Below are 72,089 nucleotides of genomic sequence, written 5' to 3'. Positions count from 1 at the left end.
GAGATTACAACTGATATCACAGAAATACAAAGGATCGTAAGAAATTACTATGAAGACCTATATGCTAAGAAATTTGAAAACCTAGATGAAATGGACACATTTCTAGAAAAATATAATCTTCCAAAACTGACTGAAGAAGAAGCAGAAAACCTGAACAGACCAATATCAGCAAAGGAAATTGAAGCAGTCATCAAGAAACTCCCATCACACAAAAGCCCTGGACCAGATGGTTTCACAGGAGATTTCTACAAAGCATTTAAGGAAGAACTAACCCCTATCCTTCACAGACTATTCGAAAAAATCCAAACTGATGGAAGACTCCCAAACTCTTTTTATGAAGCCAACATCAGCCTAATCCCAAAACCAGATAAAGACACAACGAAGAAAGAAAACTTCAGGCCAATATCGCTGATGAACATAGACGCTAAAATTCTCAACAAAATATTAGCAAACCGCATCCAGCAATATATTAAAAAGATCATCCACCATGACCAAGTGGGATTCATCCCAGGGATGCAAGGATGGTACAATATTCGCAAATCAATAAACATAATACATCACATCAACAACAGCAAAGACAAAAATCACATGATCATATCAATAGATGCGGAAAAAGCATTCGATAAGATACAGCACCCATTTCTGATAAAAACACTCAGCCAAGTGGGAATAAAGGGAGCAGTCCTCAACATAATTAAGGCCATATATGAGAGACCTACAGCCAGCATCACATTCAATGGACAAAAACTTAGAGCTTTCCCACTAAGATCAGGAACAAGACAAGGATGCCCTCTCTCACCACTCCTATTCAACATAGTATTGGAAGTCCTAGCCACAGCAATCAGACAAGAAAAAGCAATAAAAGGCATCCAAATTGGAAAGGAGGAAATGAAACTGTCACTGTTTGCAGACGACATGATAGTGTACATGGAAAACCCTATAGACTCCACTCAAAAACTACTCGACCTAATAAATGAATTTGGCAAAATAGCTGGATACAGAGTCAATACCCAGAAATCAAAGGCATTCCTGTACACCAACAACGAAACTGCAGAAACACAAATCAGGAAAAAAATCCCATTCGATATAGCAACAAGAAAAATAAAGTACCTAGGAATAAACCTAACCAAGGAGGTAAAAGACCTGTACTCAGAAAACTACACAACACTGAAGAAAGAAATTAAGGAAGATACAAACAAATGGAAGCATGTACCATGTTCATGGATTGGAAGAATTAACATCATCAAAATGGCCATACTACCCAAAGCAATTTATAGATTCAATGCAATCCCTATTAGAGTACCCATGACATATTTCACAGATATAGAACAAACATTACAGAAATTCATATGGAACCATAAACGACCTCGAATAGCAGCAGCAATTTTGAGAAAGAAGGACAAAGCAGGAGGTATCACAATACCTGATATCAAACTGTATTACAAGGCAACGGTAATCAAAACAGCCTGGTACTGGCATAAAAACAGGCTCATAGACCAATGGAACAGAATAGAGAGCCCAGAAATAAACTCAAATCTATACGATCAATTAATATTTGACAAAGGAGGCAGGAGCATAAAATGGAGCAAAAACAGTCTCTTCAACAGATGGTGTTGGGAGATCTGGACAGCTACGTGCAAAAAAATGAAACTCGATCACCAACTTACGCCATACACGAAAATAAACTCAAGATGGATAAAAGACTTAAATATAAGCCGTAACACCATAAAAGTCCTTGAAGAAAACATTGGCAGGAAAATCTCAGACATTCCACGCAGCAACATCCTCACAGACACATCCCCTAAAGCAAGGGACATAAAGGAAAGAATAAACAAATGGGACCTCATCAAAATAAAAAGCTTCTGCATGGCTAAAGAAAACAGCACCAAATTACAAAGAGAACCAACAATATGGGAAAGCATATTTGCCAGTGATACCTCAGACAAGGGCCTGATCTCCAAAATATATAAAGAACTCACACGACTCCACTCCAGGAAGACAAACAACCCAATTAAAAAATGGGCAAAGGACTTGAACAGACACTTCTCCAAGGAAGACATACAGAAGGCCCAGAGACATATGAAAAGATGCTCAGCATCACTAGCCATCAGAGAGATGCAAATTAAAACCACAATGAGGTATCATCTCACACCAGTCAGAATGGCCAACATAAACAAATCCACAAACAAATGTTGGAGAGGATGCGGAGAAAAGGGAACCCTAGTGCACTGTTGGTGGGAATGCAGACTGGTGAGGCCACTGTGGAAAACAATATGGAATTTCCTCAGAAAACTAAAAATGGAACTGCCCTTTGACCCAGCAATTCCGCTGCTGGGATTATACCCTAAGAACACTGAAACACCAATCCAAAAGAATCTGTGCACCCCAATGTTCATAGCAGCACAATTTACAATAGCCAAATACTGGAAGCAACCGAAGTGCCCATCAGCAAACGAGTGGATCCAAAAACTATGGTATATTTACACAATGGAATTCTACGCAGCAGAGAGAAAGAAGGAGCTTATACCCTTTGCAACAGCATGGATGAAACTGGAGAGCATTATGCTAAGTGAAATAAGCCAGGAAGTGAGGGACAAATACCATATGATCTCACCTTTAACTGGAACATAAGCAATAGAAGGAAAAAGCAAACAAAATATAACCAGAGACATTGAAGTTAAGAACAATGTAACAATAGCAAGGGCGGGGGTGGGGGGTGGGGGCGGGGACAGTAGGTAGAGGGGATTACAGGAACTACTATAAAGGACACATGAACAAATCCAAGGGGGAGGGTGGAGAGGGGGGAGGGAAGTGGGTTCACCTGGGGTGGGGTGAAGGGATGGGGGAAAAGGCATACAACTGTAATTAAATAACAATAAATAAATTAAAAAAAAAAAAAAAAAAAAAAAAAAAAAAAAAAAAAAAGAACAAAGTAGGAGGTATCACAATACCTAATATCAAACTATATTACAAAGCCACTACAATCAAAACAGACTGGTACTTTGTCAGTGAACTGTCCATTCAAAGCCTTTGCCACTACTCTATATTTTTCTTATCTATTTGAAGTTTATTATTATTATTATTATTATTATTATTATTATATGGTGGAAGTTCTTTGTATAGCCTATGTCCTTGTCCCTTTGATGTCCATCTGGTTAGAAATTATTTTCTTACAGTCTGTGTTTTGCATTTTTACTAACTTTGTAAACAACAAAGATTTATTTTTCAATAGTTGAATTAATTGAGTGACCCTATTTTGGTTTCTACTTTGAAAAATATCATTTAAAAATTCCTCATTACCCTGAGGTCATGAGCTTATCCTCTTGTGCTTTGTTGTAAAGTATTTTAATTTTTACATTTAGTGTTTTAATGCCCACAACACTTATTTTTAGTGTAAAATGGAGGTTCAAGTTATATTTATTGAATGACAATTTGTCCCTGAACATTTATTAAATAAGCTATTTCCCTAATAATTACATTGTTACTAAAATAAATGTAACTATATTGTTTAAATAATTATAATAATTACTGCTAGTCACTAAGATCAGTCTTCCAACCTTCTATAATTATTTGCTAATTTTGAACCTTTGCTCTTTCATATTATTTTGAGAATACTTTATGTGCCCCGGCTGTTTGGCTGAGTGGACTGAGTGTTGTCCTGTGAATCAAAGGGTCGCCGGTTTGATTCCCTGTTTAGGGCACATGCCTGGGTTGTGGGCCAGGACCCCAGTAGGGGGTGCATGAGAGGCAACCATACATTGATGTTTCTCTCCCTATCTTTCTCCCTCCTTTCCCCTCTCTAAAAATATAAAATCTTTAAAATAAAAAAGAATAGTTTCTCTAATAACATTTTTGAGTTTTAATATGAATTGCTTTGAATCCATTTATTTTGATGTAATAAGGTTTAATAAAGTTTCATTTGATAATAATTTTATATTTAAAGAAAATTTCAAAGATAATACAGAGGGTTCTCATATACCTACACCTAGTTTTTCCAACTATTAACAGCTTATATTAGTCTGTGTGTTTGTCAAAATTAAGGAACCAATACTGATACATTATTATCTACTATAACTCATATTTTATTTATATTTTCTTCATTTTTATCTAATCTGTTTTTTTATTCCAGAATCTTACCTACTATACTACATTACACTTAGTAGTCACATGTCTTTAGGGTCATCTTGGTATAAGAATTTCTCAAATTCTTCCTTTTTAAAATTTTATGTTATTGTTTTACTATTATAGTTGTCCCCACTATTTTCACCTTTGCCCATCTCTATCCAGCCCCTCTGTGAGGCAATCCCCATACCTTTGTCTATGTCTGTGCTCATCTGATGGGCACTTAGGCTGTTTCTAGATCTTCGCTATTGTAAATAACACTGCTATGAACATAGGGGTGTGTATATACCGGTGTTTCAGGATACTTAGGATATATTCCCAGAAGTGGAATCAGGGGTCAAAAGCGAGTTCTATTTTTAATTTTTGAAGAAACTACATATTGTTTTTCACAATGGTTGCACAAGTCTGCATTCTCACCAACAGTGCACTAGGGTTCCTTTTTTTCAAGCTATCCCAAAAAACTCAAGAGGCACGGAAGACTTCCAAACTCTTCAGGAGGCCAGGGTTATCCTAATTTCAAAATCAGATAAATACACCACAAAGAAAGAAAATTAAAGGCCAATAATCCTGATGAATGTAGTACTAATAACCTCAAGAAAATATTATCAAACCAGAAATAGCAATACATTAAAAAGATAATACACCATGATCAAGTGGAATTTATCCTGGGGATAAAAAATTGGTACAATTTGCAAATTAATAAATGTGATACATCACATAAACAAAATGAAAGATAAAAATCACATAATCATATCTACAGATGCAGAAAAATAATGGATAAAGTTCAGCACCCATTATTGATAAAAACTCTCTGCAAAGTGTAAATAAAGGGATCATACTTCAACATAATAAGGGCCATATATGAAAACCTTACAGCTGACATCCTGTGGACAAATAATAAAAGGGTTTCCCTTAAAATGAGGAACAAGACAAGGGTTTCTGTTTCCACCACTCTTATTCAACATAGTACTGGAAGTCCTAGCCACAGTGGCCAGACAAGAAGAAATAAAAGGCATCCAAATTGAAAAGGAGGAAGCAAAACTGTCATTATTCACAAATGACATGATATTGTACATAGGAAACTCTGAAGACTCCACCAAAAAACCTAATAAGTGAATTTGGCAAAGTAGCAGGATACACAATCGATTTTTTTTGTTTTTGATGAACTTGAGAATTTTGAGGAGTATTGGTTAGGTATTCCACATAATCTATAACAATAATTAATGACAATGGTGAGTGATATTGTGCATTTTTCAAAATCCATAAAACTTTATACCACAAAGAGTAAAGTTTAATATATGCAAAGTTTTAATAAGCACATTTAGGAGGTCAAGAGAAGCCGGGAAAAATGTAAATATGACAAGACAGACTAACTGTATTATAAATATATGAAAAAACCTAACAGAAGGTAGTAGGGAAAAGATTCTGAACTAAGTAATTTTGGAAATGAGTAGGGTCAGTAATAAGAAGGGCATAAGTACTACAAAGCACTATATACTAGTTAATAATTTATTATGGGGGTACATTTAATCATTCAGAAACTATTATATCTATGCATTGTAATGAACCTAGTAAGTAAATGTATGGTTGATGGTAAAAACCAAGTTTTTCATTATTGGAGTAAGAGGTCACAGATAAGGAGAACAGTAGAATTTTCCATATGATAATGGGTTAGCTTTAAATGCTTCACAATGAACTCCTTTTTTGAGGTACAGATGGATAAATACACATATACTTTCATGCTCTATCAACTAAGAGGGCCTAGAAACAATGACATTGTAGTTACGAGTACATCAAGCATTCAGAATCAGTTTTTAATACCATACACTGAAAAGAACCAGAGCTCCTAGAAAAAAATAGCTAATTTTAATGGAAATTGCAGCATTTTGTAGTACCAGAAGGTAGGGTAATTCTCCCTTACTCCCTTACCATGTGCGCACACACACACACTCAGTAATCACAGTATGTCAAAGAGATACAAGAACCAATTGAAAGTCCCTTAATAACCAAAGTTGAAATAATTTGAGCAAGAAAAAATTAAAGTAATAATGAGTTAGAGTCCAGGTATAAAATAAATACCCATGAGTCCATCCTGACATAAATAAATGATTGAATAAATAAGTAGGGAGAATAGAAAAATCTTCCACACAGAATAATTCCAGATAATTTATGTAGCTATTCTGCTCTTGAGGATTGGAGCAAAATTCCCTACTCCGTAAGTTCTGCTGAACAGAATGGTTTCTTTTCAGGTCCTTTGCACATTTTTTAATCGGTTGTTTGCCTTCCTGGGGTGGAGTCCTGTGAGTTCTTCATATACTTTGGAGATCAGAGCCTTGTCTGAGGTATCACTGGCAAATATATTTTCCCATACAGTTGGTTCCCTTTTCATTTCACTGATGTTTTCTTTAGCTGTGCAGAGGCTTTTTAGTTTGATGAAATCCCATTTGTTTATTCTTTCCTTTTTATCCCTTACCCTAGGGAATGTATCTGTGAAAATATTGCTGCCTGGGATATCTGAAATTTTCCTGTCTATGTTTTCCTCTAGGACTTTTATGGTGTCACAACTTATATTTAAGCCTTTTGTCCATCTTGAGTTTATTTTGGTGTATGGTGTAACTTGGTGGTCTGGTTACATTTTTTTTTTTTGCATGTAGCTGTCCAGATCTCCCCACACCATTTGTTGAAGAAGCTATTTTTACTACACTTTATGTTCCTGCCCCCTTTGTCAAATATTAATTGACCATAGAGACATGGGTTTATTTCTAGGCCCTCTATTCTGTTCCATTGGTCTATGTGTTCTTATGCCAGTACCAGACTGTTTTGATTATAGTGGCCTTGTAATATAGTTTGATATCAGGTATTGTTATCCCTCCTACTTTGTTCTTCTTTCTCAAAATTGCTGTGGTTATTCAGGGTCATTTATGGTTCCATATAAATTTTTGAAATATTTGTTCTATATCTGTGAAGTATGTTATTGGTATTTTGATAGGGATTGTGTTGAATCTATAAGTTGCATCTTGATGATATTAAGGAAGACATACAGAGGGCCCAGAGACATATTAAAGGATGATCACCATCACTAACCATCAGAGAGATGCAAATTAAAACCTCAGTGAAATACTACTTCACATCAGTCAGAATGGCCATCATAAACAAATCAACAAACAACAAGTGCTTGAGAGGTTGTGGAGAAAAGGGAACCCTAGTGCACCGTTGGTGGGAATGCAGACTGGTGTAGCCACTGTGGAAAACAGTATGGAATTTCCTCAGAAAACTAAAAATGGAACTGCCCTTTGACCCAGCAATTCCACTGCTAGGATTATACCCCAAGAATCCTGAAATACCAATCCAAAAGAACCTATGCATCCCAATGTTCATAGCAGCACAATTTATAACAGCCAAGTGCTGGAAACAGCCTAAGTGCCCATCAGTAAATGAGTGGATCAAAAAAATACATTTACACAATAGAATACTATGCAGCAGAAAGAAAGAGCTCCTACCCTTTGCAACAGCATGGATGGAACTGGAGAGCATTTTGCTAAGTGAAATAAGCCAGGCTGTGAAAGACAAATACCATATGATCTCACCTGTAAGTGGAGCCTAATCAACAAAACAAACAAGCAAGAAAAATATAACCAGAGACTTGAAAATAAAGAGCAAACTGATAGTAATCAGAGGGTGGGGGAGGGGATAATGGAGAAAGAAAGGGAAGGGTCTTCAAAAAATATGTGTAAAGGACCCATGGACAAAGCCAAAGAGGGGAATGATTGAGGATGGGTAGTGGGGGTGGGTGGGGCAGGGGAGAGTGGTGAGGGAAAATGGAGACAACTATACTTGAACAATAATAAAAAAAATAAAAAAAAACAAAAATAAAACAAAAATTGTTAAAAATGTAAAAATAAAAGAATGATTTCTTTTCAAAGAATGCACAATGGAAGATGGGAAGGGGAATGACTTTATCATGAAGAAACCTGACAAGAACTACTGCCATCAGGTGATCAGATCAAGATCAACATTAAGTCACTTTAATAACAGGTAGCCTTGATGCAATGTGATGAAAATGTGACATCTATGGATTTTACCTTCCTACTTTTCTGACTGAAAACCCATTTCTCTAGTTTGTGACTGAGTAAAACATCTGGGAAATCCTGAGGGACAGTCTATATAATACCTGACTTATCTACCACTCAAAACTCTAAAGGTCAACAAGAACATCTGAGAGACTCACACCAATAGGAATCTAAAGAGATGTAACTACTAAATGCAAAATAGTATCCTGGATGGGATTTTGGAATACAAAAAGGAGGTTAGGTAAAAATAAAGAAATCTGGATAACATAAACGTTACAGCAGATAATAATGCATCCAATTTTATGCCTGTGTTTGTATTTGTGTGTGAGACCATGGACAATAGAGTATGTATAAAATGCAACAGTAATGTGAAATTAGAGAGGAAGAAAGAGGGAAGAAAGATATTTTCTTGGATGGTATCCAAGGTTTTTTTTTTTTTTTTTCTCTCAAATTGGATTAAGGCCCTTACGGAAGCTTCATTTTGAACAAAAACATCTGATGAATAATTAAAGTCTCATAAACATTTATTTTCTTTAATTTTAGAAGCTCTTTGGGATGAGGAGTCAGGTCTTTCATATATTTAAGTCAAATGATTTTTGAACCTGACACCTTTGTATGATTAAGAAAGATTAAGAGGAGCACACCAGGGCCCTCTTGCTTAAGGAGGCAGTGGCTGCCTGCAGTCTCTGAGAGCAAGGGATTGCATAGTGAAAAAATCCAAGAAGGCCTCATCCTGGAAAGTGGTAAAATGTTGTGAGCAAAGCTCTTCCCATGTTCAAGGTGTCCTGCATCTTTATGGTCATTGTATGTATCATACTTTATATAACATTTTCCTGTTAAGAAACAGACAACTCATATATTACAAAACACAGTAAAATACTTTGGGTTCTGAACTCAAACAGTATGTGGAGGGGGGTTTTACCCCCACATCACCAAACAATGCTCAAGACACCAGCAAGTGCCCTACAGTTCAACTCAGTTCTGACACTATCTGCCCAGAGGTATAATCAGATTCCACAGGTAAAAGGCTTAGTCCCACATGTCCTCCATCTACTTCATGTGCCTATTGCAAGCCCAGGTTGGTACTTGTGCTTCCGACTGATCAGCTTATAAACTGAAGTTTCCATTGACCCCTTCCAACTCAGGATGCAAATTCCATGTCTAGTCTGTTACAGATGCTTCTTTGTTTTTGTATTTACAAGAATATTTATTGTAATGTTGTTTATAATAGTGAAAAATGGGGATGATATAAATGTCTACTGAGAGATGATGGAAATTTGATGGCATAGTCATATAATGAATACCATATAAACAGCTTTGAAAACAAGTGAACTAGAGCTGCATGGATAAGGCTCAAAAGTATAATTCTGTACGAAAAGAGCAAGTTGCAGGATAAAATGTACAGTGTAAAAGTTAAAAACAAGTAGAACAGTACCATACATATATATACCTACATATGTGTATAGAGTTGGGCAAAGGTAGGTTTACAGTTGTGAATACACAACAAAGGGTAGGGGCTCCTTTCTCTCTGCTGTGCGGTATTCCACTGTGTAAATGTACCATAGTTTTTGATCCACTCATTTACTGATGGGAACTTAGGTTGCTTCCAGTACTTGGCTATTGCAAATTGTGCTGCTATGAATATTGGGGTGCATAGGTTCTTTTGAATTGGTGTTTAAGGATTCTTAGGGTATAATCCCAGCAGTGGAATTGCTGAGTCAAAAGGCAGTTCCATTTTTAGTTTTCTGAGGAAATTCCATACTGTTTTCCACAGTGGCCTCACCAATCTGCATTCCCACCAACAGATGCTTCTGACCTATTGGCTATAAAATAGAGTTTTCCATGACCCCCTGTAAGGTTTGATTATTCGGTGAAGTGGCTCACAAAACTTAGGAAACCCATTTACTTGCTAGAATACCAGTTTATTACAAAAGATATTAAAGGATAGAATCAACAGCCAGATAAACATATAGGGCAAGGTCCCAAACAAAGAGGCTTCTGTCCTCATGGAGCTTGAGACCAGGCACAGTGGCAGAAAAAAGTGTTCTGGTTCCCCAACCTGGGAGCTCTCTGAACCTTGTCCTTTTGGGTTTTTATAAAGCCATCATTTTATAGACATTATTGATTAAATCATTGGGTGTTGATGATTGCTTTAATGTCTAACATCTCTTCCCTCTGTGGAAATCATTATAGTATCATCACATTGAATTCATGGTTGGTTACCCTGGCAACCAGCTCCCTTCCTTTGATTCTTCCCAAAAGTTACCTCAATAAATAAACCCAGTTGTGGTGGAAAGGGGCTTGCTGTGAATAATAGGACACTCATTCGATCTTCATGGTTCTGAAGGCATTTTAGGAACTGAGGACAAAGACAAAATATTATGACAAAAGATGTTTCCATTGCTCTTACTGCTCAAGAAATTATAAGTTTTTGGAGCTGTGAAGCAGAAACTGGAAAAAGATCAAAGACACATAAAATATACATTTTGGTCATGTGAATTATCAAATACATATTTCTTTTTAAATATTTGTATTGATTTTCTAGAGAGGGAGAGAGACAGACAGACATCAATTTGTTGTTCCACTTATTTATGCATTTATTGATTAATATTTGTATGTGCCCTGACTGGGGATCAAACCCACAACCATGGCTTAAAGGAATGACCCTCTAATCAACTAAGCACCCAGCCAGGGCTGCAATATATATTTCTTTTTTTTTTACTTTTTTTATTGTTACTCAATTATAGTTGTTTGCATTCAAATATATATTTCTTATAAATCACAATATTAAATTTATTGTAGGAGAAAATATTTCCCAAATAAAAGCTCTATGAAAGTCTGGATTGATGCTATTCTATTTTAGGTAGACTTCCTAATTCTTAAATTCTAATAAATGTGCAGTAGACGGAATATTCTCTTGGAGTTCAATAAACCCTAGGAGAAGTCAAATGACCAAAATGACGTCAGGTATAGCCAATCAGCTGAATATCCATCCCAAGCCCCTAATTCAAATCAAGCTTCTAAAACACCAGCTTTGGCTTAGCCTTTGAGTTAGGGATTTAAAAAGCTACTAAATTGTTTTGTTTACGGTACAGTTTTACCCTATAGATTCAGTATTTCACCTTCAGAATCCCCAAATCTTCTATTCACTGAGAGAACACTTTCTACCACCTGGAAGGCCATTTGCTGTGGGAAGAATTTTCTATTACACTTTTCATTTGTACTTCATCCAACTAACTTCCCCTGTAGCCGCCGGACAGCACCCTCGGTATGTAAGATCACTGGTTTATGACAAATTGCTGCAAATAGTCACCTACTGGAAAACTGAAGGTTGCTATAAAACATCAGCAGAGAGTTTGTGTGTAGCATTTTCTTAATTTACTTGATACACCACAGGATTCAGCTTCTGTGGAATAATAGACTTTTATTACTCTTATTATAATGCACAATTAGAAGTTAAAAGATAAAAGTTGATGATGCCTAATAGTATTTTTTTTACTTTTAAAATATATTCTAAGGGGTATGAATCTAAATTACATATAATAATGCTAATAGTGTGTTGTCCATCATGAATATAGTTATATACCCGGCTTTCAAAATTATTCTAGTAATACAGATGGTGACTTTGCATCAGCTTAATCCTGGTCTCAACAGTAAATTCCCTTTGTGATGAGTGGAGCGTGATTGTGAACAGTGAGCTAAGGTTTTGCTGCAGCCTGTGGCCGTTGTAAGAGTAGAGTTAGAGGTCACAATGGGAACTGATTGCAAGATACGATTTTAATAATACAAAGTTACAACAGATGAAACAGATTAGTCACGGATGCAGAGGTAAAATCACAATACAATCCTTAACATTATACCCAGAGGAAATTTAAAAATAATAGCAATTGTAGCACATAGCTTTATCCCTCTTTTTTGATAAATGCTGTTGATAATAGTTTATATTTGTAATTTTTAAACATTTTCAAGTGTAATAACAAGGATTAGCCCTGACATTTTTATTTTTATTTTTTTATTTTAACTTATTCATTTATTCACTTCACAATTACTTATTAATGTTAGATGAATGCTGTGCTAGATGCTGATGATACAAATGTAAATTAAAACATGGCCAGTGACTTTGTAGAACTTTTCCAACATGCATGCAGGATATGTGTAAAATACATTTCCCAGCTATAATATATGTATAGATGCATTATCTGGGACTACATGATAACCGTGTTTGGGTTGAGCAAGAAGAGAAATAATAGAAAGTCATTTTTCTTCTTTGTCTAGAGACAGAAACTTTGATTTATTGTAATCTTAGAGTACAATAGTAATTTCAAGAAAACTTAGCAACAATCAGGAGGTACCAAATTATTTATATAGATTTATAAAGGTGGAATTCTGCCATTAAGTCCCACTCCCTTTAAAACACACACACACACACACACACACACACACACACACACACACACCCCTGCCTCCTTTTTGCCATACCAGGCCAGTTTTTGGGCAGCCCTGACATTTTAAAATATTGGAGTATTTGAGCATAAATGAAAGTAACAAATAATTTTATGAGAGATGTCCACTTCACCAGTTTTGATTATCTAACCTGTATTATTATAGAGTAATACATGAGTGTTTTTTTGATCCATAGTAAATTAGCAAAAACCATTACACTGTAAAAGTCTTTTTAAAAAAATAAATTGTTGTTATTCAGTTACAGTTGTCTGCATTTTCTCCCCACCCCTCCACCCCACCCCAGCCAAACCCACCTCCCTCCCCCCTCTCCACCCTCCCCCTTGATTTTGTCCATGTGTCCTTTATAGTAGTTCCTGTAAACCCCTCTCCCCACTATCCCCTCCCCACTCCCCTCTGGCTATTGTTAGATTGTTCTTAACTTCAATGTCTCTGGTTATATTTTGTTTGCTTATTTCTTTTGTTGATTATGTTTCAGTTAAAGGCGAGATCATCTGGTATTTGTCCCTCACCTCCTGGCTTATTTCACTTAGCATAATGCTCTCCAGTTCCACCCATGCTATTGCAAAGGGTCTTGTTGAATAAAAGTGATATTTGACTTCAATTTCAACTTTTTTCCAGTAAAATAAAAACAGACTGCTCAGGTGTTACAAAAAAAATTTAAAAAGAAAGGTAAGATAATTATATCTTAAAAGTAAGAGAACATATTCACAACTTAAAAGACCTAAGGCAATGAAAAAAAACAGAAATTTAAATCTGAATGATTGAAATGGAGGGTTTGAAAGAAAGGCATACTTCTCTTTTCGTTAGAGTACAACTTTCTCCTTACTTTATGATACCCAAACATATTACAAGTAATACAAGAGTCAGATTTTTTTCCTTCAACATATGAAATATATGGTTATTGCTGATTGAAGAGTTTTAGTTTTCTCTTCTATAATATAATACCTAGTGGAGTTTTACCTTACTCAGAGAAACCTCATTCTGATTCTTCATATTGCTCAGCAAACGATAATACCCACACTAAATTTTCATTCATGTTTGAGAACTTTCTCAAATGACTTCATAATGACTTTCCCTAAATATATCTGATAATTGTAGAAGGATGCACCACAATGCAATTCTTACAACTGTGTCCTCTTCTCTTTAGTGGATTCAAGTGTTTCTATGATAAACTATGCTGTCACAGATTTGTACCATGACTGTGATTTAACAGGCCACAACAGACAACTTATAATACATTTTATTTAACATATTAAAGTAAGTTTTAATTGGTTGACATTCTACATTACAATAACAACATGAATTTTTAATGGTTACAGAGTTATGCAGACATCACTTCTTTGGTGATTACTAACTAGTGTATTGGTTTTCTACATACTATGCAGATATGAACTAGAAGGTTTTTCTTCAATATGTTTTCATAATTCAGGCCTCATATTGAGCTGTTAAAGAGACATGTTGAATTAATAAGTTGTATTTTATTTTAGGATGAAAGTCCTCATTCTTTCAGATAACCTGGTAAGTGTATCACTTTTTGTTGTGTCAGTGCTGATTTGTAAATAATACGGAAGTGCAGCAATTCTAGGTATCTACGTTTCCAAAGATATAGAGCCCAGAGACATTCTGTGAAGGGGACAGACAATCTCCTGCCCAGTGGTCCTAAGGGTGCTGGTTGTACTCAAGCCTCTGTGGTATAGATTTGTTGAGACATCTTGTCCCTAAATGTTCATTCAGGCAGTTGACAGAATAAATGTAGAACCTCCTTTCAAATGTCCAGGTAACCACATGCAAAATACATTTTAATTTAATATTTCATGAATAATTTCTAATTTTATTTAGTCTCACCTTAGTTGTATGTGTGTGCAGTTGTGAATCAAACTAGTTATTAACAAACTAGAGTAATGAACATACTATACTAAATAGCACAGGAGTTGTGTACTTCTAGACATCGGAGGGTATGTGAGGTAATTTTCTCCAGGTGTTTTACATTGGTGATTCCATCAATTATAATAAACCTACAAGTAATACTATTTTGTTGAATGCATTCTTTTAAAAATTATATTTTATTGATTATGTTATTACAGTTGTCCCAATTTCCCCCTTTGCACCCATCTATCCAGCAACCCCCAGTCCCTCAGGCAATCCTCTCACCATTGTTCATGTCCATGGGTCCTGCGTATAGGTTCTTTGGCTACTCCATTTCCTATACTGTACTTTACATCCCCATGGCTGTTCTGTAACTACCTATTCGTACTTTTTAATCCCCTCACCTCTTCACCCATTCTCCACCCCCCGCCCCATCTGGCAACCATCTAGTAGCTAACTTCCTTACTCCTGCTGCTCTTAAGAGTCTATGTTTATCTTTAACCTTTGGCATTTTAATTACGTTCTGTCTTGGTGTGGTCCTTTTTGGGTTCTTTGGGACTCTCTGTGCTTCCTGGATTTGCATGTCTACTTCCTTCCAAATTAGGAAAGTTTTCTTTCACTATTATTTTCATATAGTGAAAATACATTTCATATATTTTCTTGCTCTTTCTCTTCTCCTGGCACTCCTATGAGGCAAATGTTGGTCCTCATGAAGTTGTCCCAGAGGCTGTTTTTATACTATCCTCATTTTCTTGGATTGTTTTTTCTTCTTGTTGTTCTGCATGGTTGCTTTTTGCTTCCTTATGTTCCCAATCATCGATGTGATTCTCGGCTTCATCCACTCTACTGTTGTTTCCTGTAAATTGTTCTTTATTTCAATTAGTGTATCCTTCATTTCTGACTGAGTCATTTTTCTGCTGTTGAGGTCCTCACTAAGGTCCTTGAACATCCTTATAAACAGTGTTTTGAACTCTGCATCTGATAGATTGCTTATGTCCATTTAATTTAGCTCTTCTTCTGGAGTTTTGATATGTTCTTTCACTTGGGCCATGTTTCTTTGTCTCTTCATTTTGTCAGTCTCCCTATTTTTGTTTCTATATATTAGATAGAGTTGCTATGACTCCCTGTCTTGGTATCATGGCCTAATGTAGTAGGTGTCCTGTAGGGTCCAGTGGTACAGTCTCCCCAACACCCAAACTGGGTACTTGAGGTGCCCATGTGTGCTTTCATGTGGGCTGAGTACACCGTCCTCTTATAGTTGAGCCTTGGTTGATGTTGGCAGATCAATGGGAGGGATTTACCCAGGCCAGCCAGCTTCATGGACTGGCTATGACCACTGACCACCAATCTCTGACATCCATGGAGGATCAGCTGTGCAGGGTCAGGGTGGTGGTGCTCTCATGTGGTCTGTAGCAGCCCACTGGCAGCCTGGGCAGCCTGCCTGAGCTATAAAGCAGTCTGAGGTGGCTGCTACTTGTGCTGGGCTTGGAGATTCCCAGGTGAAGCCAAGCTGTGGATCTAATCTGGCTACTCATAGGGCTCACAGAAGCCAGCTATTGCTTGTTTGATAGGATTTAGGAGCCTTGACCAGCCATTCTTATGGAAAAGCAGCTTGGGTAGGCCCATAAGTTAGGCAGAACAAATCCTTTGATGATCTCCAAAGTGGGTCACACAGTGTTAACCAGGTTGATGGAGTCTCAGATAGAGCACAAGCTTACCAGCTCTGTGGGTGGAAGGTTTAGCAAAGGGGCAATGGCCTCTACTCGCCTTGATGCCAGACACTTCAGTTTCTCTCTGTATACCACCGGTGCCTTTCAAGCTGCTACCCTGAACGATGCTGGAGCTCAGAGAGAGTGCGTCTTTGTAGGTGAGTCTGTATGTGGGTTTTTTAAGAGGAATTATTTGGGGCTCCAGCAGGTTCTTCCACTGACTCAATCCCCACTGGATTATGCAGCCAGAAATTGTGGGGACTTAAATTCCTGGCACTGGAATCCTGGGCTGGTGTCTAGTGTGGATCTGGGACTCCTAGCTCTGAGATATCCCTCCCCAAATTTTATCCACATGGGTGTGGGACCAGCCTGTTCTGTGTTTGCACTTCCCCTACCAGTCTAGATTGATGTGGTTTCTTTAATTCCATAGTTGTAAGACTTCCATTCAGCTTGATTTCTGACATTCCTGAGTGATGGTTGTTCTATATTTTAGCTGTAATTTTGATGTGGTTGTGTGAAGAGGTGAGCCATGTCAGCCTGTGCCACCATCTTGACTAGAAGTGGATGCATTTATAGAAGAGTACAATGCCTTGTATTTTTTCAGAATATATATAAGCAATGGATATTTCACTTAATCTCCCTTACTCATCATAAGCAATACTCGGAGGTAGATACTATTATCCTTACTTGATAGTTAGAAAACTGAAAAAAAAGACAGCTTAAGTGAATTCTCATGTCAGCATAAGGAAATATCATGGATAGACCTTGAATCCAGCAGAGAACATGAAGTTAAGATATGAAGACTTCCTGGAGATTTGATGTGAAGAAAAAATGAAATTAATATAATACTTGATGAATTATGCAATCTATGATTTGTCTTCTTTCCTCTAAATTCTATAATTACTCTTTATGTTTATTTTATCAGCATTCAGAAATATCAAGGACATCTAAAAATTAAAAAATAGCACAGGTAAAATGTAAGGGAACACATACACACACATACACCACTTTTCTTCATCAGTGATTTACAGGCTGTGGTGGTATAAGTCATTTCTCTTCAATACAGTAGCTTAAAAGTAGGCAATCAGGGGTGTATTTCTCTCTCTTCTCATCCACTTCCTCATCCTCTCTAAGTATATTTTACTTTTTCAACTGTATTATCCTTTCTACTGTCTTTTTATTCCTCCTTGCATTTTTGTCCTTTTTTCTGAACCTTACAATGCAGATGTTGAGAACTATATTTTGATTAATGTGAGAGATATGCACATGCAAGGGCAGCTGAAAGAGTTCCAGCCTGAGCTTTTACTTTACACTAAGTTTAAATCAGCATTAAAAACAACTGAGGTGGCTTAGTCACTTTGAAAGATTCTTAATGGTCCTCTGAACATTAGAAAAACCTATCCTGCTAATAGAATATAAAAAAGAATCATTATAATATGTTGCTTAAGAACACAGATTTTATAGGAGGATCAGAATTTTAAATCTGGATGTTCCATTTACTAGTCATGTGTCCATCATAAAATCAGTTTCCTCATCTGTAAAATTGAGACAATATTACTTATTGGGATATTACAATTGTTAAACTGAGTGATGTGTGTGTACAATTATCTAACTCATTTCATGATTCAGGAAAAAATGAATATTATTTCATTTTTCCATACCATGAATGCAAATTCAGTAGGTGGCATGGGAGGTTAAATATAAATAGGCCTAGTAACTTGTAGTTGTGGTTGTTATGAGAAGAAAATATATCTATATATCTTAAAAAGTGAATAAAATATTTTAATGATTATAGTAACATAGTATTGATCAATTTTTATTGTTGTTGGGTTTTTTTTGTTGTTGTTTTATAAGAAAGAAAGACTCTCCAGACGAGTTTAAAAGTTGAGCTTCGTTAAAAAAAGGAGGAGTTTCCACAAATGGATGGACCCCACCAGTCCTGTGGATTGAGTTATATTAATCTCTCCTTACCAGCAGGGACTTTTCCACCAGAGTAGTGCATGGTTCTCTACCCTGGGTATGGATTGGCTAATTGTACTTCTGCTCTCTGCAGAGCTGGAAATTAGGGCAACCAGGTGTAGTGTATAATTAGTCTGCCCCAATCAAGCACCACCTGAATGGTTTTTGAGTTCATTTTTCCATGTCTGCAGTATCTCCCTCTGAGCTGAATCTCACCTTTTTAAACATTCTACAAATGGGACTAAAGAGTTTTGCATATCACATGCTTTTCTGAGTTCCTAAACAGTGGATTCAGAGTACAGAATTAACAATTTTGAGTGACTCTAGCCATGCAATATTACAATGAGCCATCTAGTAACTACAGAAGCCTGGTACATGGTTTTGTTCATACAGAGTTCATACAGCAACTTTGAATAAACATTCACCTCATCCCTCTAAGCCACAGTTCCATCTGCCACTGCTTGCTGCTCTGTACTTGGATATCTGATGCAGCCCTCACAATTATTTTAATTTATAGTTTTAATGGAATGACATAAAGGACTTTGATGGAATATTATGCAGACATTAGAATCGTTGTGGCTAATGAGTAATGGTATGGAAAATAGCTTTGATATACAGTGATAAAGGCGAAAGAATACATATTACAAATATATATCATTTTTATGGGAGATATATACAAGGATTAAAAATACAGAAAGAATTTTGAAATGCTAACAGATATTTTTAAGAACAATTTAATCTTGGTGCTTGTTTTTCTATATATTTTCAATTTTCTTTAATATATTGACATTGCTTCAAAAATAAAATATATGAAATTTGAGGTGTGTTTTACATTTCTGTCTAGTTAACCTGAACATGAATGGATTTTGCTTGTAGAATTGTCTATAAATCAAGAGTACATAGGCTTTAAGTGCATGACCGAGGGATTTCCACCCCATCTGGGTACATGTATTTGGGGTAATGCATTTTAAATCCAGAATTTTTGCTGTTGGAACTTTTGGAATTTGTCTCTGGCTATGAAGCTGGTTTCTGGGTAACTGAGGTTTTAGATAAATTGCTTTCCACTTCCATTCCTGATTGTTTCTCAACACAGTGATTAGAATAATGATAATTTAAAAATTAGACATATTAAGAAATGACACAAATCCTCAGGTGCTGACTAGGATTTCTCAGTGGAATATTTTCTACATCATTTACTTCTATGATAACGTTGACTTTCTCCAGTAGTTTAGATCACTTCTCCTGCCTGGAATGCTTTGGGCAGGTGGTCTCCTTCATTACGAAAGAGACAGGAGCCTGACAAAAGCCAACCATCACTTGCTATTGTACATGGTTATCAACTTAATTCTGAATAGTGAAATATGAACAATATCACTGAACAACATCATTTTGACTGACCAAATATGTCCACAGTGTTATTTTAAATGCATATACAGGAGCAATGATCAGTGTTGTCTTTATTGTAATGGATGAGACAAGTGTTTTTTAATTCTAATGTGTGGGATGACTTAGAAAAAATAGAATATATGAAGCCAGGTGTAGAGATAACAAAAATCTCATTAATTAGTTTCCTAGGATTGCAGTAACAAAGTACCAAAAATAGGGTAGCTTAAAACAATAGAAAGTTATTGTCTCACATTTCTGGAGGCTAGAGATCCAAAATCAAGGTGTTGGTAGGACTTGGGAAGTCTCTGATGGCTTCAGGGAAGGATCTGTCCTTCCCGTACCTGTTCTAGCTTATGGCATTCTTTGGCTGTCTTCTCCATTTGTCTTCATGTGTTTTTTTCTCTGTGCTTGTCTGTCTCTGTGTCAAATTTCCCTTTTTTTTTATTAGGGCACTGGTCAAATTGCATAGGAGCCACCTTAAAGATCTTATTTTAATGTGATTCACCAGAAAAGATACGTTGAGTTCCCACCCCCCAGATACCTTAGAATTTTACAGTTTTAGCTATCAACATTGCACATATGGACACAAACTGGCCTAAAATCGTTCTTCTGATCCCTATGCAAGTTGCCTTGGGATCTGAAGAGTTGTAAAATTTGGCTTAGATTGCTCTCCCTGGCCTTAATATCCCCAGTTTGCTAACGTTTATTGGCCTGTGCAAATAGTGTTAGGGTATTCAATAGAACATCAATGAAGTAGAACAATGATTCAGAAATTCCACTGGTGTACCAGCTAAAAATGGATTAGAATTTATGGGTGCTTAAATATTTTTAACATTTTATATAAAATAATGTTATATTTCACATTAGAGGCACTGATTATATTTATTAAGACTTCATATAACTAGGAAGCATAAAAGTATCTACTAAATAACTGAATGCCACAGGGTAAATAAAACAGTACAAATGGATCAGTAGGAAATGTCTCTTTCTTTTAAATTTGATTTAATGTTGTATAGATAACTAATTCCTAGTCTTTAATATACTTTAGGAAGTAGAGAAGTTGGTAGCCTACCATACTAGAAAACATTCTAATATATAATCTATGAATAATTTTAGGGTTATTAAAATAGAATTTTGTAAGAAAATATTTCTTTACCAAACTCAAAAGATTAAATAGCATTTTCAACTTAAAATAATGATTGTTTCTTCATTTTCTGCTCTCCTTTCTCCTAGTCTATCCTACCTACAAATATTTTATTATTAAAAATTAAAGCCACTAATTTAAAAAACTATTACTAAACTATCATGGAAAATAAAATTTGATACATCAAAATACTTCTAAATTTACTTAAAAATCACTTTTTCCAAAGGTATAATTTGTTCAGAATCATCTAGTAGAAATCGTTACTTATGAAAATGAAACTTGAAAAGATTTAGTTGACAATAATATTTTAAATGTTATTTTAATGTTGTAAATGAAGTCTTTTGAATTCTTGAAACAGCTCTCTAATAATACCAATGATATACCTAAATAATACACTGCAATTTTTAGCTTGCAAAACATTTAACTTGTTTTCAGATGTTGCAGAGCTGACATTAGATGTATGCCAAGGAGAAAATGTGTTAAGGAACCAGACGGAGCAATATTGTCCCAGGACATGACATTTGTTGTCTCTAGGCCACTGGAAAATCAGGGCTGAAATACAGAAAAACATAATGTATCCTGAAATCTTAAGGATGATCCTACTTATTTTTCTATCTACTTTTGAGCTTTTTATTTTAGCTGAGCTTCTGGCTTCCAGGTCTGCACCTGACCTTCACAACCTCATCATCACCATGCTAGTTGGCACCCTCTTTCCCCCTTCTTTTGAGTCCCCCTAATTTCTACTTCAGCCTACAGATGTAGCTACGTTGTTGGCAAACCTCTCATGGCAAACCACTAAGCCTGATCAAAAGAGAATTAAGTTTCTAGGAAATGTATTTGTAGCCCAATAATTTATAACAATGATTTCCAACTTTCTGTACAAATACTATTGTCTTCTTTTTGTCTTTTCTACGACTGTTCATCATCATCATAGAATGTGTAGTGGAGAATTTGTCTGGAGTTGTCAAGCCTAGACTTACTATAGAATGACTTGGGAAACTTTCAAAAACTCCAGAGGCCTGGTGGTACTCCCAGAAATGTGATGAAATTGCTTGGTGTGGACTTGGACATCAACAATTTTTAAAGATCCCAAGTGATTCTAATGTTTAGATAGGGTTGAGAAATACTGAACTAGATAATTTCCAGAACCCACAAAAAATGTTAACTCTTCCATTCTTTAGCTGTTGTAAACTCTATCCTTACCGCATGTTAAATAACTAAAATTTGCAAACTGAAATCAGAGTGCTATGACTTATATTTATTTAAGAATGTATAAGTAAAAGCAATAAAATATTAGAAATTTTTCCTTGCTTATTCTGAAGAAATATTACCAAAGTGTTCTTTGTTCATTTTTGTGTCCTTTCTACATCTTATTTTCTAAAAATTTTAATATTAATGCTATCCAGGACCAGCTCTTTTAGTTAGGGTAGGTATTTTAGTAAATTTTATACCTTAAACATATAGGTGTGGCACATCATATGTTAGACTTATTTCAATATATAATAGAAACATGTGGCTATTAAGAATGTACAAATGGGATTTTTAAAAGCTTTTGCAATTTCTAGTCAGTTATTACCTATGTATAGGAAAGTAAAATTCACATGTTAATCTTGTATCTAGTCATTTTACTCAATAGTCTAGATTTTCAGTTAGCTCTATTTTATTCCTTATAAGATAATATTATAAGATGACAACTTTGTATTGCATTCCAATTACTACTGTCCAAAATTTACACCCTCAGCCCTGACTGGTGTGGCTCAGTGGAATGGGTGTCATCTGGCAAATTGAAAGGTTGCTGGTTCTTTTCCCAGTCAGGGCACATGCCTGGGCTGTGGGCTCAGTCCCCAGTTGAGGGCATGTGAGAGGCAACCGATTGATATTTCTTTCCCTCCCTTCCCTGTAGCTAAACGTAAAATAAATAAAATCTTTAACAACTTTTATATTTTAAAAGTGTTCTTTTAATTGTCTAGAACATCTAGTATGATTTAAAATATCCGAAGCTCTCTATTTGTGTCACAGAAAACTGGCCTAACCCTGGCTTCAGAGTATAATTTTATTGGTTCAGAGCAATTTATCACACTTGCCCTGATGATTGGCTCAATAATTCATGCCTAAGTCAATCAGCATAAGACATTAACCTTAGCTAAAGTAATGGAGTATAGAAATTGAGCATATGAACTTATTTGGGGGCAAAAGACATGGATAGTAATTTTCTGGAGGATTCTGGGCATAAAGCTTCTTCTCTTTTAAAAAATATACACCAAAAAATACTTCCTCTTCTTTTGGAAAGCCTGTGTGTGGGTCAGATGTCTGAAAAGTATTGCATTCATTTTTCCACCAAGAGAAATATTGAGCCTGAGGGTGAAGGAAGCACAGAGGTCACATAATTAGTGAATTACAGAAAGATGGATTCAAAGATACTCTAGCCAGCCTGACTTACATTTGGTCTTCTAGTTTTCTGAGTCAATAAATTTCTTCATCAATTAAACAAGTTCAATTTTCAGTTTGTTGAAAATGCATTTTCTAATACCGTTCTAGAATGCAAAAGTTGTTGTAGAAGCTTAAAGACCATGATTATGTTTTTGAGAGTATTAATAGCTTGTTGTCCGACTATTTTTCAATGGTTTATTATTATCATACTCCTTAATACATGTATATATAGTTACCAATAAATACTAGCAAAAAGTGTACTTTTCATTTTGAGAAGGGAATATTTTTAATACAGTAATTTTTAAAGAAAAATATTGTCTTCCTACACTTTGATAATCATGTAAAACAAAACAAAACAGAGGTAAATAAAACACTTAAGCATTTTAAAGTGCTTATAACATTATTCTCTGTGATCAGGAAAAAAGAAGTCTTTTCTATTACACTTATCTTCAACTTCCTATCGTATATTCTGTTATGCACGCTCTGTACTTCAATATATGTGTATGTATTAATGTAACACATTTTCACCAGTCTTTGTTATAGATTATAATTAAAAGATGCATTTCACATTTATAATAATGCATAATGTGTATATAATATATGTAATATGTGTTTTATGAACATATAATATACATACATATATTTTTTCTTTTAGATGACTAAATATAGAGTGAGTTGTAGTATTACTCTTGTTTAAGAATCTAGATAGTCTAGCCTGGGAATGAATTTCTTGAGCTAGTAACATGTGAGCAGAGAATTTAATAAATTGAGGTCATAATTGATATTATATGTATATGTATATATACATATATATATGATAGTATTATTTATATATATGCAGATTATATATATATATACACACTAAATTTGGTGCAAAGTTTCCCTTACAAGAATTCCAGTTTCATAAGGTCAGTTCTTTTTGTCACTTGCACTACTCTATATTCAGTGCCTAACAAGGTACCTAATCAAAGGAACCTAATAAATAACTATTGAATGAGTGCATGAATATGTAAATAAATGCAATCTGCCTCAATCCTCAGGATAATAACAATATTATAACTAGCCAGATTATCTAAACCTCCTAACCAAAAAATAAAATAAAGATGTTGAAAATGAACATTGACATTAAAAATACATATGGGGACAATTTGTTCCCTCTCAGACCCCTCCCCCACATACAGAGCCACAGTGCAGTGAAGTGGGTTACCAAGCTCTGGTGAATACCTAAAGCTCTACCCATTACATGCGGAAAGAAAAAAAATATGGCCCAAATGAAAGAACAGAGCAAAGTTCCAAAAATAGAACTAAGCAATGGAGAGATAGCCAACCTATCAGATGCAGAGTTCAAAACACTGGTAATCAGGATGCTCATAGAAATGGTTGAGTATGGTCACAAAGAAGAGGAAAAAGTGAAGGCTATGAAAAGTGAAATAAAGGAAAATATACAGGGAACCAACAGTGAAGGGAAGGAAACCAGGAATCAAATCAATGATTTGGAACAAAAGGTAGAAATAAACCTTCAACCAGAACAGAATGAAGAAACAAGAATTCAAAAGAATGAGGAGAGGATTAGGAACCTCTAGGACAACTTTAAACATTCCAACATCCAAATCATAGGGGTGCCAGAAAGAGAAGAGGAAGTATAAGAGATTGAAAACTTATCTGAAAAAATAATGAAGAACTTCCCCAATCTGGCAAAAGAAATAGACTTCCAGGAAGTCCAGGAAGCTCTAAGAGTCCCAAAGAAGTTGAACCCAAGGAAGCATACACCAAGGCACATCATAATTACATTACCCAAGATTAAAGATAAATAGAGAATCTTAAAAGCAGCAAGAGAAAAGGAGACAGATACCTATGAAGGAGTTTCCATAAGACTATCAGCTGATTTTTCAGAAGAAACCTTACAGGCAAACAGGGGCTGGTAAGAAGTATTTGTAGTCATGAAAGGGAAGGACCTACATCCAAGAGTACTCTGTCCAGCAAAGCTATCATTTAGAATGGAAGGGCAGATAAAGTGCTTCCCAGATGAGGTCAAGTTAGAGGAGTTCATCATCACCAAGACCTTATTTTGTGAAATGTTAAAGGGGTTTATCTAAGAAAAAGAAGATGATCAAATATATGAACAGTAAAATAACAACAAGCTTACAACTATCAACAACTGAACCTAAAAAAACAAAAAAATAGTAAGCAAACAATTAGAACAGGAACAGAATCACAGAAATAGATATCACATAGAGGATTATCAGTGGGGAGGAGGAGGGGAGAGAATGGGGGAAAAGATACAGGGAATAAGAAGCATAAATGGTAGGTACAAATTAGACAGGGGGAGGTTAAGAATAGTACAGGAAATGGAGAAGCCGAAGAACTAAATGTATAACCCATGGACATGAACTAAGGTGGGGGAATGCTAGTGTGAGGGGGTTGAAGGGTGGAGGGGAATAAAGGGGAGAAAAAATGGGACAACTGTAATAGCATAACCAATAAAATATATTAAAAAATTCATATGGGGAAATAATGAAGAATTTCATGCACAGAAGTAATAAATCTTCCAGACATGGCTGTGCACCATATAATCTCTTTCCTGAGTCTTGCAGTAATGCCTTATTTTTGCCCCCTCTGTGTCCTTATTGCACTTGGACTTAGAAGTTCGTGTCATGGCATGAAAATGACTGTCTGGCCTAGGACACTTAAGATCAGGTCAACACTGTAGAAAACAAGAAAGACAGAAGCAATAAAGTTTTATTATCTGTTTACCATATCCCAGAGAGGAACAGTGGCACTGGAGAATGAGAGGTGATAATCATAAGCCAATAAAAATTAGACGAAAGATCATAAACTTCTTAGTTTGGAGACACTTTATTAGATTTCCAGTAGAAGGGACTCTTAGTTCCCAGACTCTGTTTTTCTACAGGAAATAAGACTCTAAGAGTCACAGGTAGAACAAAGAATCTGCAGAGGCAGACAAGTAATACATACAATGAATATGTATAAATTAATTGGTTAATTGCTTGGTTGGTAATTATGTTCCAGGTAATAAGTTGCTTCCTTGTAAACACTTCAAAAACAATAAAAGTACATTAATTTTGTAAAATAAAAAGAATCTGGAAATTCATTCTATTAGCCTTTCCCATACTTGATTATTTGTGTATGCATGTGGAACACAAGTGACAAGTAAAAATCAGCTTTTGCTTTAGATTCAAATAAGAGAGTACCACCTCCCCCCCCCAATCAAAAAGGCTGGATCCAGTTTCTTCTCCAAACTCTAGGCTTAGTCACATGTTTCACAAATGATTCCTGGTGAGGGCCCCTCACCTTTGCTTCTAATCCACATCTCTGGGTTTCTACCTAAGAGAATTTAGTAAAGTTTAAGTGTAGCATAAGTAAATCCCAATGCCAAAAAGGAAAATGTAAATAAATATTAGATATTTCTGATTTCAGCATCCATAGGCCACATCTATTCAGAAGTGGAGTTTTCCCCTTGTTTTTTTTCTATCTTGCTGCTATAATATTGCATCTCACTTATTTTCATTAAGTAAATCCCTGTTATTATGCTTGTAGCCAATGACAGAGAGATACAAACTTCATGGTTCCAGAACTCTGTAGAAAAACCCTAAAATCACATATCATAATATTTCATAAAGGGGGTATATCTCATCCACATTTGAAGACATTCTTCTTGAATTTTTGTGACAGCTGTTGTTAGTGTTAAGCCCTACCCCTCACTGCTTCTTTCTCCCTGATTTTTGTTTCTTCCAGCAACATGCCTAACAGAAATGTAGTTGCTTACCGTTACTCACAGATCCCAAATTTATATACATCATGTGAGAGTGTAGTAGTCTAAACTTTTATTCTTGTTGTCCTTAGCTCCCAGACATCTAGAGTATGTTGGGTCCCATTAGTACAGTGGGACAGAAGCAAGTGTCTGGGATCAGCTCTCTGCAAAGCTGTGTTGGATCTATACTCCAACTCTTTCCCATCCATCCCAAAGAGAAGTTAAGTTTGGGGGTTTCATTCACTTGTTCTGCACGGAGCCAAAGGGAGAGGCAAGTGAGTACGGAATGGTCAAATGTTGTGTTTGCTCTAAGTGGCTCTCAATTTGGAGCCCTTTACTGTTAGTGTTCATATTCAAGCAAGACAGATTATCCACCCCTTTTGCAGCCCCATGAAATGTCAGAACTTTGTGTGTATGATACAGTCCTCTCCTTCCCTACAGATGGAAAAGCTGGGAGCTGGAAAGGGGAGGTTCTCTTGATTATGTGGTACTATGACAAGAGGAAGAATTATTGTTATGCATGCATTTTCCTAACATCTCTGATGCATCTGCTTAGTGGTGCAGGAGCCTCTCAGCTGTTCTCTGGCTTTCTCACACAGGGAAATTACCTGTACATTGTTGAAATTCCATTAGTAGAAGGAAATTTTGGAGATTCCCATTTTGCCATCTTGCTGATGTTCAACACCAAATAATTTTAAAATAATACTGATGGTCTTACTAAGTGGCACAGTAATGTGTGAAACATGTGTGCATGCATTGGAAATCTCTATTTGCAAACAACAAAAGTAAAGTATGACTAATCGCCAACCTAGAATTGATGGGAGGATCTGGAGTGGTAAAACATATTGAATGAAAAGCTGAACAATGATATGTTAGGAAGAACAAGAACAAGACAGATCTAGGTTTATGAGCTAATAAATAATCTCTTCAAGGTACAGTCACTGTGGAGGGAGAAATCATCAGCTTCAATTGTAGTGCTCTACACAAGACTCACATTCAAGCAGGACTTCTTCATTTCCTAAGTTAGGTTATTTGCCCACCTTACGTAACAGTGATGCCAAGATTGCTTGTAGTTGAGAAGAGGTGGTTCTAAAAGAAAAAGGGTCGATCACCAACTTACACCATACACAAAAATAAATTCAAGGTGGATAAAAGACTTAAATATAAGTCATGACACAATAAAAGTCCTAAAGGAAAACATTGGCAGGAAAATCTCAGACATTCCATGAAGCAATATCCTCACAGACATGTCCCATAAAGCAAGGGACATAAAGGAAAGAACAAACAAATGGGACCTCATGAAAATTAAAAGTTTCTGCATGGTTAAAGAAAACAGCATTAAAATGAAAAGAGAACCAACTGTATGGGAAAACATATTTGCCAATGATACCTCAGACAAGGGTCTGATCTCCAAAAATATATAAAGAACTCACATGACTCCACTCCAGGAAAACAAACAACCCAATTAAAAAATGGGCAAAGGACTTGAACAGAAACTTCTCCAAGGAAGACGTACAGAGGGCCCAGAGACATATGAGAAGATGCTCAGCATTACTAGCCATCAGAGAGATGCAAATTAAAATCACAATGAGGTACCACCTCACACCTGTCAGAGTATCCAACATAAACAAATCAACAAACAAATGTTGGAGAGAATGCAGAGAAAGGGGAACCCTAGTACATTGTTAGTGGGAATGCAGACTAATGCAGCCACTGTGGAAAACAGTATGGAATTTCCTCAGAAAACTAAAGATGGAACTGCTTTTTGACCCAGCAATTCCTATACTCTAAGAACCCTGAAACACCCATCCAAAAGAACCTATGCACCCCAATGTTCATAGCAGCACAATTTACAATAGCCAAGTACTGGAAGCAACCTAAATGCCCATCAGGAAATGAGTGGATCCAAAAAATATGGTACATTTACACAATGGAATTCTACGCAGCAGAGAGAAAGAAGGAGCTTATACCCTTTGCAACAGCATGGATGGAACTGGAGAGCATTATGCTAAGTGAAATAAGCCAGGTGGTGAGGGACAAATCCCATATGATCTCACCTTTAACTGGAACATAATCAACAAAAGACAAAAGCAAACAAAATATAACCAGAGACATTGAAGTTAAGAGCAATCTAACAATAGCCAGAGGGGAGTGGGGAGGGGATAGTGGGGAGAGGGGATTACAGGAACTACTATAAAGGACACATGGACAAAAACAAGGGGGAGGGTGGAGGCAGGAGAGGGAGGTGGGTTCAGCTGGGGTGAGGTGGAGGGGTGCGGAGAAAATGAAGATGACTGCAATTGAACAACAATAAAAAATGTTTAAAAAAATAAAAAAGAAAAGAAAAAGGGTATTTTTAAGAAGATGAGGAAGCATGCTTTGTGGAAAAAAATACTAAAATCTTACTGGACATATTATAGGATTGTATTTAATTTGTGAGTAATGATATCTTCCATTTGTTCTTTGAAAAACCTCACATCCTTTTATTATTCCAAAATCTTTGTTGTATTTCAGTAGTTTAAACAACAAATCTAAAACTTCTCAACATCATAACTCAGGATTTTGTTAATCTGGACTCAATTTATACTTTTTGTCTCTTCTCTTGCCTATTTGACTTATTTTGCCCACCTGTCATTATCTACCCTGGTTACACAAGTCTATTCCATATTTTTTCAAATATATGAATTAATTTTAGAGCTTTATACATGCTACCCATTTACCTGCAATGATTTTTATCCTCCCTTGCCCACCCCACACTTTCCACCTCAATCAATACCTACCCCAACTCCACATGTAAAAGCTTACCATTTCAGAGAAGAAGGAGCTCAGAGAAGCAATGTATATCTGTCAAACATCCCAACAAAGAGGCTTGACTCACTACCATACCATTCTACAAGAGCTTTGTATAGCTTGTGGTCTACCACCTTTTATGATAGAAAATTTACCACTTCTTGAAGCAGCGCATCTCACATTGTGATATGTTTGACTTTTGGAAACATGTGAAAGGACAAGTCTGGAAAAATAAAGCTCATTCTTGGTCTAGCTCATATAGTACCTCTATGAAACCTTTTCTGTCTCACAGAAGAAAAGTCATTACCCATATGCACTCCCAAAGCACTTTTGCTCAAACTAATATTATTGCACTTACTATGTTCTATTACAGTTAGTTTTGCCTGCCTTTGTTCCTGAACCTGAGTTTGAATTTCTTATAGATGGGCACTGTGCATTAACTTTTTTTTTTTTACATCAAAAGAGACCTTTATTTCTAAGTTTCTCACAACCCTGCAAGTATCAATGTTACCACACAAATTAGAAAACCATAAGAGCACACTATAACAAATATCACTCCCTAAATGGTTGTTTCTGTCCTCATTTTCTTTTTTTAAATTTCTTTTTAAACTATTTTATTGTTGTTCGAGTATAGTTGTCTGCATTTCCCCCCCATCGTTCCCCCTCACACCCCAGCCATTCCCACGTCCCTCCTTTGACTTTACCCCCCTTGGTTTTGTCCATGTGTCCTTTATAGTTGTTCCTGAAACCCCTTCCCGCATTTCCCCCCATTATACCCTCCCACCTCCCCTCTGGTTACTTTCAAATTGTTCTTAATTTCAATGTCTCTGGTTATATTTTGCTTGCTTGTTTGCTTTATTGATTAGGTTCCACTTAAAGGTGAGATCATATGATATTTGTCTTTCACTGCCTGGCTCCTTTCACTTAGCATAATGCTCTCCAGTTCCATCCATATGATGAAAACTCTCAGCAAAGTGGGAACAGAGGGAACATTCCTCAACATAATGCAGGCCATATACGAGAGCCCTACAGCCAACATTATAGTCAATGGGCAAAAACTAAAAGCTTTCCCACTAAGATCAGGAACAAGACAAGGGTGTCCACTTTCACCACTCCTGTGCATAAACTTTTGCTTTCTAGTGCCTAGCAAAGGAATAAATACAAGGCAATCTATACATTTTTTGAAGATAAATTAAATTTGATAGTCTTCTAAACCAGCAATTTTCAACCTGTGTGCCTCAAGAATTTTTAAAACATGCAATACCTGACTATTTAGTCAGGGGCACTGAACTTTTTTCCTTATTGTCAAATAAAAATAGTTAACACAATAACCATTTGGTGTGAATGAATCAAAATTATACTTATTTTTTTCAGATCAGCAAAAGATACATGGTGTATGGCTGAAGTAAGACTTGCCTGAGTGTGGTTGGTAGGATCTGTGAATGTCTCATACAAAATGGACAACAATTTGAACATTTCACCTAAATTGTCACATGGTGTGCTTGAGTGTGATGTTGTTATGTTCCAGAATTACATACTTATGATTTTGTAATCAAAAGGGGGTGTTATTTGTGCCAGACCCTGTATTATTTTTTTGGTGTCCTGCAGAATTTTGTTAATTATGTTATGTGTGCCATAGGATGAAGAAGGTTGAAAATTGCTGTTCTAAACAAATCGAAGACTTTTATATTAGGAGCTTTACTTGAGAACGTTTGGACAAATTATGCAGTGTAATGAAACAGGTTTTTATAACTGTAAGCACAGCAGTGTAAACTTACTCCTACGTGATCCCAAAGTATTTTGCTCACATGAATATCATTGTACTTGATATGATCTATTACAGTTAGTTACGCCTGCCTTTGTTTCCCCAACTGCAAGGTTCATAGTGTTGATAGTCATCATGTATAATCTATTGGATTATGTTGCATATTTCATTCAAATTTTCATATATATATACATATATATACATGTACATATAATCTTTTGAATTTGTTCCTAACTAAGCTCAATTAATTATTTAAAATTTAGAAACAAATATTTTACTATACAACTGTGGCTAATATATCAATAGTGCTCAGTCTTGTTGTTGAAGCCATAAACTACAGAAAACATTAATTATTTATTCATACTTACTCCAGCCCATTTAAATTTGTTTTGTTTGTGTTTAGTTGATTGATAAATTGAGTAAAGTTTCAGCTGCAATAAGAAAGGACAAAATTACAGTGGATTAATTCATGTAGATGTTTATTTTCCTCTTACATACAGTCAAAATCTTTCCACATGTGATTTGATGGCTGTAGAGTGCCATCAATGAGCACGAATGAGCCATTTTAAGAAAAGTTTGAGCCATGATCTAAGACACTGGAAGAATGACCCTACAGGTGATTCAGAGATCATCAGAGCTCCGACTCCCACCACGAGTACAGAGTGAAAGGTCTGGTGTAAGGGTCAGGGTGCAGAGTGGTTTCAAAGGAGGGGCCACTGGCACCTGCAGGACCTGGATGTTCGGACATTGAAACCTAACCCTCAGTGTTTTGGTTTTTTGGAGGTGGGGCCTATGATAGGTGATTAGGTCATGAGGGCAGAGTTTTCATGAATTAGATAAGTGCCCTTATAAAGGAGATTCCACAGAGCTCCCTGGCCCTTCCTCCCTGTGAGGACATAGAGAGTAGATAGCTATCTCTGGTATTCTATTGTAGCAGCCCAAATGGGCTGAGACACAGGGGTTCTATCTCTGTGAAAGTGAAGGTTAGGCCTAGTGAAAACATAGTGAATACCATACTAGAGTATGCAATTTTCTAGAAATATCTAAAAACTAAAGTCTAAAACTGAAAAGTGCTTCTGAAATATTAGGCCTACTTAATACACACACACACACAAAACTGTTTTAGAAGAAACTTTCAGTTATTGGGCAAACTGTAATATTGTATAACATTGACTAAGCTTAACACAGGTGAAAATTAACATTTGATGTTCCTTTTTGAAAAAGTCATTCAATATGACTAACTCCTTGACTGAACTGTGGCATTCTTAAGTATAGGCTCTCAAAGAAGAAGCTTCTGGGGTTAGAAAACATCATAACTCTGTCAGCCCAATAGCCAGGAAGGTGGGAAATATGAAATTTATTTAATATAATTGAATAGGCTATTCCTCCAAGTACAGGCTAACTCACATTAATACCTTACCCAGACACATCAACCCATTTGGCTTTTTAATTTTTTCTCCAGAGGAAAGCTACATTGCAAAAGCAGGTTATTTTTATATGAATTCATTTATTAAAGATATTATTAATATACTCTTTAATTCATCATTTGGACATTCATAAATTTTTCAATTATGTCAGAATTAATTAGCTTGCTAAATTCAAAGATTTTGCAACAACACCCTTGAAAGCCGGGTTTTGTCTTGAACTTTGCATTTAACCTATGTTCTTGACGTTAGATCTCCGTAGATCATAAGACATTAAATAGTAAGCTTTCCCTGTGGCTGATATTTAGAAACATCAAAACATTCTATCCAGAAGTCAGAAAAGGCTGTGAGAACAAGTTTTTTCGGGGGCATAAATCTCCCAGAGGTTTAATTAAAGACTGCTAATTGGGATGATTATGTGTTGTGGCTTATCCTAAGTTCTGATCACTGTGCTTTGTTCCCAGTTGGCCTTTTTGATCTTTTCTTTCATGATCCAACTAGTTTTACTAATTTGAGTCTGAAAAACAATTCCTTTTGTGACTCAATTTATAAAATAAATGTACTCCAACAGTTCAGGAGAATATTAAAGGTAAAATAGATATTTTATGATAAAGTTATTTCTCTTGAAGTATGCTCTGGCCAAATTTATTTCTCTTATCTATTTTTGTTTAAAAATTAATTACTATGAACTCATTTTTAAATGGTTATCAATTATCACCTGTAGATTATATGTGTGTGTATGCATATATAACTTCTACTATTTCCTATGATTTTTAAAATATAAGTAATTATTTTAATAATTTCTAAATAAAAAGCACACTATTAACCCACTAAAAAACCCTCTTTAAAAGAGGGAAATAGATGAAGACATTTCCTCAAAACTGAAATTTATGAAGTGTCAGAAGTTAAGCTTTTTCTTTTTGTCAAATCTATTTCCATTTATCCAAGAGAGTCTAATAACTTAGTTGAAGTGATTATCAATGGATTCTAAATTTAAATGTTGGAAAATTTGTCAGATTCACAATTGATGCTTTAGTTGTTTGGGAATGAGGGGGGAATAAGGAGCTTACACACTGAATAAATTTGGTCAAGCCACGTTCAAACATTCATTGTGACACGATAGGGAAATCTTCCACAATATCTCAGTTTCACCCTCGTGGAAAATTAATGACCGCTAGGAAAAGCTGAGGCTTGTGAGCTGTATTAACCCAGCCCCGACATCCACAAATTCAGGAGGGGAAAACATCTAAGCATTTTAGATTCTTCTTTTCCTTTAAAAACAGAAACTCCATCTAACTCAAACTTTAACTTTTAAAGTCCGTTGTCATTGTGTGAACTTCATTGTTGTTAAAATTATGGTCTACACGCTTCAGGCAATTTGCTGTTTAATATAATACAAAAGGCAATGATGAAAAATAAGAATCATAAAATTATGAAAAGCAGAGTTTTTTCTTAAACCTGAGATAGGAATAAACAGCTGATAATTTAAAATGTATTACAGCAAATCTTTTTTGAAGATGTTAATTTAATTTTAATTATATTTTTCTTCCTATAACCCTAGTTCTTTGGAAAACTGTCTTAATTCTACTGTTTTTGGCACTTTGACATATATTGACTGAGGAGAGTATTAGTAAGAATATATATGCTTTCTTAGTCATTAAAATTTTAGCTCCATTTAGGGTTGTAGTCTCAAATTCCATTGAAGAATTCTATTCTGTACCTGTCATATTCATGTTCTACAGGTAGTTTAAGAAATAGTTTCCTAGTTTTACTGTAGATGTATTCACCATTAATGTACGGTTTTAAAAAAGTTACTTCCTATCAGTCATGATAAGCTGGGTAAATAACATGGTAATAAACAGTTCAAAACATCAGGGACTTAAAGCATGAAAGATTTATTTTCCTCTCATACAGAATGAATGGTGCCTCCTGGACATCTGGTCAGAGGAGGGACCATGTACTAAGCCTTGTAAACCAGTTTAACCGCCTATACTTCTGTTTTATAGGCATCGCTGTGTTCAATTCTCTATTACAGTAGAATTCTGACATAAGAGTATACAGCACAATGGAATAGGTCTTAGGGGAGCTATACATACTATAGAATTATCATTTTGGCCCTTTTGATGTATGACTTGTAAAAAAATTAGAAAATGTTAAAAATTACAAAAAACATAACCAGAAACATAAACACTTAATTAAAAAAATATTTCTGATTCAATGTCTATGCACATAAATATACACAAGTAAATTGATATGTATGACACTGTAAAATCAGGTTAACATTATATCTTTGGTTTTGTTTAGTGTTTTTCAATATTATAAAGCTATGTGATTGTGATTTTTAATGAAGCTCTACTTTTTCATTACTTACTTCAATTTTCATTAGCCAACTCCCTTTGTTTGATATTTAGCATGTTTCAAGTTTTTACTAGTACAATACCTCAATGAAATAGTGATACATACATTACATAGGTACATCTCTAGTTATTTTCAAAAAATAAATTCCTAAAAGTGTAATATCTTGCTCAGTCATACAGTATAAGACTATTTGGAAAAGGGGTGGGGGATTAAGAAGTACAAACTTCCAATTGTAAAATAAGTGACAGGTATGTAATGTACAGCATAGGAAATATAGTCAATAATAACTACACTGACAGGTGATTACTAGATTTACTGTGTTTATCACTTAATAAGATTATATATATAATATGTATGCATATATATAAAATCACAATTCTGTACACCTGAAATTATGTCAAATATATTTATTTTTTTAATAATAAAAAATAAAATAAAATTACTATACAATAAGAACATCCCAAAATATATTCTCAAGCTTTTAATGAATTTGGGTAAATTGTACTCTAGAAAGACTATCCCTCTCTATATATTCCTACAATGTGATTATTTCATATTATTTTCACCAACATTGGGCATTATCTTCACATGAATAAATTATGTAAAAATATGCACTCTTAACTATCTATTATTTTCTGATTCAAGAATGACTTATTGCCCTGGCCAGGTCTTAGTTGGTGGGAGTATGCCCCTGTACACCAAAAGATTGTGGGTTCTATTCCTGGTTGGGGTGCATGTGGTAGGCATCCGCTGATGTTTTCCTCTCACATCAATGTTCCTCTCTCTCTCTTTCTCCCTTCCTCTCATTCTAAAAATCAATAAACATATTTTAGGTTGAGGATTAAAAAAAGAAAAAGAATGACATTTATCTGATAATTTCAGTGAACAAATTCACACTTACACACTCAATATATTTTCCAGACATTAGAGTACAACTACTAGAGAATATGTATTTGTTGTATAATTATCTGCCTTGTTACACAGAGGAATAATTAAAACTTTTATTAGAGGTTATACATTATTATTAAGATAAACAGGATGCAATTTTCAAGGATCATTATCAGTATTAATAAACTTCCAATGTATGTGACATAAATGTTGTCCACCTTGAAGATTTGTTATTTTCATAAGGAAAAATAGATGTAAGTGGTACATACACCTGAGGTGGGACTGTATACTAATGAACTGCCTTCTTAATTTCCCCCCAAAAGTCAATCTTATAAATGCGTATATAAATGTATCTAGAAACCGATCTAATAAATACATCACTATGTTATTTATAGGTTTATATTTTTTGCATGAATAATCTGTGTGTGTTCTTAATCATTCATGATGAATTGCAGAGAGAGGGGAAAATCAGTTCTTCCAGATAGTCTCAGAAATCTAGTGGAGATGGAGAAATGGTTTTGGAAGAAAGGGCATGGAAATAATTTAGAAGCATTCTATTCCTGTTGGGGAAGGTGGAGATTTAGGAGTCCTTATCTTCTGCCATACTTGTGTTTATGGTTTTCACATTTTCTTAAGCTGCTGTTCCTTGTTTCCTGTGTACTCCCAAAGGTCCCCTCGGTGATTTTTGCCTTATCTAGTAATGGACTGGAGAACAAATTTATGTGACATTGTTTTTTGATCAGAAAATATATAAAGAGTAATTGTGTACTATAATAATTATAATAATAATTACCAATTTTTAAGTTTTCTTAGTATGTTTTAAATGTCATCCACAAACTGTACTGCTGTTTTATGTGTGAGGCCTGCATTAAAAATGCAGCAATAAACAGAAATAGGGGTGAGAGAAAGGAGTTTTTCACTTTAGGGTAACACCAGTATTGATTACCTATTTAAAAATGAAACTACACTATATTTTTATTATTATACTCCAGTCAATAAAAAATTATTAGTGTGTCTGAATGTTGTCCTGAAAATAACTAAATGACAATAAGTCAGTAATGCTAGCACACCAGACTTTGTATAGTCTCTAACTCTAAGAAGCTCTCAAAGGTCACATCATTAACCAAAATAATTAGTGTTCTCTTCCTCTGACAGGGAAAGAATTAGACATTATATTTGCTGTATCTTACTGTTTGACATCAGGATGGTAATAACATGAGAATAAACCCAACTAGTGTAGATGCTGTTACTATCCCACATTTTCTTCCTACCTTTCAATATTCAGCTTAATACATGAGTGACAGCTGAAGATATTATTTCCCAGTCTTCCCTGCATCTAGGTGTAGTTCTGTGACTAAGTTCTAATCAATGATGTGTGAGATAACGATGATCTGAAAGAGAATGAGCACACTCTGCATTTTTGCCTTGTCTTGGTAGCTAGAATGCAAATATCAGTACAAGTAGCTATTGATGGAGCCCTGGCTCCATCTTCAGTGTTCTTATTTTCTACAATGCAGACAGGCTGACAATTTTCAAATCTTTAAGTTATGCTTTTTTTGCTTGACAATTCTATGTTTAAGTCATTCTTTTTTCTCATTTTACTATAACAGGTCAGGATGAATCAAACCACATCTTTAATACTTTGCTTAGAAATAGTTGGAGCTAAATATTCAGTTTCAGTGTGAGTTTTACCTTCCACAAAATGCTGGAAACTAACCACAATTCAGCTGAGTGTTTTGCCAATTTAGAGTAAGGGTTGGTTGCCTTTTCTCCATTGTCCACGAATACGTTCCTCATTTCTTTCTGAGAGCTTGTCAGAATAGGCCTTACTGTCTATATTTGTACCAACAGTCTGTTAAGGATGACTCAAGTATTTTCTAAGAAGATTGAGGCTTTCTCTACAGCTCTCCTTTCTGTCTGAGCTCCCATCATTACTGACCTGAAAGGTTCATTCATGGCAATGTAAGCTTTTTGTAGCAGGTAGCTCCAAATTCTTCCAGCCTTTATTCATTACCAGTTTTAAAACTGCTTCCATATTTATAGGTATTTGTTATAGCAGTACCCCATTCCTAATACCAAATTTTGTCATAGGCTTTTTGGGCTCCTATAACAGAACACCATAAAATGGTGGCTTATAAACAGAATATTTTCCTCATTGTTCCGGAGGCTGGTAAATCCAAGATCAAGGAGTCAGCAAATTCAGTGTCTGCTGAGGGCCCATTTCCTGGTTCACAAGCAGCATCTTTTTGCTGTGTCCTCAACATGGCAGAGGGCTAACAGAGTTCTCTGGGATCCCTTTTATAAAGGGACCTAATCACCTCCTAAAGGCCTCACCTTCAAATGTCATCATAGTGGGGATTAGGTTTCAATGTATGAATTATTTTGGAAAACAAAATGCAGTCTGAGCGCCCTATAGCTGGGTTTAAGGTATGCACTCATAGTTCTTTTTCCTCATCATCGGAATGTGGATCTGCGGTAGGGAGATGTTGGGTGGCTTGGGAAGTTAGTTTTACTAACAGCAGAGCCTTTAAGGAGTGGTGGGTAAACCCTGACACTGAAGTATTTGGAGCTTTTCTTGGCAGAAAACTTCCTAAAGAACATTTTTTCCCCTCTGGGATTCTGGAAGACAACCCAATGTTTCATATAAAAGTACTTTTTCTCTTATTGCTTATTTGATTAAGTCAATCCAAAGTAATGTCTGTTCTTTCAAAAATTTCAATACCAAAGTAATACAAAAAGGACTGACATTGGCCATCCAACATAAATATTAACAATGTTGAAATTGCCGTAGATCATTTCAAAACACAAATTACTTTATTGTTAAACATAAGACAGATGTCTTATCTGAGGGAAACATACATTTTGCTTTTGATACATTTGTCTAAAGAAAGTCTTCTTACCAATGTCCCAACCTGTCGATCTATTTTTAGTAAAATAGATTGACAATAAATAAAATCTTGGAGAAATAACACAAATTTTAATGAAAATGTTACAAGTAGTGGATGTAAATAATAGTAAGAATTAATGACATTTCTTAATATTGTGATAATATTGTTTCTCTATGTAACTGGAGAAAACTGGCTAAAATTGAGTAACAGCTTCTGTTGAAATTATTGAGACTGACAATATGTTTAAGTAGCTTTCTTTTCTACTATAGAGAAGATATTCAGAAAAAGGTTTTTTTTCCCCCTTTTTTCCTTCTGAGAACTTGGTGACTTGGCATGTGTCCAAGTCTTATTTAAAAAAAAATTAGATTCAAGCCAGGTTACTGTATGTCAGTCTTCCCTGTTACTTATATATAAGAGTTAAAAAAAAACCAACCCTTGATCTTCTAAGGAGCATTAAGACACGGGATACAACAGTCTTAAAAAAGAAAATGAGGTGAATTCCAGTAGGCTGAAGAGGCAGCTCCCTCTCGCCGATTTTTTTCAGAGTAGAGAATTTACTACATTCAGCAGAGCTTCATTAGAGACTCTGGATAAATAGTCTTATTAACAATATACCATGAAGTAGATAATTGCTGTGGAAATAAGGTCAAAAGGATAGACTAGATAAGAAAGATGTAGTAACCTGGAAACAATCTGACTGTCAGTTTTCCTAATATATATCTACAAAGCAGCCTGAGTGGTTAGATATTCAACTCAAGAAAGAGGTCAGATTTCACTATCTTTTAAAAGCACATTCACATCCATATTATTGTAACCTTATACATAAATCTCTTAGTATATAGGGCATATATTAACAAAAAGAGAGGGAACTGAAGCCCAGCATGGAAACATTATAACATAGGGTGTTTGGCTCCTTAGGGACACTATCACCCCTTAGCTGAGTGATAAGCTACTGAAGCTCTCTACGCCTCAGCTAACTTACCTATGAACTGGGGATAGTATTAGTACCCGACTGGGGTGCTGCAATAATTTACAGGCAAAACACTATAACAGTAGTGCCTATCACACTGGAAACCATAAAAAAACTTACCATTATTCGGGTTGGCAAACTGTCAATTGGTTACGAGTTTGGAGAAATCAACTATGCTGACCTCTGTGGATATACAGTTGACCCTTGAACAGCATGGGTTTGAACTGTATGGATCTGCTTATATATTGATTTCTTTTCAATAAATACTGTAAATGTGTTTTCCATATGATTTTCTTACTATTTTCCTTTCTCTAACTTATTTTATTGTAGGAATACCATATAAAAGACATATAACGTACAAAACAAAGAATTGAGAGTTTGAGAGAGATGAGGCCTATGACTACTGAACTGTGGGAACACAAAATACTTTAAAACCAAAATAGATTCAATATGACAAAACTGAGACCCTAGTAAAAGACCACTATAATCTACTTCTGGTCTAAAATGTGTTATGCATTTTTTTTCAATAAGAGATACAAGTTATCCTTTATTACCAGGAAATTTCTATTTTTTTCCCCAAAAGCCTAATACAGTTGTGTTGCATATTGTATAAACCAAGAATTCTTTATGTAAATAAAAGTACAATAAAAAAAGTATGCCATGAAACTGCTCAGTCTAGTTTCCCACCCCTGTCTTAGCCCTTTAGGGCACCGGTTGGTGGCCTCTGATGCCGTGTGGGAGAACTCCTAGAGGCGAGCAGCCACTGCTGTTATATCTTCAGTGTGGATTGGAGTACAATATCCTATGAATATCTCCAAACGAGGAATACAAATTAAAAGTTATTTTGGGGTTGAGGGAGGGTGATCTCATTGGCAACGTGCCAGGAGGGAAGGCACATGACAGGAAATGAACCCTCGCAGACCTTAAACATTTTTTGTTTTTTTTTAATTAATTAATTTATTTTTATTCAGCTTCAGTTGTCTGCATTTTCTCCCCTTCCCTCCACCCCACCCCAGCCAGTCCCGCCTCCCTCCCCCACTTCTACCCTCCCCCTTGATTTTGTACATGTGTCCTTTATAGTAGCTTTTATAGACCCCTCTCCCCACTCCCCTGTGGATATTGTTACAATGTTCTTAATTTCAATGTCTCTGGTTATATTTTGTTTGCTTTTTTGTTTTGTTGATTTTGTTCCAGTTAAAGGTGATGGAATTTCCTCAGAAAACTAAAAATGGAAGTGCCCTTTGACCCAGCAATTCTGCTGCTGGGATTATACCCTAAGAACCCTGAAACACCCATCTAAAAGAACTTATGCACCCCAATGTTCATAGCAGCACAATTTACAATAGCCAATTACTGGAAGCAACCTAAGTGCCCATCAGCAAATGAGTGGATCAAAAAATTATGGTACATTTACACAATGGAATTCTACACAGCAGAGAGAAAGAAGGAGCTTATACCCTTTGCCACAGTATGGATGGGACTGGAAAGCATTATGCTAAGTGAAATAAGCCAGGTGGTGAGAGACAAATACCGTATGATCTCACCTTTAACTGGAACATAATCAACAAAAGACCTTAAACACTTTGTATGTAATTCTTAAACACTTGAAAGATAACCTTGAAGCAAGAGTATGTCTTGCCTTGGGAACAAATCAATGAGTGATATCAAAAAAATTGGAGAAATAAAAAGAAAGATAATTTAATTAAAAGCAAATAATAAATATGGAAAAATGAATAAGTGAATCTCATTTCTTTGTTTCTGATTTTAAGTTTATTTCAGAGAGGGGATGAAGTACAAACCACTGACTTCAAAACTCAAGCTAATTAAAAACATTTTTATAAATTGCTTCCTTTGTATTAAGGTGTCCTGATTTTGTATTATATTCAGGTACTTTTTAGTGAGCCTAATGACTTTTTTTGGGAAAATGTAAGCAATACAAATACTGTATAATGATAGAAGTTCATCAATTCTTGGGAAAAATTAATGGGAATAATTTGAATGGAGTAAACAGTGATAACTCCTCTTTATGTAGCCTTTGGAAACTATCCTATATGTACTTTGAGGTTTCTAACTACTGAAATAAGAACAGAATATTAAAAATTATATAGAAATGTGCCTGAATTTAGAATTATAGGGTGATGAAGAACTGTTTGTTTTTAAACGTTTAATTTTTGGAGCTTGGACCAAAAGAAGACAAACAAAATATTATAACTACTATTATAAATGCTAGTGTTTAATATCATTTAATTCAGGGAAATAAAATAGATGTTTAAATTTATTGTGTAGACATTAGCTCAATATGTCAGCATCCGCAGAGGAGCACAGTGACAACTAGGCAGATGTTTTTTAATAAAATGAATTTTGCACTTAAATCTTGCCAAGGGGGTTCTAAAAGAAAATTATTTGGTAGAAATGTGTAAATGAGTATGTTATTGGTAAAAAAAAATTTACATGTAAAATTTTATGTAAATATTATAATTTTTTATGCCTTGTAAGCTGGTGGTATAAGGTGATCACCTGATTACATAATTGCATATCTACTGGAAATTTGCTTTTGTAATTGTAGAGAATACAGGAAAGTATTTGACAAGAAGGAGCAAAGTTGTACCTTTCTTTTTGGATGACTAGTATTACCTCGTCATTTTTCTAATTTTCATGTCCTTCCTAATTTGCTTTATAAGCAGTAATGTCAATAAGCATGGAAAATATGATTATATAAAAACACTTGATCTTCAACAATTATGGGATGTTTGAAAATATTTTAAATTCCATTTTTACTGACAGCAATTTACTGGCTAATCTGTAACCATTCCTTGTGAAGGGGAGAAGAAAAGGGTTACCACACAATTTGTCCAAGACGTATTTCTAATCATTGGTTGGCATCAAAACTGACAGTTATACTTTGGTCTTTATTAAGTGAAGCCAAATTAAATCTATGCTGATACAGGAGAAAGGTTATGGTTTAATTTTATACATTCTTTCAAATTTAATTTAGTACCAATAAATGTGTTTTTCTTTTTTTTAAGTATTTTTAATGGATTATGCTATTACATGTTTCCCAATTTTCCCCCCTTTATCCCCCCTCCACCCTGCCCTCCCAACCCTCCAGCATTCCCTCCTCCCTTAGTTCATGTCCATGGGTTGTACATATAAGTTCTCTGAGTCCTCTGTTTCCTATGCCATTTTTAATCTTTCCCTGTCTATTTTATACCTACTAATTATGCTTCTTCTTCCCTGTTTTCCCCCCATTCCTCCCTTCTATATTAGCTTTCTCATTTAAAGCACAGTTTTGATTTTGGAGAAAAAAGAAGTAGTTCAGTGAACAAATTCAAGAATCCTTTATTTCTGGCTTGAATTATGAAAATCTAGAAGTACCAAGTGCTGATTAAATCATGATAACTGTACAAGATTAGAGCAGTCTTCTTTGAAAATAAAAACTATTGATCAATAATACTTTTGAAAACACTGTTGACAAAGGCAGGTTCATCCATATGTATGATTAAAGATAGAATTTGAAATTCTCCTCTAATTTCTCAGTGGAATATAATAGATAGCCACAAAATTTGTTTATAATATTTGCAAGTAAGTTTTTAAAGTTTAGATTTGGTATATTATCTTAAATAACATACTCTCAATCACATACCATAAAAAAAAAAGATTTCATATTTACCTGTATAAATTTTAGGACCATTTTATTGTAAAATTATTAAAATTGAAAATACCCTATAACTACTAACACTTCCTTTTGACTACAGTCTTCTCCTCCACCCTAATCTTGATATTCATTCATTCATTCATTCATTCATCTGTTCATCTCTATGTCCGATTGTTCCCATGAACATAAGTTTTACAAGAACAAGCATGTATATTGTTTGTCTCTTTTACTCTGTGTATATACACTTTCTGAAATTTTTTGCCTCATAATCATCACTTGATTGCTATTTGTTCACAGAAAACATTAATTCCTAATTCTTCTGAAGTTTTAACCTATACTCTTCTTGCTTTCACCTATGCTGTGCTGGTCAATGTTTTAAAACAGATTCTTCAGTTTAAAATAAAAGAAAGAATGATTAGCCAAAGAACATATATGCATACATGTAAAGTCCATGGACACAGACAACAATGTGGAGATGGGGGTGTTGGGGGAAGGGAGAAGGGGGGGAAAATGAGGGACATTTGTAATAGTGTCAACAATTTACAAAATTAGAAAAAATAAAGACCATTAAGTGTTATTCTAAAGTACTAATAGTTGTGGCTATGAAGATTTTAAAACAAAATAGAGAATTTCTTTTCAGAGATCATAAGGAAGAGTGGCATTCTTAATTAACAAATATTTCATAGGAATCATCAAAATAGTTGCTGCTTTTAATTCATGAGCATTTGGAAAAATATTAAAATGGGAAAAGCACATATAACATTTATTCAAAAATACTTTATTAAGAATTAATTATGCCTTGGCTGGTGTGGCACAGTGGATTGAGTGCTGGCCTGCAAAGTAAAGAGTCACCGGTTCTATTCCCAGTCAGGGCACATACCTGCATTGCTGGCCAGGTCCTCATTAGGGAACGAGCTAGAGAAAACCACACATTGATGTTTCTCTCCCTCTCTTTCCGCCTCCCTTCCCCTCTGTCTAAAAATAAATAAATAAAATCTTTTTTAAAAGAATTAATTAAAAATGGGAAAACATGGATAAAATTAGGTAGCAAATAAACAAATTAGACAACAACTAACAGTCCATTATTAGAGGCTTTATTTCAGATGTGACAATCCCGATGAATTGTCGATTATTGTGTAATATGGTATACTATAGGTGATTTTTAACATTCCTGTCAAATAAAAACTATCTAGCTCTGGCTTTATTCAGTAAAGGAAAGCAAGTTCTGTATGATTTGAATCTGCTATTGCAGAACAAAAAAAGAAAAAGAAAAGAAACACTCCCAGAATACAGAATGTTACAGAATACGTAACATTTTCTGATTTATACAGTGGGATATTCTCACTATAGACACAGCAATGAGCTTATAAAATGCCTGTAAATTTCAAAGACAAATTTTTTGAGTTGGGACTAGCTCTACGCCAGCATACCACTCTAGGTATACTAATTATAAAGCAAAGACATTTCCTTTGGAGAATTTTCCAAGAAACTTCAAAAAGGTAAGAATAATTCCTGACTTTAGGATGCAGAGAGCTGGAAAAGATCTTCCTTGGACCACATCACAAGAAAAAGAGTGAGATAAACATCAGATTCTTAATTATTTTTAAAATCGCTGGGAGAGCTAAGTTGTAGAGCAAGCATCTAGCACAAAATATCAGGAGAGACATGTTTGCAGGAAGAGAGGATGTGGAAGTTCTCCTCTCCTGGGGCAGACACTGGTGGCCATAGGTACAAGGAGTTCTGCTGCAGTATTTGACGAACTGGTAGGGGCTGAGTGTGGGCTCAGGGGAGGTCTCCAATGACCCCTAAAATGAGGGTAATCTGCACACACTGGCAGGCTCTTTGTGAATTCAGTGGACCAATTTTTATAGCTGTTCTAAGAATATATCCATTTCCTGTGGATTGACAAATTTGTTTCTATGGATTCATATTTTGTATTCATTTACAATTCCTGGCAGGCTCTTTTTTCAGAAAACAATGAACAGATTCCTAAGAAAATGTCCACTGTGGTACAGACTTGGAAAGGGACACTGCAGTAGTGAGATAAGGTCAAGAAAGTCCATCTGGACATTTCTCACCTATTTTCCCTATGGAAAAAAATGGCTTAATCTTTGGGAGGCAGGGCAGAACACTTCCACCTTTAGAGAGCAAGTGTCATTGCAGCTGAAGGAATAGAACAAAAGAATAAAAACAAGGAAACAAAAAGACTATTCCTGGGGAATACATAGGAACAGACACTGGGTCCCAAACACAGGTCTGGGAAGAAGGTCCAAGAGAACTATGAAGACTGGACTGTCAAGACTCAGGCTCATCGTGCCTGCCTGGGATTGGGGATTAGGCAGTACAACAGGAAACATCCTCCACCCCCTGCAGAGTGGTGTGGAAAGTAATGGTGTACGTAGGTGAGTACAAGCAATGCCAAATTTTTATTTGAAAATGGAGTGGGGAAAGAATGCAACGATTGAAACCTCTTTCATGTCATTGGGATGTTAAGAGAAAACACTAGTACAATAAATTTATTGTGTGGGGAAAAGTTTAATACCAATATAACTAGAGAAAAATTGATCACACAAGGAAAAAAGATGAAAAGGAAATAGAAATTAACAATATAAATATAAGCAATATAAAACATAGTGGAAGAGCCTGACTAGTGTGGCTCAGTGGATTGAGCACCACCCAGCAAACCAAAGGGTCACAGGTTCATTTCCCAGTCAGGGCACATGCCTGGGTTACAGGCCAGGTCTTCAGGGAGGGGTGTGCGAGAGGCAACCACACATTGATGTTTTTCTTCCTCCCTTTCCTTCTGTCTAAAAATAAATAAAATCTTTAAAAAAAACCGTAATAAGATCCTGTATAAAATAAATAGTAATCGTATATATTAGTTAATTACCTAAATGAGAATAGCCTGAGTTCTCTCATAAAAAGAAATTATCAGATTAAGTTAAAGTAAGTTAAAAATAATTCAGCTATAGGCTCTTAAGAAATACACTGATCAGAGTGAAAGGTTGAGAATAAAAGAATCATTATGCTTAAATCCACATAAACAAATAAATAAATATAATTTTTATATTATAGAAGTTAAATTTAACATTTAAAGAAATAAAAGTAACATAGGTCAACTTCTGTATAATTATATAATGATAAAAGGCAAATTTATGAAGATGATAAATCATGTGAGCCAGCCAGAACAGAAGCTGACATATGATAGACAGATATTTAAAAAAATATATTTAGAAATGAAAGGAGAATAAGATGAAAATACAAATATGGGGTATATTTAATATCATTCTAATTCTAATTCATTCTAATATCAGTTCTAATTAAACATATTTAGTATGCAAGCAGTAAAAAATGTGTTACAGGGATTGAATAAGTCCATCAATAAATACAAATTTCTAAATAAAAGACACTTTATATTTTTTAAAGAGGAAAAATACTTTTTGTAAATATTTTCCTGAAACATACATTTTTCATATAATTAATCACAAATAATACCTTGATATAAACAACAACAAAAAGTAAAGACTTTACTAACTATATTTTCTAATTATAGCCCAAGAGATGAATAATGTAAAATGGTTAAAATGAAGAAGTACATTTTGGGGCAAACCTTGGACCTATAATTTATAAAATAACAAATTATAAACACAAATTAGAAAACAGCAAATAAATTACAGAAAACTTAGTAACACCAAAGGGATGTAGTAAAACTTTACTCAGTGGAAAATGTATAGCTTCCAATTTTTAAGAAATACAAAAATATAAATTAACATCTTAATACTTTAGAAAATGAGCAAAAATCAAGAAAGAACTTAATCAAGATGATATATGACTAATTAAACAGAATACAAAAATTGTAAAATCATATGTCAATTTGAAAAGGTTTCTTTAATTAATAATACAAATACTATTGAAAGTTTGATTAAGAAAATAAGAAAGAACAAAATTATGTTTGATTTGGAATGAAAAACAGGTTATAATCACAGAATAAAATAAATAAAGGAATTACAAAAGAATACAACATATAAATCCATAGAAACAAATTTGACAATGCACAGGAAATGGACATATTCCTAGAACATCTACAAAAATTGGTCCAAAGAAAAGAAGTAATGTGACTAGATTTTATGCAGTAGAAGAAAATAGACTGGTAATACATTTCTAAACATTAAAATAATTCAAAGATCAGATGATGTCAGAGTGACTTTCTGAACACTAGGAAAAGATAACTCCAACAATATTTAAAGTTACACTCCAAAAAGTTAGACTTTGATGCATATTGTAAAGTTTTTATAATCATAAAAATAAAACCTAAAAAGAGGTATGAATAGAAAAGTAAGGAATACATTTTAATGTAAAAATTATAAGTAGTTATAGAGATCATATGCATAATTATATAAATAACTAGAATAAATAAAATTCAGCAGTGGATTACAAGATTAAACCACTACAAGGAAAAGTTTGTTATTTTATATCAAAATATTGGTAAATAAAGCATTGAAAAAAAATAAATGTACCTGCCTCAAGGATTATACTAATAGTTTCTCGTGTTTACATTTATTTTATTGTTCTGGGTCTTCCCTTTATGCTGTGTGAAATTTAGGAAAAGTCTCACGATTTTTCAGGTCATTGTAGGCAATGCGTCCAGTATGTTTAAGTTGTGTGCAGTGTAATAATAGAAAGTTTAAATGTCATTTCTTCTCTCAACTTCCTTTCCCATCTCTGGACTACTGCAAGACAGGTACCTGTAGAAGAAAGAGATGGTGTGTGTGTTTCCTGCTCCTTCCCCATCTTTTAAGTTTACCTGTCCCCATCCCTGTCTTGTTAACCAAATTTTTTCCCTTTACTAAATCAGCGGAAGTGGAGGGAGAAAAGCACACAGGTAAAATCTGACTTGACCAGTGCTATTGTCAGGTGGCGGGACCATCTCAGATTTGGCATGCCTTTAAAGGTCACCCTTTTCCTCATGGGACGTGATAGTGGCTTGTTCCGAGATTTAACCATTGTTCTGGATACCTAGCCCACAGTCCAGATCATATATATATACTTGTATTTCCTCTGGCTGTTTTCCGGATCTCCATGTACAGATTGTATCTCCTAAGGGCTTTAAACAGAACCCAAGATAACTCTCTCCTGCCTTCCTCTTCTTTTCCATGCCGTGAAGATTTCTCATTAGAAGTTTATGTTCTTTAACAAATGTAGTACTACTCGAATGATCTCTTTCTTCCTCATGGAGCTTTACTAGTTGGTATTTTTCAAGAAATTTGTCATATTATCTAAGTTATCAAATGTGTTGTTATGAGATTTTCAGAATATTTCATCATCATCTCTTTAAAGTCTGCAGAATAGTATGCATTTTTCCTTTTTATTGCCTTGTTAGGACTTTGTTACAATTGGAACGTAAGTGATAAGAACAGGCATTCTACTCCTGCTCCAGATTTTTGGTGGAGTTTAAACACGTATCGGGACTCATTTCCCTGTCGCTCCCTCCATCCCAAGATTTCTTTACTTACTTGTTAGCTGCTTTGGCATCCTCTAACTCTGTTCTCTGGTGCCTCAAACCAGTAAAATGATGGATTTCTGTTTGAATTTCAGCTCTCCTTTCCTAATGGACTAGTGAGTATCATCAGGAAAAAAATTCTATGTAACACAAATCTCACTAAATAGAGTTTTTTAAAATCTGTTTCAAGAGTCTACATATCTGCAATTTCTGCCTGTTTTTGGTTACCCACCAGTACTTCAAATAGTTGTTTTTACATTTTGGTATGGAATTTATCATTGTTATCTGTGGGAGAGTATGCATTTGTTACCAAAAGAATATATATATAATTTTTAAAATGTGAAAAACATAACATTCAAAACAGAAAATATAAAATAAACCACATTTTTATTGTATATTAAGGTATTTAGTGCTTATAGCAATCTATGAGTTTAATTACTTATAGTAAATACTTGGAAAGTTTTCAATGTATGAATGTGATGATTTATAGATCTATTTTAACATTATGAAAAAGAAGAAAATCAATTCAAATGTGTTTATATCTTTTTCCCTTTCATCATTATGGTTGACTCTGAAAGAAAAGGAAAAGCCATGAAATGAACCCAAATACAATATAGGCTACAAGGCATTGTGCTGTTACAAATACTTGGCCTTTGCATATAAAGTTATAAAATTTATTGTTCTTTATAAGGAAAATAAATGTAACTATTAAGAGAAAGATGACCTCATCTGTGTTAGCTTACACTATAGTCTAAAAATACATATACCTGTTAAGGCTTTCTTTATTTCTTTCAAAAACTAATTTGAAGTTAGAAACAAAAGCTAAGTAATCACAATTTACAAGTGCCATATTGTTATGACTCAATTGTTTGATTTACTTAATAATAAATTGTTTCTTAGAGGGTTTCATTCCTCAAAATAGATGGTAAATTAAAGGCACTCAGATAACAATTTTCTCTTGTGAGAAGACAAAAGAGAAATAGCAATGACTTATCCACAAAGAACTTTATGGTATTCATTTTAGTGCCCATTTACCAATTGCATAGAACTATTCTGTTATCTTTCTGAAGCTTGTAATTTAATTTTTTAATATTTTGTAGGTGAATATAATCTTGGTAAAATTGAAGTCCTAATAATAGATACAGGACATTTGAGTTAGTGTGAAGATCTATAGAGATTTTAAAAGATGACATTTTCCCCAGAACTTGCAGTAAAATAACTTGCTTGCCTTAACATCTGTGTACATCTAAATTGTTCACAGTGAATGATCAAAGCAAATATTTCAGCTTCAGCATTTCAATAAAACCAATTAATTGTATAGCTTTATATGTCTAAAAATTCTTATGTATCTATATTTAGACTGCATTACAAGTTTTCTATCTAGAGCTAAACTAAAGAGCAGAATCCTTTAACAAGTTTATTATTCTGTCCACATACCTCTTAAAGCATACTTCATTAATTATTACTCTGAATAGAGAATATTTTACATAATCCAATTCAACTATGAAACAGCTAATAGGACTCTTATAATTTGAACATCATAATGATATTTTTATTTTCACATACCTGAATACAAAAAACATTCGATTTTAGTTACGCTAGTTGTAATGTTATTTTTTCCCCATCTGACATCATAGGGTTTTTAAATGAAGCCAACTCCTAATGATAATCAAATCGTAGGCCTTTTTTTTTTTTGAGTTAAGTGAAATAGAAAAAAAAGATTTGGCAAGAAGTCAAGTTTGAAATGATAAAAAGTACCCAGAATTGTGCTTAAGATAGAGTAGAGGCTGAAAAAGCACCATGAATGTACAAAGTAATACATTTTTTTTCAAAGTCAATGCTATTTATTTGCTAGTAGTTTAACATTCAGAATATTGCTTATTTCCTCTAAACCCATATTTCTTAATCTGAGAAATAAAGTAAGAATTTACTTCATTGCAATATTATATGATTTAAATGAGTTAAAGCATAATCCGGTACAGTGAGTAGCACTAAAAATGTAGATAGTTTTCTTTTATATTGAACCTTGCCTTCTGTTTTTTCTTTTAAATTAATGATTGCAGTGGTAATAACCTGTGTATTTGTGATGCCCATGTTCCCAAAAAGAAACATGTAAATGTCATAAATGAGCTGTTTACAAACAAGGTACACAGGGGTTGTCCAGAAGGTATCCAGTCATATAATATGAAAAATAGAGATATTTATTGAAGAAGATACAAGAGACAAGACACATTGCATATAGGACAATGATGCCTCAGTCCAATTCAAAGTAGGCACCTTGGGATCTCACACAGTTCTCCCAATCACCATCAGCTGCCCCACTGTATTCTCCTGAATCTCATCAGTGGTCTGAAATCTCTTCCCTTTCAAAGGTGATTTTAGTTTTGGGAAAAGCCAGAAGTCACAGGGTACCAGATCTGGACTCTAAGGGGGCTGGGTAACCAGGTTGATTTGATATTTCACAAAAAACCTCTGCAAGAGTGTGGTGCATGAGCAAGCATGTTGAACTGATGAAGCTGCCCATCACCAGTTGTCCACAGCTGTGTCCTTCTGAATCATCTGAATCGTTCAAGGAATGTTGAAGCTGAGCACAAAATTTGATGCAGATTCATTTTTCTACTCTCTCAGTAATGTTGAAAGCTATGACTACACAGTACACATGCTCACTCAGTGGAGTCTATTGCTCTCACTGACAGCAGAGTAAAGTCATCATTGTTCACGCATGCACATCCCAGTCCACTCTCCTTGGAGCCAGGTTACATTGATGTTGCAGAAACCATTGTCATTATGTTAACAATGGCTAGACTTTTTCCAGACAGACCTTATATATTGCACTTCAGTGTGGCCATAAAAATTCAGATTAGTTGAGACAGAAAAGTCATTTTCATGCATACTAGAAAAATATATTTGGAATGAATAATGTATAGTATAATTGCATATTTCGATGTGTAATTATTTTATCATTGGATTTATGGGAAAAGGATTCTTTTAAAAAATAATCCATATTGCTTTTTATTCTCTATGTTATACAATTGGATAGGTATATTTGGTTTGAACACACAGCAGGCACACACGGAGAAACTTTCAGAGAAAAGGATATATGGATTACTTAACATAGTCATGATTAAAAGAGTAAAATAATATAAAGTGTCTGCTATGTTGTATATGCTCTTTATCATTCAGATACTTTCCTGTAATTATTCTTGTCCTTCTTAGTGTCTAAATATTATTACTTTGAAAACTAAAATCCTAAAAATCAGATACCATAATTCACTTAAAAAATCTCTAAATTGTCCTAAATCTACATTACAATTTCTGAAAAGAGTGTGTTAAAGGAATTTTCTTAGAACACAGGAAACATCTTGCTGAAATAAGCTTATTGTCTTTCAGCCCAGAATTTTACCTTTAAAATTTCATTTTGATGAAATTCATGTCAAAAGTGTAGATGACCCATGATATTTTTGTAGCTTACTTTTGAAGTTTGAGAAGAAAACTGCATGGCTTATGTGTTCAGAAGAATATTCATCAGTACTACCATTACTAAAAACAAAATACCCAACAGATATTTTTATATAATTTTTAAAGTTTCACAGAATAAGGATGAAATAAAAAATGATTTGAATTTCAACTTAACACTAATACAGCATCATCTTTGTATGGCCCGAAAGGATATTTTAGTCTGTATGTCTTTTAATTACCCAAACAAAACAAAATTGAAATGGTAAGTCTCTGAGGCACCTTTCTGTAAGACTGCAGGTGCAAGGACACGTGCTAGAGAAGTCAAGCCTGGGACTCAAACACACATGTATTTTCACATATACTATGTATTCGTTATACACTATTACTTCACGGTAAAATTGTAGATCCTTTTCAGAAAGTTTCTACCTATGAATATATAAATGAAGTTATTTCTTGTGTTGTTTTATTTACTTTGAGTACAAATTATAAGAGTATGTTGCTCTCTATACTAAAGTACCTATGTAAATTCAGAATTGATAATTTAATGAAAGTGTACAATACGTCTTAAATTATTTAAGTACAAATTTAATTTATTTACTATTTATGAATTATTCAATTAAAATCTGTATGTTGAATATCATGAAGTTTATTTTATCACAGCTATTTATATCATAGGCAATCTGGAGAATTTAAAAACTTTCCAGCTATTTACTTTATAAATACAGTGATATTCATTCAGCGCTGTTAGCCAAGAAGAAATCTATTTAGGGAAATTTTCAAACTGAATCTTCCCCTTAAACTAGGAACATTAAGCGCTTTCAGTGCCGTGTGTTTCTGTGATGTGCGTGGCTTCTTAAAAGGTTTTCTGTTTTTGCTTTGATGAAGTGGGGTTCTTTCTACCAACTTCTTGACTATATTATAAATATTTCCAGTTTTCAGATAATTAAATGAGATTTACTATTTTTTTAAATTATAGAAAATCATCAATCTTATAGTCTATTTGACCCGATGGGTTTGTCCTGCCCCTCTTACTAATTATCGTAATCCATCCATCCGCTCCTTTACAACACTAACTTTTCTCAAATTACTAAATTAAGAAACCAAAGATCAAACTGTAATAAATGTACTTAATATCACCTACCAAAAACATTCTAGTAAGTTCCTTTCTGTGTTTTATGAAAATTAAAAGAATTTAAAAGATAATACGTAGTTTAGCTCTATTTCTTGCTTTTCTTCCTTTCCATTTTCTTCTTTTAATTCCTCTCTTCCCTATTTCTGTCTTTTATTCTTTCCTTATAAACATATCCCTCAATAGAATCAGGTCTTCAAAATAAGGATTCCCTATTATTCAGCCCCCCAAATCCTACCATTTGTGTCAACATGGATAGCTTTTGAAGGCATTATGCTAAGTGAAATAAGACAGGGAAAGAAAAATAGTGTATAATCTTACTTATATGTGGAATCTTAAAAAAAAAACCTCATAAAAATAAATCAGATTTGTGATAGTGGAGGTGGAGGGTAGGGGAGTTGAGGAAGGTTATCAGAAGACACAAACTTCCAGCTGTAGGATAAGTAAGCGGTAGGAATGCAGTGGGCAACCTGATGTCTGTAGCTCCCACCGCACCGCTATGTGATATACGGGAGTTGTGAGAAGAGTAAATCCTGAGTTCGCATCACAAGTAGTAAATTATTTTTCCTTTTTTCTTTATTGTATCCATATGAGGATGGATATTAGCTGAATCTATCGTAGTAATCACTTCACAATCTATGTAAATAAAACCTTCATACTATACCCCTTAAATATATACGGTAATGTACATCAATTATTTTTCAATAAAAGAGGAAAAAAATTATGATTGCCAAACCTAAGGGATTCAAAAAGTTCATGATTGTGACAATACTATTAGTAAAAATTATATTGGTTTGTCAACCATTTATATTATGTTTTGGTATATACAAAATTGTTTATATACCTTCAGAGATGAATAAATTCATACAATAAATATCAAAAACAAAACTAAGATAAGACATGATGTAAGCCATTTTTAGTAAAATGATAGTTTCAATTTAAACTGGACAGTATGAAGTCGTTCTGACTCAGGAAGACCATAATACAGAGGACTCGGTAGGGGGATTTCTAAGTGTAATGAATCCTTGTCAGGCACCCCAGGAATTTTTACTTCTTAACATGACTCTATTATCCTGTCAGCACGTTAGAGGCAGAAATTGTGTCTTATTTATATTCTTATTTTCAATATAAAATCTGATAATAATAATAGTAACAAATTACTAAAAATTACCACTCTTAATTACTTTAGATGCTCTACATGTTACAATAACATACCCAGAAACATCCCCAAGGTCAACTACCTCAAAGGTATGTTTTATTATTCACTGTATTTTTCATTGGCTTCAAAGTAGAATGATCTAAATATGGTAGCTAAGGTGGCATTTCCCCATGAATAATTTTTGTCAATAAAGAATCAAAAATTTAATGAAGAAAAGACAAAAATGAAATTACTAACCTGAGAAATGAGATTGGAGCTTAATGATTTACTGAAACCATACAGATAAATGGTCCTGAGGGGGAAAAAAAAGCATGAATTTTAAGAAAACCACAAGCAGAGTGAGAGACCCTGAAAACCCAGAAGAGGGTTATGTAGGACAAGAAAAACAAGATTTTTAAGTGGTGGGTGGTGACATTATTGATAGGGTTATATAGATTAGAAGATATGATTAGATTCAATAATTAATATTTATTATAATATAAATTTCTAGATGAGATATTTTTCTTATGATTTATTATGTAATAATAATGACTATGATAAAATAGAGACATGTAATTAAGAAAATCCATGAAGGGACAAATTCATAGACAAATTATTTTACTAATCGGTTGTTTATCTCCCACCTGGCATTTAAAAATGTTTTTATGCAAATAATACATACCTGATTCTGGGAGGTATTATGTATCTGATTGATGATCAGATCTTAGAATCAGAAGTTATCTTACTTTTAAAAAATATTACATTTAATTAATCAGGAAAACATCTAAAAGTCTACTAGATACTTGGGGCTAGGTGAGGTACAAAGGTCCCTGCATTTAACTTAATATTTTCATGATTCCTGATAGAGTTATTTTTAACTTGATGACTTTTGGCTATTTAGAGCTAACCTATTGTATGATTCAGAATCCCAAAACAAGGCATATTCAAATAGGATTCAAAGAGGGTTTATTTAAAGGAATTAATCACAAATGAAATTTTGAAAGAATCAACAGCAATATAAGCAACCTGCTAATTCAGAAAAGACAAGAAAAAAAGCTATTAGAACAATTTAGAGGAACAGAGTTGTGTAGAGTTGACATTTTTAAAAGAAGTAGTGAAATCTGATAATGGGACATGGCCAACTCAGGATGACTTCAAAGGACTGGCATCAGGGGAATAAATATTCTCACTTCTCTCCTGACCCTTAGATCATCTACATAGGTTCCCATTAGCTAAGACCAACTCTAAGCAGATTCCTTATATATCATTAGCCTCATGGTGCAGAAAGCTTCATAGAGAATAGATAATGCAGCCCACCCATTTAGTGCCTCAGCATCCACTCTTGTTTTTAGCCAGTGTGACAATACACTTTCCTAGCACAGCAAATGCACAAAATCTTGTCACCCCCTCTATAATTATAGAGTCTTGGAATAAGTCTGATATATTCCCACCTGAAACTTAACATATGGTTCATATGAGGTATTCTTCGTATAAGTTGGGAGAAGGTAAATAAAGAAACACTTAGGTAACACAAAACAAAGCTGTTGCATTCTCCACATTCTTCTTCATTCATAAGATCTAACCACACATTTTTTAAAAAGGTTAATAAAATAAGGATGGAATAAGAAATGTTTTGAATTTCAGTTTAACATTATACCTTTCATTTTTTTCTTCTCTGTCTAGTGGAGTGGACAAGATCTTTTTTTCATGACCCAGACCTTTATTTGTATAGAATACAAGTCTTAGGAAGCCAGATTGTGTTGTTTTTCCAGAGTTTTCATTGACTAGGGCTATTGCAAAAATTAATACAGAAATACCCCTAATAATCATGATCAAACACAATTTCCTAGTTCAATAATGCTCCTCAAAACATTGTTTCATAGATATGATAAGAAACTAGACATGGGCAGATTCAGCTTCTGGTTCATTAGAAACTTTATTGTGTTTACTATGGAAACATTCCTCTCTTGACTACTAGGACTTTCAAATCCATCCATTCTAAGGTTTTTGGAAGGTGAAGCAGTTTTTTTTTCCCCCAGTGAGTTACTAAGTATAATAATAAGAGCACTCTCATCTCCATCCTGACTTCTGTACCTACTAGTGGGGAAATGGCTGTCATATATATATATATATATATATACATATATATATATATATATATAAAATGAAGACATTTAATGAAGATACAAGATACAAGAACCATTGTAAATAGGGCAGTGATGCCTTAGTTACCTTCAAAGTAGGCACCTTGGGACCTCACACAGGTCTCCCAATCACCATCAGCTACCCCATTGTATTTTCCTGAATCTCACCAAAAAGTCTGAAATGTCTTTGCTTTCAAAGGCAAATTTAGTTTTGGGAAAAGCCAGAAGTTGTGGGGCACCAATGCTGGGCTGTAGCAGGGCTGAGTCACGTGGGTGGTTTGATGTTTCACTTAAAATCTGCACAAGATGTGATGCATGAGCAGGTGTGTTGTTGTGATGAAGCTGCCCATCACCAGTTGCCCATAGTTGTGGCCTTCTGAATCATCCAAATAGTTTCTGTGGAGGAATATTTAAGCTTAACACACAATTTGATGCAGATTCATTTTCCTACTCGCTCAGTCATTTTGAATGTGACAGCCACACAGTACACATGCTCACTCAACAGTGTCTACCACCCCCACTGACTAGTACAGTGAAGTTGTCATTGTTCACTCTCCTTGGCTGCCAAGTTACACTGAGGTCACACAAGCCATTCTCATTATGTTAACAATGGCTGGACATTTTTCTGGACAGACCTCATATGTAGGTTGTCAGATTAAAGGATATACCACATCCTATAAATTTGTACCTCAAACTTACACTATGTCATCTCTCAGCTGGCAACATACATAGGCCCTCAGCAGGCTATTCTGATGGTCTATCAAAATGGCTGCTTGTATAGATGGGTAAACATGAAACACTAATCTCTGTACATGTGAGGTCAATACCACGTTTTCTGCTGTGAACTATATCCACAGGTGAAATATCATATTGTGGGGATGTCATGGTGATGAAATAAGTGTTTTATAACTTGACATTAATGGTGGTTCTTACACAAGTTTCTTGGGCAGAAAAAGCAAGTCTATATTTAAATTTTTGTATTTTCTAAAGAGGACAAAAGAACTCCTTTCTATTTATGAAAGGGATCCAATGAAATAATCACCCCACAGGTAACTTTTTGTCCCACTGAAGGGATGATGCAAGCTGGGACCTGGCATTGGCTTCTAGTGTTGCAGATTGGACCCTACGCAGTGCAGGTAGCTGGATTCATCCTGTTGTTTTAATTATCTAATGTTGTCTAACAAATCACCCCCAAAATTTAGTGGCTAAAATAACAATGAACCTCTCTTATCTCTCATTTTTGTGGATCAGGAATTCTGGTTCAGTGTCTCTCATGGAGTTTCCATCAGTTACTAGCCAGGACTGTAGTTATGTGAAGGTTTGGAGATAGGAAACCCATTTCCAAGGTGGCTCACTCATGTGGCTAATCATTGGCAGGAGCCTCAGTTCCTGTCCATGATCATTTGGGGTGGGTTTAAAGTAGCTTTTAATTTAGGACTAAGTTAGTCCTACTAGCTGGGGTGTCCAAACTTTTAGCATCTCTGGGCCACTGGAAGAAGAAATGTTTTTGGATCACACATTAAGTACATAAAAATTAATGAGAATTGATGAGCTAAAAAAAGGTTTTAAGTAAACTTATGGTTTTGTGTTGGGCCCCATTCATAGCTATTCTGGGCTGCATGAGGTCAGTGGGCCTCAGAGTGGACACCCCTGGAGACCTAGACCTTCTTTTGTCTCCACTGAATTTCCACAATGTCTGATGTGGTTGGTTTCTTCATTCTGGCTCATCAAATCAGAATGTCTCAGCCCAGTGTATGACCCACTGGAACTGTCCAGCCTTCAGTTGTTCTTCACCCAGCATAATAGAAAATAACTACACACACACCCCTGAAGAGAATTCCCTTTAAATTCAATGCAAGCTTCAGGATCTCTTTCTTATGGCTTTCTTTTTCTAATACTTTGCACTGAAAATTCTATCTGCCATAGTTTCCCTGAACTCTGATTTTTGATTCCCCAATTTATCTAGACAGCTCTGCTCTGCTTGAGTTTTTCTCAACCCCCAACCCATTCTGCTGTCCAAAATCTTCTCTGATAGTTAAGGTAATAGTAAAAATCATCTCACTAGTTTCTTCTCTTAAGGGTCAGATGTCTAAAAGTTATTGTTTTGTATGTTTTGCCAGTTTTCTACTTATTTATGTCAGCTGGCATATTTGATACCAGTAAATGTATCATGAGGAAAATGATACGAGGAATTTCATAGTATTATGAAATAAGTTAGGACTCTTTTTCTCCTTAACTGGGAAAATTTTTATGTTCAATCAGATTATTTTTTATTTTGATATTTAAAAATTTTATGAGATGAACACTGTTTTTCAAAGTTATATTTTAAAACATATTATTTTCATGGTTTTTTTTACTTGAGCTGCTTTTACTTATTTTCTCAGAAATTCTTTTGCATAATTGATGTTCAATTTGTATGGTTTTTCATTGTCTTGTCTTGCTTTCAAGTTTCTTTGTTGATTAGTGTATAGAATTTCTACTCTGCTGTATGTACTTTTCTTTAGTTCTTGCTAGTTTGATTTACTGGATTCTACAAAGGAAATCTTTTTCATATTTTTATTAGGGTTAGGCTTTATCATTTGTAAATTTTTGCATTTACTACATTGTTTCTCTATTCTTCTTATTTCTCTATGATTATTTTGTTTGTTTTCTTTCTTGCAGTAAATGTTGAATTAGTCATTTCTGGTTTAGTCATATAAAGATTATATAATTTTTCTTGCTCATGTTCTATTTTGTAGGCAAACATTTCTTGATCATATCAATTTTTAGTTTTGTTTTACTATCTACTTTATTATGTTCTGCTTTGTCTTTTTGGAGAATCAGGCATCTGCTTTTTGGGGTGGGTGTTAATATCTTTCTATTCTCAATTTTTAAAATGGTTTAATTGCATATTTTCCTTTTTACCTGTACCTTTCAAGTTTTAATATATACTGACTTTATCACCCTCTAGTATTCATTTCTAAGGGCTTATATAGCTTATGTTCATTGCAGCACAATTTACAATAGCCAAGTACTGGAAGCAACCTAAGTGCCCATCAGCAAATGAGTGGATCAAAAAACTATGGTACATTTACACAATGGAATTCTATGCAGCAGAGAGAAAAAAGGAGCTTATACCCTTTGCAACAGCATGGATGAAACTGGAGAGCATTATGCTAAGTGAAATAAGCCAGGCGGTGAGGGACAAATACCATATGATCTCACCTTTAACTGGAACCTAATCAACAAAAGAAAAAAGCAAACAAAATATAACCAGAGACATTGAAGTTAAGAACAATCTAACAATAGCCAGAGGGGAGTGGGGAGGGTACAGTGGGGAGAGGGGATTACAGGAACTACTATAAAGGACACGTGGACTAAATCAACGGGAAGAATGTAGGCAGGGGAGGGAGGTGGGTTTGGCTGGCGTGGGTGGAGGGATGGGGAGAAAAGGCAGACAACTGTAATTGAATAACAATAAAAAAAATACGTTTCTTTCCTTTTGGTAGAAAAATGACACTCAGGCTGATCCAAATCGCTTTAAGAAACTTCCTTGTAGATTGACCATGGTCTTCTGGAATCCAGTAGTCAAGGAAGTTTTAGAGCAGTCTTTTAAAAATGATTTTGGAGGCAAATATTGATGCTCTACATACTCTTTACATGATTTTTTTATTCTTAAAGTTAAAAAATAACAGTTTTAGGCACTAATCTGTGTCTTAATGTTGCTCTATTTTAATTTGTTCCTTGTATCAATACACACATTTTTGACAATACTACATATTACTTTATTTCTTTCATTTTTGGCTCTTCTCCATTTGCTGTTTGCTTCTTCTTGAGTAATAGTGTAAGCTATTTGGTTCACTTAATCTCAACATTTTTCATTTAGTTTTTCAATATTTTGCCTGTTTATCCTTTTCCTCTGGTTTCTTAGAAAATTTATTTAGTTTCTACTTTGTTATACTTTACTAAAAATCCAATGTTTTCTTTCACTGCATATATATTGAAGTTATAAATTTTCTCATGTTTTTCTTCTGAAATTGCTTTTTTAAACTTCTGAAAGTAATTTCCCCTTCTTGTTTCCTAATAGCTTGATTTTGTTTAGTTCACCATTCTCTTGATGAATATTTAAATGAATACAAAAGATTTTGAAATGTTTTTATATTATTGGAAAATATATTTGAATTATAAGGGCCAAAGTGAAACACATGGATTAAACTGAAAGTTTGCATATCTTCAAAAAATATAATACTGAAATGTTTATTTGGACTTATTTAGTAATCATAAAAATAATAATTTCTTCTTTTTTTAATATATATATATAAGGTGATTTGCTTATAAAATGACTCTTAGTAGCCAAAGCACAGTTATGGATCTAGGGAAAAATATAAATCTTTTCTCACTTTTGATAACTATTGCAAAATTCTCAGCAATATATTTTGATATTGTTTTCCAAACTGAAAATACTGCAGGACATTCAGAAGACCTTAATATTTTGATAGAAAAATATTTTATTTCCAGCACCATATTATGGAGTGTTTTGCTTCACAGTTTTTGCATGTGATGTACATTGACTTTTATTTTATTGCTATGATGGTTATTTGTCAAAAACTACTTCAATTAAGGATGTTTATTTTGAGATCAGCCTTTACAGGGACCAATTTTTAAAACAAAAGCCTCATAAATTTAGTAGAAAATCTTTAGTTCCTAATTAGACTGGAAGATTATAAAAGGTTGTGCAAAATATTTATTTTAAGCAAAATATTATAAAAACTGCATCATTTATTATCAAATACTCATTTTGAACTTATAGAATGCCACAGAGTTTTATACAGACCAGCTTGTTTGATGTTCTAACAACCATATGAAGTACATTAGGATTGAAGTAACATTACAATTATTTTGCTTATTTTTATTTTATGAAGAATTTGAAGCCCAGAAAGATTAAGTTGATGAAGTTCAAAGAACTATGAAATTGATGTTCACATATAGAAATAAAATTGGTATATTTATTTAGTCTTACTGCCTATCCCTTTGGTAATTTCTGCTATTATTTCTAATAATTTATATATATAACTGAATATTTTATATAGCCAATCAGTATCATACAAAAGTTAAATTTTGTTTTTTTCTTTTCGGCTTTTATGCTTTTAGATTATCTGTATAATACAAATCCTTTGGTATTTATTAATAACTGGTTTATTGACTATAATGAGACTACTAAAAATGTATTCTTTTTATGCTTGAGAACAACTTGTATTGTCTCATTTGTGGACAGAATTTTATATCATACCATTAGAACATACTTGTTATTTCTGTCCTTCATATCTTTTTTTATCTTCACTAATATTTTTTACTCATTTACCTATGATTAAAAGTAGTATTTTGAAATCTCTTGCTATAATGATAGATTTGTCAAAGTTCACCCTGTTGTTTCATTAATAATTTTATTAGTATATTTTAGGTTAGTTTATTAATATACAGTTAATATCATCATACTAGGTATATGGATTTAGAATATTTTTCCTAATAAGATATTTGCAGGGAACCTGTTTATCCCTAAAGATGATCTTTGTCTTAAAGTTTACTCACTTTTGATAATAAATTTTGCTGGGTAAAAATGTTTTCATTGATGATTATTTTATTTTAATATTCTAGAGACATATTCTACTATTTTGGTTTCATTTGCTGCTGTAAGAAGTCTTCACGTGGCCTAATTTTTATTACTTTGACAAGATCATCTTTACTCTCTGGTTGCTCTTTTCTTTCTTTCTTTTTAAACATTTATTTTACCTTTTATATATTGATTGCGACTGAAACAAGAAGATTCATATAATGCACTTTGCTGGTCTAGCCTGAGGTTATAGTAGAAGGCATCATAGCATCGTGCCATAATGAGGATATGCAAATCTTTGTGAGTATATAAGGATAATTTTATGAAATGTTATCAAGATGAGGATGACAAGAAAGTAATCATGAAAAAAATCATTAAAAAGTCTGCTTTCCCCCCTACATATCGCTGCTCAGAAATAGTTTCAGCAATACATATATTTCATATTGTAATTGCAACTTATATAACTCTCATAACATGTAAAACCCTGATGACAATAGCAGTCATACCACACTACTCAAGAAATCAGAAACACTGTTGTTATGTGGGTCCTTTTGTCGTTCCATATAAATTTTTGAAATATTTGTTCTAGTTCTATGAAATACACCATTGGTGTCTAGATAGGAATTGCATTGAATCTGTAGATTGCTTTGGGTGGTATGGACACTTTAATGATGTTAATTCTTCCCATGTATGAACATGGTATTTGCTTCCACTTGTTTGTATCTTCTTCAATTTCTTTCCTCAGTGTCTTAAAATTTTCTGAGTACAGGTCTTTTACATCCTTGGTTTGGTTTATTCCTAGGTATTTTATTAATTTTTGGAGCAATTGTGAATGGGATTGTTTTCTTAATTTCCCTTTCTGTTAGTTTGTTACTGGCATATAAAATGCAACTGATTTCTGAATTTTATATCCTGCTGCTTTGCTGAATTCATTTACCAGCTCAAGTAGTTTCTTGGTGGAATCTTTGGGGTTCTCTATTTACAGTATCATATTATCTGCAAATAAATACAGTTCTACTTCTTGTTTTCCAATTTGGATGCCTTTTATTTCTTCTCATCCGATTGCTGAGGCTAGGACTTCCAATACCCTGTTGAATAAGAGAGGCAAAACTGGACATCCTTGACTTGTTCCTGACATTAAGTGTCATGCGTGTAGTTTTTGCCCATTGAGTATGATGCTGGAAGTGGGTTTGCCATATATGGCCTTTATTATGTTTAGATGTGTCCCTCCATTCCCACTTTGCTGACAGTTTTTATCATAAATGGATGTTGGATTTTATCAAAAGTTTTTTCTAAATATATTGATATAATCATGTCATTTTTACCCTTCATTATGTTTATGTGGTGAGTTACATTTATTGATTTGTGAATGTTTTACCAACCTTGCATTCCTGGAATAAATCCCATTTGGTCATGGTGCATGATTTTTTTGATGCATTACTATATTCGGCTTCCTAATGTTTTGTTGGGGATTTTAGCATCTATGGTTCATCAGAGATATTGGCCTGTACTTTACTTTCTTTGTAGTGTCTTTATCTGATTTTGGAATTAGGATAATGTGAGCCTTGTAAAATGAGTTTGGGAAACTTCCTTCCTCTTGAATTTTATGAAATAGTTTCAGATGGAGGGGTATTAGTTCTTCTTGGCATGTTTGGTAAAGTTAACCTGTGTAGCTATCTGGTCCAGGGCTTTGGTGTGTTGGGAGTTTTTGATTACTGCTTCAATATCACTAGGTATAATCTGTCTATTCAGAATGTCTGATTCTTTCTGATTTATTTTTGGAAGATTGTATGTTTCTAGGAATTTATCCATTTCTTCCAGGTTGTCCAGTTTTTTGGCATATAATTGTTCATAATATTTTCTTGCAACCTTTTGTGTTTCTTGGTGTTAGTTGTTATTTCTCCTCTTTCATTTCTGATTTTAATTATTTGGGTCCTTTCTCTGTTTCTTGATAGGTCTGTTTAAAAGTGTGTCAATCTTGTTTATCTTTTCAAAGAACCAGCTCTTGGATTCACCACCAAAAAAAACAAACAACAACAACAAAAAAATTAAAAAATGGGCAAAGGACCTGAATAGACACTTCTCTAAAGAGGACATACAGATGGCCAATAGACATGAAAAGATTCTCAATGTCACTAGTCATCAGAGAAATGCAAATAAAAACCACAATGATATACCATCTCTCACCTGTCAGAATGGCTATCCTCAATAAATCAAATAACAAGTGCTGGCAAGGATGTAGAGAAAAGGGAACCCTTTTGCACTGTTGGTGGGAATGCAGACTGGTGCTGCCACTGTGGAAAGCAGTATGAAGATAGCTCAAAAAATTAAAAATGTATCTGTCTTTTGACCCAGTGATCCCATTTCTGGGAATATTTCCAAAGGAACCCAAAACACTAATACAAAAGGACATAAGCACCTTTATGTTCACTGCAGCATTATTTACAATCACCAAGATACGGAAGCAGCTTAAGCATCCACCAATAGATGAGTGGATAAAACAACTCTGGGATTTTACACAGTGGCATTCTTCTTGACTATAAAAAAGAAGAAAATTTTATCGTTTACACAGTAGGGATGGGCTTGGAGAACATTATGCTAAATGAAATAAGGCAGTCAGAGAAAGACAAATACCATGTGATTTCACTCATACGTGGAATCTAATGAACAAACTGAACTAACATGCAAAACAGAGACAGACTCATAGATGGAGAACAGATGAGAGCTGTGGGTGGGAGGTTTGGTGGTGGAGGGACTGAGCAAAAACAAAAAAGACTCATGGACATGGACAATAGTGTGGTGATTGCTGGGGGAAGGGCAGTATATGGGGACTAAATGGTAATGGAAAAATATAAGACAGATTATACATTTAAAAAAGCAAATAAATTTTGATTAAAAGGAAGAAATCAGAAAACAATTTTCATGTCTGTGCTTTTTAGGCACAACTTTCATGACTACCTCCTCTACCCGTGATACATCACAGATTATTTTTCTGGCAATAACTTCCAGGAGTTTCCATTTACTTTTTCCTTGGAGACAGTGTAGGACTTCACTTGAAGTCATACTACCACAATGTGTCCTGCAAATTATATTTTGATGGGGTACTTCTGGGTAGCTGCCTGCATGACATATGATTCACTCTAATCCAAGGGTTAAGTTCATTCCATAGTTATAACATCTGCTTTTCATAAAACTGTATAGGGAGAAATGGATAAGATCATCCAGAAGATATGTAGCAATTTGGGGGGAAGGGAGATCTACATTTTCCTCTTGCTGATAGTTTTAATCTTCAGACTGGCTTGTAATTTTTAGAAATGAACCTCTATTACAGGAAAATATCAACCCTTAAATGCTAAAACGTCTTGGTGAAGAACAAGAAGCTATCAATATCTGTGGCTCGTGCATTTTTAATTCAATTCTTATTTTTTATTATTACATTTATTGGGATGATATTAGTAAAATTATATAGATTTCAATTATATAGAATGTACAATTCTATAATACATCATCTGTATATTACATTGTGTGTTCATCAGGCCAAGTCAAGTCTCTTTCCATCACCATATTTGAACCCCCTTACCCTTTACCACCTCTCCACTCACTCACCCTTCCCTCTGGTAACCACCATACGGTTGTCTGTTTCTCTGAGTTTTTGTTTGTTTGTCTTGTTTGTTCATTTCTTGCTTTCAATCCAATATCCCACATATGAGTAAACTCATATGGTTATTGACTTTTTTCATCTGACTTATTGTGCTTAACATGATATTCTTAAGGTCCATTCATACTGTTGCAAATGGCAGTATTTCGTGTTTTGTATGGCTGAGGAGTATTCCATTGTATACATGTACCACATCTTCTTTACCTGATCATCAATTGAAGGACACTTTGGTTGTTTACATGTCTTGGCCACCATCAATAATTCTGCAATGAAAATCAGGGTACATCTATATTTACAAATAAGCATTTTCAAATTTTTGTGGTAGAGACCCAAAAGAGAGGTCTGGGTCAAATGATAACTCTATTCTTAATTTGTTTAGGAACTTCTATACTATTTTCCATAGTGGCTGTACTAGTTTACATTCTAACCAGCAGTGAATGAGGGGTCCTTTTTCTCCGTAACCTCTCCAACACTTGTTATTACCTGTCTTGTTGATAATAGGCATTCTAATAGGTGTGAGGTAGTATTTCATTGCAGTTTTCATTTGCATTTTCCTAATAGCTAGGGAAGTTGAGCGCCTTTTCATATATCTGTTGACTTCTTGGTATAAGTGTCTGTTCAGGTCTTCTGTCCACTTTTTAATTTGGTGGTTTTTGTTGTTGCCCTTGTTTTTGTTCAGTTGTATTATCTCTCATGTTTTAGAAATAGCTGATTCTGAGCCACCAGAGGCTCAGAAAGTTTTTTCTGCACTTGTCAGTCGGGTCTGTTAAAAACTTTCTATAGTAACTTTAACCTTTGGGTCACAAGTGGAGAATTAAACTTGAGACTTTATTTACCACCTACTATTTGCCATCATTCTGCTCAGTCTTTTATTCAAACTTCTCATTCCTCATTAGTTCAGGACTATCCCAGGATTTCAGTCCCAGGATTTGCTGAGGGTTCTAATTCTGATTCTTCTGTCTTTCTGCTTCTATCAGTTTGATTTGTCATATTGACATCTGGTGGATGGGGCTTTCTGCTCCCAACAGTTCTCCATGAGGCTCCACTTATCTGAACCAAAGTGGGGAGTGATTTGATGAAAAGTTGAAGGATTTCACTCTGGTTTCATGTCCTGTTCTCCATCCCCTCACCAATTTTAACTACTTTCATTCAACTGCCTGGGAGGTTTTAAATTTTCTCAACACTGGTCTCACACACACAAAAAAGCAGATTTATATGTCAGTACTATATAAAACCCACTGAGATCTTGCCTATATGCAGATATCAATTTTAATTCCTTTCTCCAGCTAACTTTACAAGTTCAGCTAATCTAAACTGACCTTATGAACAAATGTAATATCATTGAGGAGGGTGGTAGATGGATTGAGAAAAAAAGAGAGAGAAAACTCATGAACATGGACAACAGTGCAGTAAATGATGGGGCAGCAGGGGTGGAGGGGGCCAAGAAGGGTATGGGGGAATAAATGGTGATGGACAGAGACTTGTTTGGGGTGGTGAATACACACCACCATGTACAGCTGATGTGTCATAGAATTGTGCACCTGCAACCTGCATAATTTTACTAGACAGTGTCACCCAAATAAATTCAATAATAAAGACAATATATCATTTAGAGGAAAATACAACGTTGTCTTCAAAAGGTGAACAAAATTGAAACAAAAAATGGAGGTTGTCTAAAAAGTGGAAAGTGTGTACTTAGAGCACAAATTTTTTTGTTTATGAGTCCACTTGTTTGTATCAAAGGTTTCAAAAGCATACACTTCTGATACATTCAAAGGGCAACCCACTGGTGCTCGGTTAAACTGGCACAACCAGTAAAGAGATTTAAATTACATTTACATTCTAATGGATTCATAATTTATATTTATCTTTGTAATTATCTCTCAAGTTAAGATGTAGGAATCAGTAAATGAAGGCCAATAAGATGTCTGTGCAGAATACTGACAGAAGACCAGAGGGGGAGCAGCTTCTCCAGCAAATCCATTAATTAGATTCTATAAAATATACTATGTCCTATGAGATTTATAATAGATAATAACTAAACCATTTAAGGAAGTCAACTTCACTGCTCATCTAAAAATATGGGAAAATAAAAAAAGCAGAGTATAGTCTTGAGATTTGATTGCTAAATAAAATAAATGTTAACAGAATTACTTCTTGTTACATAGAGAAGACTTAAGTTTAGTTAGCTATTCTGATGACAGTAAAGACAGTATAACAACATGCCTGAGACAAAAAAATTCTTTAGTTGATTTTAAATGCTACAATTTTATTTTCTCAGCCTACAATTTTAAATAATATTAGGCACAGCATACAGGGGGTTCATTAACTATAGTAAATCAAACAACAAAAAATCCTATTGAAATAGTCATTTTTATAGATAGCAGATTAGAGGAAATTAAAAAGCAAAACAGATTTTTTGTGCTAGAGATTGCCCTGACTCGTGTTTCTAGTTAAAATTGATACCATTCTTATTTAATTAATCTCAATCCTTCTGTTTGAGACTCCAAGTAATGCTTGAAAATAACTAAGCCATTTTGTAATTTTCTTTTGAAATACTAGTTAAGGTTTAAACAAAGTTAAAGTGGAATCTCACAGTGTACCTACAGTGACTCAACTTGCCTCAATTAGCAGTGACTGATGCTGAAGGAGAATTAATTCTAATTTGGGAAGACTTCTTAGTGTAGCCAAATAAGACAGTTTTACCAAATTATAACACTTTGTTAAACACCTGGTCATTTAAGATTTTTACTTTGAACAATGTTGCAAAATAGGTCATTTTAGATATTTGTTGTCTCATCTCTCTATATAAATATGTAATATTTATATATTTATAATCTTTATATGTAATATAGAAATAAGGAAAATCTGAATTCTCAGAACATAAAGGAGATAAAGCTATCCACTAAATTTTTGCTGTGCAGTCCTCCCTGAAAATAGTGATTACATTGTGTCCTTTGGAGGAAAATTGTATTCCTCCAATTTTCCAGGAATACAATTGAGTATTCAATGTATTCCTGGAAAAGCCTTCTCTAAGTGTTTCTTAGGTAGCTAAAGGTGCAAGTTAACTACTGATACCAGTCATCCTTTATCTACATTATTGTTTCCCATCTTAATTTCAGATCCTGTGACCTATGAGCCAGTGAGGTTGATTTGTCTGTAATCTTCTTGGTTTGTCTGAAATATTAATACTAATGAATGTTTAAAAATATAGTGTATGTAATATTAATATATGTTAAAATGTCCAAGGATATATAAAACACTGATCCTTAGGCGCCATGCCTAGAGACTGTAATATATTAGGTCTGGAGGCACTCAAGGAACCTGCATTTTAATATGTACCCCAGGTGATTTAAATATAGGTCCATAAGCATAACTGGGACACTGTGGATACCTAGTTAGTATAAAAGGAGTCGGGCAAGTGAAATGTTAGTTTGCTGTTTCATGTCAGTGCTTCCCAACTTTCGTAGTAAACATGCTTTCTGTTCACCAACTGGAACTCCACAGTTTATGGAAATCAGAGTGTTCAGAGCAGCTACAATTGTGAGAGGAAGAGAGATGCTCATTGGTTTCACTAGGTATTTGACCAGGGATTCTTAGAGAGGTGTCAGAGGGCAAAAGGGTTTAGTAGCAATCCTTGGCTTGATTGGCATGTGAGAATTGATACAACAGGCCATTAATCTTAGTTGAGTGAGCAGTTGTCCAGACACAAATCTCCCGTTTGGTCCATTAGTGCCTACAGACCAACAGATCAGGGACTGTCAAGTACAGCAACTGGGGCTGTTGATAGGGAGTGACTGCAGTCACCTTACAGGAAATGAGAGGCATTAATATATACTGTTGATTGATCAAGGCTGATAGGCTAAGATTGCTTTTCCAGAATATATTAAGGTATAAAATGAAAAGACCAAAGTCTTTGAAGGCAATGGAGTTGAGGATTAAATTATGGTTTTGTCTACTACAAGTATTCTGACCTCAGATTTTTATTTTATACTCATAGTCTCAATTTACCTATAAAAAGAGAAGAATAATGCTTATCGTGTAAGACAGTTGTGAGGATTAAAATAGGTAAAAAATGTTATCAGAGTTCCTGGAAAAAATGTATATAGATGCTTTCTCTTTCCTGGCCTCAGTTTGTTTGCTGTGATTGCATATTGAATCTATTTTCTCAATTTTAGCTCCTGTTGACATCTCCTTTTCACCTCTTTCCTAAAAAAATTAGAAAGAAATCTGCAGTTTTCACAAAGTGATAAGGAATAATTAGGATATATACAAAAATTGAATTATAGTCTGCTATAGAAGGGGAATCTTTTTTAAGACTTTATTTATTTATTTTTAGATAGAAGGGAAGGGAGAAAAACATCAATGTGTGGTTGCCTCTCAAGCGCCCCCTACTGGGGACCTGGCCTGAAACCCAGGCATGTGACCTGACAAGAAATCAAACTGGCGACCCTTTGCTTTGCAGTCTGGTGCTCAATCCACTGAGCCACACCAGCCAGAGCAGAAGGGGAATTTTTTTTTTTTTTTTTTTTTTTTTATTGTTATGCAATTACAGTTGTATGCCTTTTCTCCCCATCCCTCTACCCCACCCCAGGTGAACCCACCTCCCTCCCCCCTCTCCACCCTCCCCCTTGGTTTTGTCCATGTGTCCTTTATAGTAGTTCCTGTAATACCCTCTTCCCACTATCCCCGCCCCCACCCCCCACCCCCGCCCTGGCTATTGTTAGATTGTTCTTAACTTCAATGTCTCTGGTTGTATTTTGTTTGCTTTTTTCTTCTATTGCTTATGTTCCAGTTAAAGGTGAGATCATATGGTACTTGTCCCTCACTTCCTGGCTTATTTCACTTAGCATAATGCTCTCCAGTTTCATCCATGCTGTTGCAAAGGGTATAAGCTCCTTCTTTCTCTCTGCTGCGTAGAATTCCATTGTGTAAATATACCATAGTTTTTGGATCCACTCGTTTGCTGATGGGCACTTCGGTTGCTTCCAGTACTTGGCTATTGTAAATTGTGCTGCTATGAACATTGGGGTGCACAGATTCTTTTGGATTGGTGTTTCAGTGTTCTTAGGGTATAATCCCAGCAGCGGAATTACTGGGTCAAAGGGCAGTTCCATTTTTAGTTTTCTGAGGAAATTCCATATTGTTTTCCACAGTGGCCTCACCAGTCTGCATTCCCACCAACAGTGCACAAGGGTTCCCTTTTCTCCACATCCTCTCCAACATTTGTTTGTGGATTTGTTTATGTTGGCCATTCTGACTGGTGTGAGATGATACCTCATTGTGGTTTTAATTTGCATCTCTCTGATGGCTAGTGATGCTGAGCATCTTTTCATATGTCTCTGGGCCCTCTGTATGTCTTCCTTGGAGAAGTGTCTGTTCAAGTCCTTTGCCCATTTTTTAATTGGGTTGTTTGTCTTCCTGGAGTGGAGTCGAGTGAGTTCTTTATATATTTTGGAGATCAGGCCCTTGTCTGAGGTATCGTTGGCAAATATGTTTTCCCATACTGTTGGTACTCTTTGTAATTTGGTGCTGTTTTCTTTAGCCATGCAGAAGCTTTTTATTTTGATGAGGTCCCATTTGTTTATTCTTTCCTTTATGTCCCTTGCTTTAGGGGATGTGTCTGTGAGGATGTTGCTGCGTGGAATGTCTGAGATTTTCCTGCCAATGTTTTCCTCAAGGACTTTTATGGTGTTACGGCTTATATTTAAGTCTTTTATCCATCTTGAGTTTATTTTCGTGTATGGCGTAAGTTGGTGATCGAGTTTCATTTTTTTGCACGTAGCTGTCCAGATCTCCCAACACCATCTG

Source organism: Desmodus rotundus, chromosome 6 (genome assembly GCF_022682495.2).
Source record: "Desmodus rotundus isolate HL8 chromosome 6, HLdesRot8A.1, whole genome shotgun sequence".
Taxonomy (NCBI): Eukaryota; Metazoa; Chordata; class Mammalia; order Chiroptera; family Phyllostomidae; genus Desmodus; species Desmodus rotundus.
The sequence above is the reverse complement of the archived record's forward strand: the minus strand, read 5'-3'. Positions refer to the sequence as shown.